The sequence below is a fragment of the Perissodus microlepis genome, chromosome 9 (genome assembly GCF_051167445.1).
Source record: "Perissodus microlepis isolate ML-2025 ecotype Zambia chromosome 9, ASM5116744v1, whole genome shotgun sequence".
Classification (NCBI taxonomy): domain Eukaryota; kingdom Metazoa; phylum Chordata; class Actinopteri; order Cichliformes; family Cichlidae; genus Perissodus; species Perissodus microlepis.
Window position 1 is genome coordinate 1,131,013 of NC_140469.1, and position 72,089 is coordinate 1,203,101.

Below are 72,089 nucleotides of genomic sequence, written 5' to 3' on the forward strand. Positions count from 1 at the left end.
CAGTCTGGCTGGCAAAGGATGGGTACAGAAGCAAACTGCTCTTTGAAGTGGAGAAACGTCCTGAGCTGACTGGTCCCAAGAGATCTACTAAAGCTGGGGTTACACTAACGTGGGTCAATACAATGGTCCAGCGACAAGACACACTGAGGCACCATCTTAAATAGTGGCCAATAGACCGCCCAGGTAATGAGTCTCAGGTGTGTGATTACTGCCAGGTGCGTGGGCCAAAAGTGTGGGCCAAAGACGGGAGCCCGAAATGAGCTCCGCCCAGGCACTGAGAAGACAGGGAGGGAGAGAGCAGGAGCAAAATCACAAACACACTTGTAGCCTTACTGACTCGGGTAGACATAAGGATCATGCCACTTTTAGCTTAAAAACCGTTAGCTCGTTAAAACAAACGTAAAGTCCGTTTTGCTCAACACCACTGAACAGAGGCAGCAAAATAACCAAGCTTACATTAACAGTGCAATTAATCCTGCTTGTACTGTGATATTCGGGACTGAAAACCAGGCAGCATTCAAAGTCTGTATACATTTCAGGTTGTTCTGTTTGTGGATATATTACTGACTTTAATTATCCATAAAATCGTCACATTCTGTGTAAGATTAAAGTCAACTTTTGATTGATTGATTGATCGTACTTTATTCATCCCGAGGGGAATGTTGTATATTAGCTGGACTTCTGTCAAAGCTGGGAAGGTGCCAAAAGAAAGCCCCAGCCGATCCAGGAGAAAAGGACAAGTGCTAACTAAGCAAAAACCTGTAGTGATCCCGTACGAGTCAGGAGTATATTGGAACTAGTGATGTGTCGGTCGCGAACGAAATGGCTCTTAGAGCCGGATCTTTGATGTGAACGACGCAAGCCGGCTCCTTATCGCAAGCCGTGGTTTTTTTTTTTCTCTCACCCTCTCTCTCTCTCTCTCGCACTTTTTCCCGCTTCACTCCGCTTGCGAGCCTTGTGCTTTGTGCTGGGAAGAGGTGGGAGGGGCGGTAGTTACACTCGCAGTAGCACAGGAACAGAGCGGGAGGGAGAGACAGAGAAAGAGAGCCAGGGACAACAACGTCACATCAGAAAGGTATAGTAATCATCCACAACTATTTTCAGTTGCAGATGATAAAGGATTCAGAAAGTTTATTCATGCAGGCCCATATGACAGAGAATATGCATGTTCTTTTTGTTTTCATATTTTAATTTATATTTAATTATATTTTTTGTGTTGTGGTTTGCAGCGTTTTGTGTTGTTTCACTTTAAATTTGTTTAAAAGGAAAAAGCTGAAAATTTAAATAGTTAAAAGTTGAAATGTGAATAGTTGGTTTTTCTATTATATGATTTATTTATTACATTTTATGTGGAGTGAATAAATAAAAGTATATTTGCGGTGGCCCCTAGAAACAAAACACGTAAAAACTGTTTATAAGATTGGGAAAACCTGCAGTCAGCTGAGACTGAAAAAAGTCACTTGGATGAGTGACGAAATGTTTCTCCCACTGAAAACGCTACTTCCAGATGAACAGAATCAACTTTTGGAGATCCAGACAGAGATGATCCAAGGGATCCGGTGAGATCCATTGTGATCGAGAAGCTGCCAAAAAGACCAACATCCAAATGAAGGTTAGTATTGTTACTTTTGAGCGTGGTGACCGGGTGGATTACAGTAAGCTGAGAGAGCACAAGGTGAGCAGAGATCTGTGGCAGCCTACACTAACGGAGGTTAGCTGAAGATCTGGCAAAGAGTAGTTGTGAGTGCTAGTCTTAAGTACTGGTGGCTTAATTGCCAACAGTTGTCGACTACACGCTGGAATGCGGCGACTCCACCCAGAGGTGGAACCACTGGCTCTATGGAAAAAAAATACTCACACGGACCATGACAGTACACTCCCCCCCTCAAGGGAGGCCTCCTGGCGGTCAATCAGCCTCCAACCTGCGATGTGACCTGAAAAAATCAGTGATCAAAGAAGGGTCAAGTATTAGTGATAGAGACACCCATGAACGTTCCTCCAGCCCGTACCTCTCCCAGTCCACCAAGAACTGCTGCCCACTACCCTGCTGCCATACATCCAGGATACGCCAGACCGAGAAGGCCAATCGTCCGTCAATGAGCTGGACTGGAGGTGGAGGGTCGGACAAACGGCACAGAGGACTCGACAGCACTGGTTTCACCTGGGAACATGGAACAAAGGCTGGATCCGCAAAGTAGGAGAAAGAGAGAACTTGAGAGCTGTTGGACTGATGATTTTGTCCACCTTAAAAGGGCTGATGTAGAGTGGCAACAAATTGCGGGAGGTTGAACGAAGCGGGATGTCCTTGGCTGCCAGGCAGTTAGCTGGACCTTTAACAAGGTCCTGTTCCGTTTGGAGAGCATGATCAATGCCGTCCTGCGCCACCCATGTCACCACTCTGATTTTACACCTGGTCAGAAGTATAGGTGGTAACTTTGTGTACTCTTCATCAGAGTCTGCCAGAAGAGAGCATCAGGTTTAACATTCTTGGAGCCTAGACGATAAGAAATGGAGAAGTTAAAGCGGGCAAAAATCAAAGACCACCAAGCCTGACAGGTATTTACATCTTGGTGTTTTGCAGAAACTCTTGTTCGCATAAACTAGATCGTGCACATCCTTCTTATTCCTCTTTTAGCTGCAATATAAACAAAAACACACCATCTCACATGATGCCCCTCGCTCCCGCACTTTCCCTCCAATTGGATATTATTGTCTGGGGCCTTCACCTGCAGTCTAACATATTACTTTCCATTTTCTTACGATAACACCACATACTCTGCCTCCCTTCTTTTAATGAGAAAAGGCAGTGTGCAGCAGCATCAGTATTAAAGTCTTTGACAAAAACTTTTGAATATGGATGGGAAATGAGGAAGGTCAGAAGAGTTCAGGGTTAGCCTTTGTTACTGCATGAGCCACTTAAGGGTGCAGTCATGCATCAGTTGTATACAGGTTATCCTTGAACTGCCAGATTTATATGATCTTCGATTCTGTCTTAATGCTAAAGCACATTTTGTGAGAAAGCCACCACTCTTCTCCAACTCACCCGTGAAAACATAGGGTGTTGGTAACTCCGAGAGCTCTGACATTCGAGGGGTATAAATTTTGCACAGACAGCAGAGACACTGGAAGCTAAGGGGGTGGTGGGTTACAGATAGAGGCCTTAACATACCTCTTTATTTCGGCCATCGGTTGGGTCATGGCTGAGCTCGCTGGTCACATGGTAGAGCATCTGCTCATATCAGCTGAGTTGCCCTTACTGAGCGGTGAGTGCAGGTTGTCCTGGGTCTGAATCCACTGAGTCCATTTCTGGCTGGAATGTTCTGTCACGAACACCTGGCTGAGAGGACTCTGAGAGCAGGATTCTGGGAGGTCAAGCCAAGTGCATTTATTTACAGTGAACACCAACGTGATATATATATATATATATATATATACACAGTAGTGGCAGGGCTCCAGGGAGAAGGGGGTCCAAATATCCAAAAACACTTACTCAGCTCTGGCAGGCTCACGAAATACTCCAGGGAGGGGAATCCAGGGAAGATCTGTACAATGCAAGAAACTGTCATCAACTCTGTGTGGCAGGCAGGACTGGACCGAAACGCAGACTCTAACAGAAAATGCAGCTTTATTTCTGAAACAAGTCAATACAGGGAGAAGAAACAAGTTCTATATTTTTAAACGAAGGAGCTGGGGCTTTACTAACTTAAGTTCAATGTTCCAGCAAAGCATGCCAGACAGGCTCTACCTCAAGTAGTGGGTACAGATGAAATCATTGCAGGCAGGTGCGTTGATTAACACAGGTCTGTAACTTCAGAGGTGGAAACCCAGAATGGGTCTTGCTCATGGACATTAACAGCAGGCAAACAAAAATAAACGCTGGTGAAGTCAGTCAGGGAGGACAGAGGGGCCGTGACAAACCCGGAACTGGATTCGCCTGAAGAAACCGTAGGCTCTGGAACCAAGCAGCAAATCGTGTCTGAGTGCACTTGCATGGCTTTATTCAGACTAGATCAGGTCTGCATCCAGTTTAGCGCTAGCCATAGTGGCTTATTTTGTCCTGTAACCATCTATAGTCTAAATTTAAAAACTTCCAAAACTAAATCTGAAAAATCTAATATCTACACTGTAAAAAAAAAGTGTAATATCAAAGTATTTTACAGTTTTCTACTGTTTTTCTGCAATATCATTAAATTTACATAAATAGACTGTGATTTTACATGTCAAATGTAAAATAACATAAAATCACTGTAAATGTAATAAGACATAATTTTCTTGTTTTTTAAATATATTTTTCAGTACATATGCATATTTAGATTGCTAAAATGCATTCACAAATGTATCACAAATATTTGTCCGTTATTTGAAAGATTGAACTGTTAAATTCAAATGTAAAACTATGGAAAAATATATAAAATTATCTAAAAATTAATGAGAACAATTAATAATTTAAGGAGTATTTGAATTAGAATTTTGCTTAAAATGTCATCTAGCTCTGTTTCAATAATTCAGAGGTAAAAAGTGAAAATATAATTAATAGGAATAAAAACTAAAAAAAACATGTAAAACATTGCACGGCCACGCTGTGCTAATTATATATTTAAAAAAATAAATGTAGAGGTAGGAATTGCAATTAATAATTCTCAAAGTATTCACAACATTCCTGAACAGAAATAGGCCTCTGCACCTGGGGTGAGGGCGTGGTCATGAAAACAATGTGACATGCTATTGGATGTTGGGACACATAACGACATGAGGAATTTGAACTAAGAACCACAAGGTCGCGCATATGGCTGTGGAAAGTGTGGTGGAAGAGAGAGGTTGGTGAAAGATCATCCATGCAGTATATCAAACTCAGCTTAGTCGAATCAACTTGGCATTGCTTGACCACTATGGCTCGTAGTTTACTGAGATGGTAAAAGGCATGGAATCCCTAGCTATGAAGGCAAAGCACGTCGTCTGTCAGTATAAGGTGTAGTTAGACCAGCGGCTAGCTTGCTGGCTAGCAGAGTTGTTGTTTGCTAATTTGTTAGCTGCCAGCTTTCTGTGACCGTGTAAACACAGCAGTTGCAACACGGATAGTTTCTACACCACTAATACCCGTTAGGGGGGCCGCAACGACAGCTGCCACTGATGCATTTGTCTTAATGTGAAATTAAGTATGCAACTTAAGAGCTAATAGGTGAGCTGTTCCACTCTAGCAGCACACCTGCACTCCTGTAGAGAGGTTGTGCGCACCAAGATGAGCTGCATGATAAAGTGAGGGAAATAGAAGTAGCCCACTGCGCTAGCTTTGCCCTGTAAAGGACATGGACATGTAAAGGATAAGTCAAGTATTTTCTTTTATTTTATGGAGAGGAAGTAGACTAAAGCAGCTGAGGTGAATTATTTGACTACATATAAACGTACATTGCAGACATGTATTTGGATTTTGGCAGGTTTCATGATTTTTTTCTTCCTCTGCAGATTAGTGGCGCGAGTTCTCAAATTTATTCAGTAAGCTGTAAAGGTGAGTATTGTGCTGCATTTAAGGTTGTCAAAAGATTACGCCTGTCGCAGTTGTGGTGCTTTAATGTAAATGTTTGGGCACCCATGGTCAAAATTTTAGTTCATATGAACAGTTAAGCAAGTGGAAGATGAAATAATTTCCAAATGGCATAAAGTTACAGATGACATTTAATTTTAAATAAAATCATTTTCATATTTAAAATTTTTTTAAAAACAGAAAAGGAAAGGGCCCACAGCAAAAGTTTGGACACCTTGTAGTTGACCGGGGGGCCCAAACTGCATGGCAGTGTATCTAATTGATATAAATCAGTTGTAACATTGCTGTTAGTTGTTTGAGTCATGTGTGGATTGTTTTTTGTCCCCTTGTCTCTTGTTCATGTACGCAACAGGAAACTCTACTTTGGCAGCCGAGGACTTCATGTTATCTGTGGACCAGACCATTGTGAATGGCCATATCACTATCTTCAGCGACGCACTTATCCTGATGCTTGGCTCTTACTACTGCATGAACATTTCTTATCCAGTAGCCCAGGCAGCACCCTTGGAATTCTTGCAACGGTAAGGCGGCACCAGTCAATTTGATGCATTGAAACATAAGAATGATGAGACAGTGAAATCTAAAGTTATGCAATCCAAATCAAATCATCAGATCTCCATTCATTTGCAGCTAAAACGCATAAGACTGAGCAACGCTTGAGTGTTGAGATGATTTGTAGATTGATAAATCAACAAATAATTAATATTTGCGTTTCAGATGGCTGTCTCTGAAATATCCTTGATTCATGCTCATGTCGAGTTATAGAAAGAGACCTTTGAGTAGTAGATGTTCACAGATGTTTCACTACCCTGAAACAGTATTTGCAAGACTCACATGTTAACCAGACATCTTTGCATCACCCTTCTGCTCCACAATGACCTGTATGTCCAAACACACACTCGAAAGCAAGCTCAATCTACATTTAGATTTATTGCAGATGTAAAAAACATACAGTCCAGTCCTCAGTTTCTTAATGAAGTTGTTGTTTTTCATTCGACAGGTGCCTTAAGATAAACCCAAAGTGGAGCGGAACACATCTAAGAAAAACCTTGCAGTCAATCCAAAGGTTCTGACATTGATCACCAAAATTGCGGACTATGAGTGGAGAGCATAAAAAGTTCTTATTTTTATCCTGAGGATAACATAATCTGCTGTTCAGTAGCACTGGTCTCTGGTTCATGGTCAATGTCAACAGCACGGGTGGCCCGCTTGATACGGGAAAAGTGAAATATAGGCTGCAGATCCTATTCACATTTAGCTAGCATTAGTGCTAGCCACTTAGTATTTTACTGTCTGCTGACAGGCTTCTCTGTCACTCTGTCCTGCGATAGTGTGCCCTTCTTTAGTGCTCAAATGTGCGTTTGAATTGGATTTTCTTTTCTATGTGCCTTTGTTCATGCATAAGTGTTAGTTGTTCTTGGATTGTTCCAGGAAGGGTTATCTTTTTGTCAATAAAATCCATGTTAATGATTGAAACAATGTCTCATGTCTTATAAGTAAGATAAACATATTACATATTCACGAAATGTTAAATTACACTTAGAAACTACATTTATATGTGATATTATCTAGAATCAACAGTAAATTGTAATTTTAAATCCAATATCTAGTTTTTTGACAAGTTTTTGACATGTTTTGAAAGAGAAATCAAATTATTTTTTTGTTGTATACTGTAGTATTACATCAAATACAATTGGATAAAAAACTTTTTTACATCAAATAACAGTTGGTGTAAATAACATTAACTGTATATTTCTGTAAATTTAAGCATTATTATTCATATTGCTGTATTCATTGACCTTGTTTATAGGTAATTTCATTGTTTCCCATGTAAAATTAGGGCAACAAACTGTATTTTCATTACTGAAAATAACCGTATTTTTATGAGAAAGTTATTTTCTGTTATTTTACGGTATTATTTTGGCGCCCCAGCTGCTGGAATATTACTGTTTTTTAGGATGTTTTTTTAACAGTGTAGCTGATTACCATATAGACAGCCTATATAAAGTCATTTGTAATATGTTTGCCTTTTATAATAAAACTTTACATTCATTATATTGATATTAGATCTAATAATACACTAGGAACATTAAAGTTTTTATGTCTTTAAGCATTTTTGTCCAATAATTAATATTATTATTGGAATTATTGAAGAAATGAAACTGTTTTTTATGAAACTGGAAACTGGTTTCCCTAAAGTTTTATTTTGGACTTATTTATTTTGTACTTTTGTGCAGAGAATTTGTTTCAGCTCAAAATAAAATGCCTCACCTTTTATTTTTAAAGTCTGCCCCTCTGCATCTGTGGATTTTGGGTAAATTTCAACATACTCCAAAATACAGCAACCTATCCATCCTGGCCCTGTTCTAGCAAGTGTGTTCGACAAACTGAGTTTAAACATAAACTGATTTGATCAACTTTGGGATTAGTTTCCTGTTCCAGAACAACTGATCATAGTTAGTTTAATCAACTCTGAGTTATGCATGTGTGTGAGTAGAGAAACAAATCATCAATGGAGCTGTGATACTGGGATTTACCATGACAACAGGGAAGTAAAGAGCAGCGCTTCATTTTATTCTAGTGGACCAAGGAATATGAACACATGTCAGCGTTCCATTACGTTACAACTATCTCGAAAAGTAGGAGGAGAGAAAAGAGTCATTTTAATTAGCTAGGCCGACTCTCATCATCACAGAAGGAATAACGTTTGATATAAAACACCCAGACAGCAGACCCCGGGGTGGATCTGCCTTCAACTTGGTTTTTATACAAATTGTTTTTGCTACAGTGCATGACCATTTTATTGTTTGAGTAATTATTCAGTAAAAAATTTATCTCTTGAGGGAATGTAACACCCTCACTTGTTTTCTTTTTTAATGGAGAATATCATTATTTCTGTCATAGCTGGATAAGAAATATACAAAACTGTTCCCAGCTGAATTGTTTCTAAACTAGTCTGATCCCAGGCTCTCTTACAGCCATAGCATAGATGTGTTTTGAGTTACTGTTAATAGTCAGAGTTCAGTAATGGTTTTATCTATCTGAAAAAATGCAGGGCAGTGTCATAGAAATTAATGTAAAAAAACAATGAACTGATCACTGTGTCTCTGTCCTGGTGTAACTGAAATACTGTAAAAAGTCACAAAATAGCAAAGAAATGTCAACCAGCATACCAATGTGTGTGAAACCATGAACCTCTCCAGATGAATTTGCTGCGCTCTAAGCTTTGACAGCGACTTTATGTACGAGGAAATGAGTGGGAGTGTCAGTCAGCTGGTGCAGGTGCAGCAGGAGGGGAGGAGCCACAGAGAAACCAACAACTTTTTACCCTTACTTCTACTGACTAAACCTGACACCACTGGCTGAAATGCAGCATCAAACCACGCTGGATCTGCTCCTCAGGCCTGAAAGCGACATAGCTGCTCTAAATTTCAGTTTGTTTTCTCCACAGTTTGGCCTCTGCTCAGCCAGCAACAAGCCCAGTTAATCCACATCCCAATATTTATTGTTTTCTGACTACACTTCCCAGATATTTATTTATCAGTCACATCTAGCTCTGGTTCATGTTATAGAGATGATGAGATGATGAGATAGCCTTTATTTGTCAGTTGCAGGTCTTTTGCCCACAACCGAGATGACAGACCTTGCCGACCGTACATACAAAACACAAACATCACATTGGGGAGACAGGTCAGGCTAGGTAGCAAGGAAAAAAACATCGAAATGTGTAACACAGAAGGATAATACAGGAATGCACAGATATCAACACACCATAGCACAATAAACACAGACAGCAACATGGGAAAGAGTTCCAGTGTGTACATCTGATCTGGGACCACTGCAATCTTTGGACTGCGCCTCCAGCTGACCCGATGTCCACATCAGAGGGGAGGTAAGCGTTGGAGGTGGCGTTGGATCCGGGGTAGGGAGGGTGATGCGTCAGTGAGTGCTTATCAGTATCAGTATATGTATGTGTGTGCGTGTCCATAGTTCAGCTGAGACAGTGTCCTTCGCCCTGCCAGGCTAAGTAAACAGTCTTCCAGCCAACCCAGGTGGCCTTGCATGGAATGGGAAGGAACAGACTAAACACAGTCGTTATCAGGGTGTGTTGTTCAGCTCCGGCCTTGCAGCTGGCGCCGAGAGGGTATCCGCATGAAGTGATGGTGCTTTTTACTTTATTGCAAACAGCTCATATGAATTTCAAAGCAGTTCTACAGTCCAACACTGGTCTCTAAATCTCCCGTTGGAGAGCCGCGAGCTTCGCCATACTTGCGTTCTGTGATGTTGTCATTTCTTGTGCTCAAGGAGCCGATTTCTGAGAACTCACGGCAGTGTGCCTCCCCGAGATGTCATCCAATTTGCCCCCAGAGATCTTATTCCGGGCTAGCCCTTCCGAGATGTATCCAGTCTGCAGTCAGAGATCTTATTCTGAGTATTCACAGCAGCCGTAGCCTCTCCAAGATCTTATCCGTGCTGACTCAATGAGCCCATTTTGAGAAACTCACGCCTCTTCCCATCGTTTCAATCCCAGCGGGCAGCCTTGTGGGGGTTTGAACAGCCGGTTCCGCTTTCTTAATTCTTCGATAAGTCAGGGCCAAGCCAGCTCTGATCAGCCAGAACCCTGTTACCATGGTTCCGAATAGGTAGATATCTTCAGCACTCAGGTTCACCCGAGCCCAGACTTCTCGTTGAGAAAGGGGTGTCAATTGCATTTAGGGACCAGTTGATCCAATCCATGATTCCTCTTTTAGGTTTTAGAGAACAGACTGTGAGAGACTGTTCCAGGGAAAATACAAAAAACACGAGACTAGACGAGGACATAAGCAGGGAAGATAAGGGAGAGGAGAAAAAGTGCGTCCGCCTCCTCCGAGAGCCAAAGAAGAAAAAAATATATATAGCAGCCTTCATATTTTAAAATGTGTGTAAACAATAAGTGTTGCTATGCAACCAGCATGCCCGATTGTTGTTTTACATTAATTTTTATGATGACATCTTTGGCTGCTATTGGTGTTGTACCGCACACTCCAAAGTTTATGATGTTCCAAAGTTTAAAAAAAATATCAGATTATGTGGTTTTACATGTATTTTAAAATGCAAAAGGGTCAAAGTGGCTGAGAGCAGAAGAAGAGTGTCTCCACTGGTGTACACTCTGAGGATCGGGCCCCATTTCACTGCAGTGTCCCCTGACATTCCTCATAGTATAATCATGTTGAATATTGTAAGAGAGGCAATACCGAAGCAAAATGTCCTTCTGCAAACACAAACACTTCCTATGAAAGATTCTCCTTGACAGTGCAAATCTAGGCACAAACAGCAGCTAGAAACAATGTAGCTAATCAGTCTCTGGACAGAGAAGGCTGCTTTATGATGCTTTAATGCTTGAGTATGGGATAGTATAAGGGCAGCTGATGGACAGTTGTGAGAGAGTTTTTGTTATCAGATCAAGGCAGTGGCAAAAATATCTGATACAAGCAGTGTGTGGGTTGATTGTGTTGGTACATCTGCAGAGAAGAGAAGAAGAGCTAAGTGCTAAAAAGCTGACGTTAAGTATTAAAAACAATGAAAAGTGTTCACTGCAGACACTGTCTCCAATTTTCATGCTATGTTTTGGATCTTTGATTATTTTTCATGCTTCTCCCATTCCTGGTGAACTCTCCTGCTTCTCCCATTGATGTTCCGGCCTACTCGTCAATCAATCAGCATTCGACTGATGGATATGTCATCCACATTTTGGAGGACTGCAAAGGAGCATGTTTGTGATGGGTGAAAATCACTCTCCACACTCTGTGTGAGTGGAAACTGCACACAGACACATTTGAAGCGCCATAATTTACGATGAGCATTGTGTTTTATGGGGATAAGGAATGTCATTTTCAGTGTCAGGAAAACAAATCTGTATCTGCATTGATATAAAATCCAGTTTTGTTCTCTTTTTAAACAGCATTTTCAAAGATTTTGATTTCTCAAAAATAAATTCATAAATAATTTTTCAAACAATGGTTAAAGTTTGTTTCTGTAAGTCCTCTTTCCATGTGACTATTGGCCCCTATATTCTGGAAATAATTAATACTTCTCTTTATAATTGCTCAGTTCCCAGCTATTTTAACCCTTTAAAACCGGTCAGAGCAGGCACGCTCCGTTTTGCACAACTACTTTTAAATCCTTGTAGAACCGCAACCACGTAAGCTAGCGCAATAATTTTTTTTGCATATGAAACCGGAGGAGTTGTACTTACATCTTATGCCATCAGCTTGTCCTCGGTCACAGTTTCCTTCCACATATAGCTTTGCAAAAACTGCATAAAAAGCGCTTGCAGCAACAAAGACATAATATTCCAGAAACAGGCTTTGCCGATCCGATCAGCTGTTCATAACACTTCTTACGTTAGAATAGACGTCAGCGTGAACTATCGCATGTCCGCCATTACCTGGCCGAAACCGGAAGTGACGTCATTTTCGCGGAAATGTAGTTTTTTACCATCAGGGCCTCATGAGCCTATACTGGTGTTTTTAAAAGTTATGTTTGACTTTATGGCTTTCTGTGTCGTTTCTGGGATGCTTAGAACCAAAATTGCACTGCTGGAAATGTTTGTTTTGATGCATATGCTGCTTTTTTGCAAATTTGCACTATAATATTTATTTTCGTTTTTCCTGCAGTATATAAAAATTGGTGTATTTCAAAAATAAAACTATAAAGACACTCAAAATAAATTTCCTGTGGTGGGAAACTATTTTGTGCAACTTTTTTGTATTTACAGTTTTGAGGGATAAACCTCTGCAATTTCTCTAACTAGAAATATATGTCAAAAAAACAAAAACGATTTTCAATTTTTTTGTAGTTTATTGCACTTTCTTGCAATTTATGTAATTTCTATGCACTTAATGCAGACATATTATTAAAATTTGGGCTGTAATGGTTGTATTGATGTATAGCAACTTGAAATGCTCCCAAAAATGGCTCTACAACATGTAAAAATATAATATAAGCTCTGGCGGACTTGGTTCTATGGTAGGTCTTAAAGGGTTAAACAAGCTATTGTTGAACCAATATTAAAAAAAACAAATTTGGACCCATCTCTTCCAAGCAGTTGCAGGCCAATATCAAAATTACCACTGGTGTCAAAGATCTTGGAAAAAACAGTTGCACAACAACTTAGCAACTTTTTGGAGAAGAACAATGTTCTGGACATTTTCCAGTCTGTTTTTTTCGCAAATTACACTCCACTGAAACCCTTTACTTAAAGTGTCTAGTGACATTCTGATGGCAGCAGACTCTGGAGAGTACACCGTTGTGGTTCTGTTGGATCTCACCTCTGCTTTTGATACGGTTGATCACAGCATCATGACGAATAGGCTGAAGGACTTGTTTGGGATCACTGGTGTTGTTTTAAAATGGTTTATGTCTATCTGAGAGATCTTTTACCGTGTGTATGAATCATGTGTTGTCTGAAACATCAGTTCTGCCTTCTGGGGCACCTCAAGGATCTGTTTTAGGTCTTATTCTCTTTTTGCTGTATATCCTCCCGCTAGGCCAAATTATCAGAAGTTACAATAATATTTCTTATCATCTCTATGCTGATGACATTCAGTTATACTGTTCTTTCAAAACTTCTGAGTTTTATATATTGTCGTTTTTAAATAAATGTCTCCTGAGATCAAACAATGGTTAAATGACAATGTCCTCCAGTTAAATGCAGATAATACAGAAACATTGATTGTTGCACCTGATCACATGCTCTCAGTTTTTTAGACCCTTCATTTCAGTCGAGTCTCAGAAACCTAGGTGTTATATTCAGTTCAATGTCTCTTGAGAAACACTCTAGACAACTTGTCCGGAACTGTTTTTATCATCAAAGAAATATTTCTAAACTCAGACTACTGGTGTCAAAGGCAGAACTTGAGGTGATTATTCATGCTTTTATTTCTTCTTGTTTGGATTATTGTAATGGTCTTTTAGTTGTCTCAACAAATCCGCTCTGGATCGCCTTCAGACTGTACAGAATGCTGCGACAAGACTTTTAACTGGCACAAACAAGAGGTCACACATTGCTCCAGTTTTGGCTTCTCTTCATTGGTTGCCAGTAAATTTTAGGGTTCATTCTAAAAGTTTAGTTGTAACTTTTAGAGCTCTGCACGGTGAAGCTCCCCAGTATATCTCTGACCTGTTGAAACCTCATGCTTCATCCCGAGCACTCAGGTTGTCAGGTCAGAGGTTACTGGCGGTCCCACGTACTAGCTTTAAAACATGTGGAGATCGGACTTTTCAGGCACCAAGGCTGTGGAACTCTCTGCCGTTGTCTTTACGCTGTCTAGACTCCATTGACTCCTTTAAAAAGCAGCTGAAGACATTTTTATACAAACGAGGTTGTAATTAATTTTTTCAATGTTTTATATTACTTTATTTGTATTTCTGATTTTATTGTGAGCCACTTTGTGACTTTTATCTGTGAAATGTGCTATATAAATACATTTTACTTACTTACTTTTTTTACTACATGTTTAACAATGGATTAATAATTGATTTTTTATTGTAACAAAATAACTATAAATTGTAAACCCCAAAAAGTGACTTCTTCAGTCTCAGCTGACTGCAGGTTTCCCCAACCTTATATACAGTGCATTTGCATTAATCAAATTTATTTATTTAGTATGCATTAATTGATCATTAATATGTAATATGTAAATTGTCATGACCATTAATCAATGGCCATGAGTACCATTCGCAGAGAGTTGGGGAATGGCTGCAATCACAGCATTGTAAGATGGTGACAGATGTACCCTTAGGCCCCCTCCTTGATTCAGAGATGTTCTTTCCCTTTTCACGTAAATGGCCTCCTTGACTCCGCCCTCAAACCAGCGTTCCTCCCTGTCCAGGATGTTACATCCTCATCATTGAAAGAGTGTCCACTGGCCTGTAGGTGTGAATAGACTGCAGAGTCCTGGCCTGATGAGGCAGCTCTTCTGTGTTGTGCCATGTCGGGTCCCCCGGCACAAACAGAGTAACATAGTGTACGCTGTTAAGTGCCAGGAGGATTGATTTATGCACCGGGGAAACCAAACAACCTCTGGCTAAGAGGATGGCCAAATGAAAAAAAATTAACTTTGGGGGATTTCCTTACCTGGATGATTAAGCATGCATCAAGATATAATTTATAAATATAAATAGCTATTCATTATTAATATATAAATTAATTGACTAAACTAATTACTTATTCATTAAATTCTTCAGTGACTTACTCGGTCCTGCATACATCTTCATAGCTTTGTAACATAACCAGTGCTTTATGGTCAGCATGCACATTGACCCAAATATATGTGTAGCTGGCCTCAGTATTTATAGGTGTTAATTTACAAAGGTATGTGGAAAATGGCATAAATGTAATGCTGAAAAAACCTTTTTCTGCCCAGTGGGGTTATAATTGTTGATAAGCGTGCTGATTTATTTGCAGGGGAAGGAGAACATGTTATCAAAATAATTGTAAAACTGAAATCGTGTATTTCTCAACCTGAATCCATTCGTCCATCTGTTCCTCCATCCTGTTGCAGGGCCAAGTGTCTTTAAAGCCCATCATTTCCTGATCTCAGTAACACTTCGATGAAACAGAGACAGAGTGAGGAAAGCCACTCACCAAAGTGCCTCTTGTATGAATGGATAGAGCAAAACAAGTTAATGGTTACAGTGAGTGAATGGTTTGTACTGTAACTACTAACTTGGTTGCAAGTTATTTATGCAACAATTGAAAAATATCGGTCTTTTTGTTACTGGTCCGTATACACACACACAGACGTACTTTGAGTCTCCTTTTACTTTACTTTTCTAATAGAACTTAAAAAATCAGGTATTAATGAGACAGATCAGAAGAGTGTACGACTGATGTCTGAATTTGACTTTAATAAATACCACCATTATCACACAGCCTGCATAATGAAAAAAGAATCATGTTTTGTGTTCTTCTGTGCCACCTACAGGGCAGATTGCAGGTTTGTACAGTGGAAGGATTTTTGTTCATATCAAGGCCACTAATTTTCTTTCAGCTGCCTCGCTGTGTCTGGAAACAAACGCACCTATAAATCCTATCATTAAATCCTGTCATTATTGAAATGAACTGGATGTAACCACCCACCCATCCAATCATCCATTCTCTTTCACTTATCCAAGCCTATCCCAGCTACCATAGGGTGAGAGGCAGGGTACACCCTGGTCAGGTGTGTCTGTAAAGAGAGACAGCCATTCACACCTATGAGCAAGTTAGACTCACCAGTTAACCTAACCTCACTAACTGCATGGCTGTAGGAGGAAGCTGGTGTACCCGGAGAGAAGCCGCACAAACACGGGGGAACATTCAAACTCCACGCACGCAGCACACACACACGACAGCGTTGATGTCACATTCTCGAATGGTTGGATGCTTGGAACCCTAAAAGTCAAGTCGAATCAAGTCAAATCAAGTACGTACTTGTGGAAAAGAGGCACTGACTGATGACAAACTATGGAAGTAATACATCAGTGCAGCAGAGTCACATCTTACTTATCACTCTGCTTTCTCTTTTGATATAACAAAAACCTGTTTTAATTTACAATTTACTCCCAGATGTTTCCTTTAAATCCAAAACTACAATAAACGCAATGAAATTCACGTTTTTTAAACTGTTAATAAGCTTGTGTCAAATATGAGCCCACGTTTATTGCAGTTCTGCTGTTAAGACAAATAAGTTAGTGTTTGTACATTTGGTTTGCTGACACTTTCAGTAGAGAACAGTGGTAACAAGGCATACCTTGGTTTGATTAAAATGCACAGCACATATGTTGCTCATACCCAGATGAAAGCCAGCAGTCACCCCCCCCCCCCCCATCTTTTCTTCTTAATATGTGTGGCTCTCTTTGTTAACAGGAAGCTGTGCAGGATGATGGAGTGACTTAGCATTTCAGTCACTGATGATGTGCTCTCTCTTTCTGTGAGGTCAGTGGACAGGACAACGGTGATTATGCAAACTGATCTCTCTAAGAGCCATGTGTCTGTGGCTGCTGTTTCCTACAGAGTGCCTACTGAAAGGCCAAAAAAATGTGATTTGCTACTATTCAACACAGAACACATTTACATGTTTAAATAGCACATTGTGGCATTTAATGTCTTTTTTATGTCTCTATCTAGATTTGCATGAACAGAAAGAATCAAAGTTCAAGTAGAAAAACCATTTCCTTCTGGGGTTGAACTGGTTTAAGGTAAAATAGCAGATAATGCGGGTATACTGTATTCAACAACTTGTGCTATGATGAATGGGTCTGTCAAAGAGCTAAAACTCACATCAGTGTGTGTTCATGGCCATTGGTGTTTCCTGGTTCATGTGCGTGCACGCACACACACACACACAGAGCACACTCAGCACACTCAGTGTTATTTGTGCAGCGATGAAGGCTGCTGGCCCACACAGTGTCAAGTCTTATTAGAGGACTGAGCTCCTTGTAAACAATGACACCAGAGCTCTTGTGGGGGGGGGCAGTAAAGCTGCAAAAAGGAGAAAACCTCTGTTCTCATGTTCTCGTGTTACTGCACACCGTGTGGGCGTGACCTATTAACTACCTGTCAACCTGTAGTTTGGCCATAACTAGGCATTCCTGATCCCACACACAGCTGGAAAAATTTAGTCTCACAACCATTTAATGAATTAACATTCAAGTTATTTCTTATCATTATTGTTATAGACCAGTTATCTGGTGTTGTTTATGTGCGAGCCTATATAAAAATATATATAAATCAAATGCCAAAGTGTTTCTAATTAAATTGGTAAACAAAATCAACCAACCCAGTAGGATTAGCAGCAATCACAATTATCCTCTGAAGGCCAAGAAAAATGCCCAACAGATTTATTTTCCCAAGTGGACCTTTTGCTGTACTGGTCCACTTTTGCTGTACTGGTCCAGTTGATTGTCATACTCTATTACAGGGCTTGGCAACCTTTCTGATGATGAGTGCCATCTAAAATTTCAACTTGTAATTGGCTAAAAATAACTTAGCCTACCGGTGAGAGGGACGTTGCTAGCTGGCAGTTTTTTCAAGCAATGTTGAAATTTCCACATTCCGACACTTCAAATGCTTCAGCAGCTGTTCGCTCAGCGCTGCATCGGCACCACGGAAATACACGGATACATCCGTAGACTCGAGACAGAATTCATAATGGGTTTTCAGGACTTTCAGGTGTTTGGACCAATGTTTTCTTTTCTGATCAAACCAGAAAGATTTAATGAGCAGCTGGGTTTGTCTCGCATTAACTGGCGGAGTTAATGCCAGTTAATGCGTCATCGAAATGCGGCTGATAGAACTGTAAAGCTCGACTCTGTGGGGTCAAAGTTTGCAGAACTACGAACGGAGCTGGAATCCACAGCTGTGCGTGTTCATGGAGCTGCATTTTCACCTGCTGGACATCACTACCTGACAAGTTTAACTGTCTTCAGAACATTGCAGAGGCCTTATTGACAGTATTTGGCTCTACATGTCTGTGTGAGCAGATTTTCTCTCACATGAAGAGTGTCCTCAGGTAGCCGTCTGAATGCTGGACACTCGGAGACCTGTGTCTCTGAGTGGGAGACCAGAGATCACATTGGCCCAGTTTATTTTTCCTATCATTGTTGTGAGGAGACCATAAATAGCATTTGCATTTTCTGTTGTACAGTCCATTTGCTGTTATGGAGTTCTTGATATGGATAAAAAGTCTTTTTTTGTTTCAAAATAGCTGATAACTAGTCACTGATAGCTGCCAACATCTGCAAACAAATATAATTCTATGCAGTTGTTCTATATAGTGTGTAACTGTTAATATAGAGCGTTATTAAATTTATTTCTAATGCAATCATATGGCACATTGACTTAGTTGGAGTTGTTAGCTAAGATGCCGTCATTAAGAAGCGGCACAACTAATGTGTCTATGCGAGCTAATTTGCGATGTGCATCGCTGGCCCGGCCTTTTATTTTTTAATGCACCTGCTCAGATTAACTCACTGCGTGTCGTGCCCAGGGCTGGACTGGGACAAAAAATCGGCCCGGGCATTTTGACTAGAGACCGGCCCACCAGGTATTAAAGCCATAAAGCCTTTGAATGAAAACAAACGCTGTTGTGACAGTGATGTACAGTCTTGTTGGTATATGTATGATTTCTATACATTTTACATCAAATAAACACTTTGGTTGTAAGATTCAGATAATTACTTATTAAAACCTAGACAGTTTAAATGAGAATAAGAACAAAAAGTATTTCTTTGTGCCCCCCTCTCCCTGTTAATGCCCTACCTGGCCCCCTGGCAACACTTTGCTAGACCCGCCCCTGCACAGTTACCAGCTGTCAGCTACTTAGAAAAGGATCCTGGTGTTGTTTGTCTCTCAGAAACAGTTCATAACTTCCCTTCAACTCATTCATGTCACCTAAAAGGTAAACCTGTTTCTCCATCACAGCTCTGATGATTCAGTAAGGACATCTCCTGGTTTCATCCTCATGTTTCCCTCTCACCACATATCCAAACCGACATCATGACCAGCAGCTTTACAGCTGTGGCTCCAGCAAACATCAGCTGATACTAGAAATTAATATTAAATAAATTCTAACAACAGCTGATCAAGCTTAAACGTGCTGCTGTTGTTTAGCGCGACATCCGCTGGTTTCCTCTTTCTGGCGCAAAGTGGGCGGTAAACAAACACGAGAGAAGGATCAGCTGATCATTGATCAGTTTCATGATTGAAGTAGCAACAGGAGAGGGAGGGGAGAGAATGAGAGAAGAAGATGCAGCTGTGCAGCAAAGAGGCAGAATAACTCCAGCTTTGTGTCTTTTTTTTCATTGTAGCTGAAGTTCGGGACAAACTGTTCCTTTTCAGCTCAATACGAAACGCATCATATTTTCTCTGAATACGAGACGAGTCCGCTTTTTACGGGACGGGTGGCAACTCTACTAACTAACCTTATGAATAAAATAAAGTTCACTATCAGTAACATCATAGCACCACCCAGCTGTATAGAAACTCCGTCATGCTAGCTAGTACCCAGTACGAGTTATTGTAACTGACTGTATAAAGTCAGCACAATGAAAATAAACTCCACCTAAACTTGGTTTGTATCTGACCCAGATAGACTGCAGGTCATAACTTCTTACCTGAAGTTCAGTTCACCTGATACTCGGACCGGCGGCTGCCTCGGGTCTCTCCTCCTTCTGCCTCCCGTTTCCCTCATCCACCTGCTGGCCTCTGTGGAAGCTCCGCCATAGCCACCACCAAACAACTGAGTTATTTTTACACTTCGGCCAGCATCTGGCCAATCCACCACCTCTCATTGTTCATGCCGTTACAAAAAAAAAATCATCGGCCCATAAAAACGAAAAATCACCATCAGCCCATCGGACATTTGCCCAATGGCCAGTCCAGCTATGGTCGTGCCAGATCTTTATTATTATTATTATTATTTTTTCTTTTTTTCTTTTAAGTTTTTACAATCAGAACGGACACGACCGTGGGAAAGAGAAAGAAAACAGAAAGAGAAGTTGGGAAGAAAATTAGCAGAAGGAGAGGGAAAGAGAAATAGAAGAGAAGCGGGACAGACAGAGAAAAGACACTGAAGATCTGCTTCAACGCCTGCTGAAAATAAAACAAGCAAGCAAGTTTGTTTAGAGGAGAAGCCAGAATACAAGCTTGGTTCACGGTCTACCTCCTCTTTTGTTTGTTGCAGCCGAGGCTCACCTCTGCAACTGCTCTCTCCATGTGTGTTTTTCCCCAGTCCCAGTGCCAAGCCTTACTCTCAGCCTGTGTATCTTGTTTTATTTTGATAGTTTACGGCCTCATGTGTATTATGTTCACTTTTGCTTCCTCTGTCTCTAAAGGTTACAGACCCCACACAGAGTGGAAGGGGAACTTTTAAAAATCTAAATATAATATTCCCAACTAAACCTGCATGGGCGTCAGTGTCCCAGCTACTGTAATCAATTGGTATAGCTCCATCTATTCTGTTCAATTCAATTCAATTTCTTTATACAGCACCAAATCACAACAACAGTTGCCTCAAGGCACTTTATATTGTAAGGTAGACCCTACAATGATATATACAGAGACAAACCCAACAATCATATGACCCCCTATGAGCAAGCACTTTGGCGACAGTGGGAAGGAAAAACTCCCTTTTAACAGGAAGAAACCTCCGGCAGAACCAGGCTCAGGGAGGGGCGGGGCCATCTGCTGTGACCGGTTGGGGTGAGAGAAGGAAGACAGGATAAAGACATGCTGTGGAAGAGAGACAGAGGTTAATAACAGGTATGATTCAGTGCAGAGAGGTCTATTAACACATAGTTATGCTGTTGGAGTCTGCTGAGGGATTCCCAGAGTATTTCTTCACTCACTAAGGGAGGATTCAGGGTCACGTGGTCCAGCCCTAACTATACGCTTTAGCAAAAAGGAAAGTTTGAAGCCTAATCTTAAAAGTAGAGATAGTGTCTGTCTCCTGAATCCAAACTGGAAGCTGGTTCCACAGAAGAGGGGCCTGAAAACTGAAGGCTCTGCCTCCCATTCTACTTTTAAATACTCTAGGAACAACAAGTAGGCCTGCAGTGTGAGAGCGAAGTGCTCTAATAGGGTGATATGGTACTACAAGGTCATTAAGATAGGGGCCTGATTATTTAAGCCCTTGTATGTGAGAAGGAGGATTTTGAATTCTGGATTTAACAGGGAGCCAATGAAGGGAAGCCAATACAGGAGAAATCTGCTCTCTCTTTCTAGTCCCTGTCAGGACTCTTGCTGCAGCATTTTGGATTAACTGAAGGCTTTTCAGGGAGTTTTTAGGACTTCCTGATAATAATGAATTACAGTCGTCCAGCCTGGAAGTAATAAATGCATGAACTAGTTTTTCAGCATCACCCTGAGACAGGATATTTCTAATTTTAGAGATGTTGGACAAATGGAAGAAAGCAGTCTTACATATTTGTTTAATATGTTCATTGAAGGACATGTCCTGGTCAAAAATGACTCCAAGGTTCCTCACAGTGTTACTGCAGGCCAAGATAATGTCATCCAGAGTAAGAATCTGGTTAGATACCATATTTTTAAGATTTTCAGGGCCGAGTACAATAACCTCAGTTTTACCTGAATCGCTACAGGCTTTCTAACTTTGCATGCCCACTAATACTATTTCCATTTGGTTAGCTATTACCAGTTTATCCATCTGTATGCAGAAGTCCCACAGGATCTTAGCTCGGACATTCTCAACCACCCTCGGTGGGGTGTCCCATTTTGAAATTTGGGACTTCCAGGCCATACTTGGCACAGATGTTCCTCTTTACTAGGCTCCATGTATAACCAGCCTGCTAGCATCTTGACCACACAGGTTGGTCAGTATTGTCGTACAGTCTCGAGTGACTGTTCTATCTACCAATAGCTGGTGTTTTGCCCCTCTGGTGTTCCTGTCAGTTCATCTTAGCTGCTATGATGGCTTCCATGTGGTGCTGATGCAGGTTATTGGCTGGTATTTGGATGGGACTATTCCCTTATGGGGCTCCTTGCGGATCAAGACTGTCCGACCTATAAGACCTTCCTCTAGTATACCTCCTTAAGTGACTATTCAAGGCTATAGGTCTTTGCTGGGCAGTTTCGAAGGCTTCAGGTGTTTTTGTGTTGTTTTCTTTTTGTTGTGTTTTACATGGCCCAGGCCCATAGAAAACAGGTCTAGCCTGGATCTGGCATCAAGCTGGCACTTCTGACTGACCCTATGTCATGGCAGAGTGTATGTCAACCAGATGTGGGCCAGGTCTGGCAATGATGGCACTGTTTATGTTCATAATTTCCTATTTTAGTTAGAAAACCCAAATGCCATGTTGCAATACTATACTACTATGGTAACCAACATTTCAAATGCAGCTTTGACAGGTTTGTGAGTGTACACTTTATCCAAAACCTAGTGAGAGTTTACTCATGTCTACCACTGGGAGGCTGTAGCTCTGGAGGTAGAGCAGGTTCCCTACTGATTGGTAGGTTAGTGGTTCGATCCCTGGTTCCTCCAGTCTACATGTCAAGAGTGTGAATGTGTATGAATGTAGTTAGGAAGCACTCAGTTTAGAGAAAGTGTTTGATTAGGTGAATGTGGCATGTTGTATAGAGCACTTTGAGTAATCTGGGAGAGTAGAAAAGTGCTATATAAAAATCAATCCATTCCCTGTCTCAACAGAGTTTTGTCATGTTACTTTTGCACTATTATGCACATGTTGTTATTACATTGCTTGATTAAGGTACACATTAGTGTGACATCTGGGGCCAGAGCTGAAACTGTTCTGGGCCAGCACAGGTCTCTTACTCTGACTATCATACTTAAATTAATGTATGTAAAAGATCTTAATCTGTTCAACCCCACTTTATCCTACTTGGTAAAATTATAAACCAAAACGTTTCTGCACAATTGGTTCTAAGTTTAGCACAAGCTAGTAGTGGTATCATGTACTGTAGTAGTATACTGTAGGAATAGAATGATTAACAAAAATGCGGTTTATATGTTAACACCTCTCTTTATATACTTCTTTTGTGTTTTAACCAGTCAACCAAGCGATTATCCCCAAGATAACAGCAATAATCCTACTGCAGACCAAACTTCCATCTCACAGCATTTGAAGGACTCCATCAATGAAGAACCTGGAAATGATGTCAGGCCTGTTCTCCATGAGAATGTTCTGTTATGTAGCACTGAAACATGTGGTAAACGCCTCCAATCTCTTGAGCAAGAATGCCAAGCTCTGAGGACTGAAAATGTGTTGCTGAAAGAAAAAACGAATAACACTACACTGAATAAATCGTGTTTAACATGTTTTCAGCAGTACTTGTTAATGTTAATGAAGCTTAGAATGAATTTGTCCTTTGACTTTTTGGTTTTTTTATTTCAAAATTGACTCAACCACTGTTTCAAAGCTTTTCAAACACTGTATCAGTGTGATGCATTGTAGACTGGTGCCAAGTCTAGTGTTGTGGCCTGACAGAGACAATCTTTGCTATATGCATTGCGGAACAGCAGCTTTGAGAAGACTGTTTGCATCATAGATTGTTTAGAAATATTTCTAGAGAAACCGAGTTGAATGCTATGGAGGACCACAAGAGCCACGCGCATTGAAATAAAGAATTCTGTGCTTAAATAATGAATTGTAGAATAAAATCTGCATTTGTAAATTCATTTTTGAATTCCAATTTAATAAACTGATTTTTAAAATGCTTTTTAAATCTTCATTTCAAAAAACATTTTCGAATTCCACTTTAATAAACTTCATTTCAAAAACCTTTTTCGAATTGCATTTTAATAAACTGCATTTCAAAATCCATTTCCCTTTTCCCTTGGATTAACAACTTCATTTTAAAAATCCTGCTGCTATTCAAATTAGAAACATCATGGGATGTAAGGAGCTCTCTGATTGGTTGGTCAGACACAGGCTGTCTGCCTGGATTTTTCTAGCTCATAGCTTCGCCCTGCTAAGAAGCGTGTGTGCTCGTACAAAGGCCGTTCAGCCTCTGTCACGGTCTGGCTAGCAGACCGTGGGGAGGTGGGGAAACAGGACCCAAACGCCGGACTCTTCCGTGCAACAGTGTTTATTTACAGAGTGGTGAAGTAAACAACAATAAATTCCCCAGTGTCCCAGACTCCCGTGTTGTGTCTTCTTCCCAGAAAAGTCCCAGTGTAGTGCTCTCTGCTCCAGTGTCCCTGCACTCCCCGTGCTCACTGCTCCTTCTCGTCCCACACTCCTCCTGAGGGAAAACAATAGAGGCAGCCGTTACACACTTTATCCCAGCAGGCATACACTCACACTTTCTGACTGTGCTTGAAGACTGATGTGAAGTCAAACGCAATAATCCAGCGTCGGTGGAAGCTCCATCGCTCTTCTAAATAGCTCCCCCGACGAGCCCAGATGAGGAGCAGGTGTGTGGCAAGGACTTCGGGTGTGGCCAGTCCTCAAGCCAGGCCACGCCCCCAGGGCTGAAGGTGCCTGTAACTTGGCGACAGAAGAAAGGCAACACACACACACATACCTGCCTACATACAGATGCGCACAGAGGCAGTGCAGACAACACACCAAATAATAACAATAATGACAATAATAATAATGACAATAATAACAATAATAATAATAATAATCCACATAGTCCCCACTGCCCACGGACCCCGAGTCCCCAGCGCCGGGTCCGTGACAGCCTCGGGATTTACACTCGGCTCGACACGGATATGTGAAGAATGAAGGGACGAAACGGAGAGCGCAACCTCTGACTGAGTGCCTGTTTACTCAGTTTGACCACCTGTTGAAGGTAACGTGCTAACATGGCTAACGCTAGCATCACCGCACATAGCCCCGTTATTTTAAGGTCATCTTAGCTTATGAAAATTTTACGTCGCAGCTGTACGAGCTAGCTACGTGTTTTGGAAGCTGCTGTGCTCTTCACAAATAAAGCTGGAAGCAGCTCAGACTATTAGAACCAGCACTGAGGCCTGTTACATTCATACAGTGTTAGAGCAACGGCTGCAACCTACAGCCTTTAAACTAGTGATTAAAATGCTGACAGTAAACTCGTCAGTCCAGATGTTACCACATTACTTTTTGATACTTAAGAGTTAAAACAGCTGAGACAGGCTGATTAAAATAACAGCTGTCAGTTCTCACATTCCTTATATCAAGACTGGAGGTCACACTACTGATTTCAGCTCATTTAATATGTGAGTGCACAGACTCATTCTCAACTGGACATAAACGATGATCAAAGGTTGTATATATGATGAATTCATCAAATCCCAGCCTCTAACACAGTGCGCTGAATCTTAGCTTTGAATGTCCAGCATATTCTAATCAGTGCAATTTAAGCATTCACTGAACCTACAGTATCTACACCTGTGTGGCAAATGTGTGGTAAAGACACAGATAATGAAATGTAATTATTAATACAATATACATCATGAAAAACGAAAGCTGAAATTGATTCAGTTTAGTACTTTTCTCTGTATGCTCTGTGATTATAAAGGCCTTAAATTCTGTGATATATACTGTAAATCAGCGGTCCCCAACCTTTTTCGCGCCACGGACCGGTTCATGCCCGACAATATTTTCACGGACCGGCCTTTAAGGTGTTGCGGATAAATACAACAAAATAAAACTAGTACCGGTACCGTAAAAAAGAAGATTTATTCATAACACACGTGAAAAGACCCAGGAAAACCGAGTTAACGATCAAAACGATAACAAAATAACGCTCAAAACCGATAAAAACCCTGAAAACCATACATTTCACACCTGAGCCTCAACTCTCGCGGCCCGGTACCAAACGACTCACGGACTGGTACCGGTCCGAGGCCCGGGGGTTGGGGACCGCTGCTGTAAATGATTTTCACAGAGGTCTTAAAGTAGTTAAATCACTGCTGATAGTCTGGTTGTTTATATGTTCACGTTTTTGTGTCTGTAGGGCCATTTGATGACGATTTTGACTCCTGGGAGATGAGGACACACCCACATCTGTTCCATACTGCAGCCATGGATGGTGCTACGGCTCTGAGGCAGCTTTGGGGCATCAGACGCACACACTGGAAAACCAGCACCTGGACTTCATGCAGGAGAGACGGCCTCAGTGATTTAGGTTCATAAGCGAGTTCAAACATTTCTGGCCTCTTATCACTTAGATTTCTTAATCTTAAAAGTGAATGCATTTAAAGCAGGAACTGCACACTTAGCCGTCAAAAGTTTGGCAGCATGAGTACTGTAAAGTTTTGTAGGGTCCTTGTTAAAAATTCCACAAGCACCACGTTTGTCATATAAAGTTCCATTTTTTACAGTACATTGTTGAAATTATAAACTATATATCCTAGTTATCCACTTTTCAGTATTTTTTGAGTAAATGGATGTCAGTGATAAATCAGTGGTGATTCACCTGCAAATGTTTTTAACAAACTTTGTTTTTGTAGAATTCATCGGCAGCTGTGGAGAGATGTATTTGAATATCTTCTGGTTCCACTTTTCCTAACCTGGAAGCTGAGGATGGCTGATTCCTGACAAGGACACACACCTCAGCGCTTATCATGGGTGTTACATCCTCCGTGCAGCAATTCCAGAGAAAACGAGAGAGCAACGACCACTCATTAAGAGCAGCCAGAAATCTGTCCCTTTCTGGCAGCTGTGGAAACTTCCAATAAGAAAGTTTGCATTCTTAGAACAATGCTGGTCATGTGTGATGTGTCATCATATGAGGATATTACATTTTGACTTAATTCTGCTCAATTACGTGTTTTGATCGTTGATTCAATATGGCAGCTTTGTGTTGTGCTGCAAGTTAAAACCCATTGTCCTCATGAGCACAGCATCTAACAACTCTCCTTAAAAAAGTCGATTGACTTTAACTGGACACAGTGGTTTCCAGTGGGAGATACATTCACCACTCATCCTTGACACTGGAGAACTCACCTGAGTGAGTGATAAAACAATTTTCCATGGAAAATCCAGAGGAACTAAACTTTGTTGTTGTTTCTTTGGGCTCAATTTCAGCCTCAGGAGCATCTCTCAGAAGAAAACTGTTTTGCCAATAATCAGATAAAAAGATTGTTGAACCAGGTGGTATTCTCTGGAGTTTAAGACCAAAACTGAACTCAAACAGTGAATTGACATTAGACTGGAATCCATAAGATGAATAGAAATACTGCTGAAGCTGAATGATTCATTCATATATATATATATATTAGGGGTGCAACAATACACAAAATTCACGGTTCGGTTCGGTTCGATACTTTGGTGTCACGGTTCGATATTTTTTCGATACAAAAAAATGTTCATGCCTTTTTAATTTGTCATTTATTAAAATTATTAATATATATTTTAACTCAAAAGTACAGTTTTTAAATTTAATGTTGCTGAAACAACAAAATAATAAATCTCTCTGATTGAGGAATCACTCATCTTTGGAAAAGAGAGTTTATTACAGAGAAATGGGTCTTTCCAAAATAAAAGCTATACTATACGCTTCTTCTGGGCTATATTCTCAGCAGCATATTAAACATATCAGGTCCCCATAAGGAGAATCATGTGCTAACGGCTGTCTAAATGACTCGGGTAAAGTTTGTAGCATGCGTGCTTGTTGTTTTTGTCTGCTTCCACTTGTCTTTGCACTAGGATGATGTCGGAGTAAATGTGCAGTCATATTCGTTGTGTTCCCACTAGTGCTGTCAGCGTTAATCTGAAATGACGTTAACGCCACAACACGGCAAATCTCCGTTAACGAGCTACCGCGGATCGCCCCGTGCGTGGGTCTGGACGGCCAACACGTTAACAAGCTAACTGCGCTAACACACTAGTTCCCACCAATGTAATTGAGCATTTCTCGATCAGATAGATTTATTTTTTTTATTATTTTGTTGTTTCAGCAACATTAAAATTAAAAACTACTTTTGAGTTAAAATATATATTTATATTTATATTCATTTATATATATATATTTATAATTTTAATAAATGACAAATTAAAAAGGCATGAACATTTTTTTGCATCGAAAAAATATTGAACAAGTGACACCAAAGTATTGAACCGAACCGAACCTTGAATTTTGTGTATCATTGCACCCCTAATATATATATAAAGTATTCGGCCCCCTTGAACTTTTCCACATTTTGTCACATTACAGCCACAAACATGAATCAATTTCATTGGAATTCCACGTGAAAGACCAACACAAAGTGGTGCACACTTGAGAAGTGGAACGAAAATCATACATGACTTTTTTTTTTTACAAATAAATAACTGCAAAGTGGGGTGTGCATAATTATTCACCCCCCTGAGTCAATACTTTGTCGAACCACCTTTTGCTGCAATTACAGCTGCCAGTGTTTTAGGGTCTGTCTCTACCAGCTTTGCACATCTAGAGACTGAAATCTTTGCTCATTCTTCTTTGCAAAACAGCTCCAGCTCAGTCAGATTAGATGGACAGCGTTTGTGAACAGCAGTTTTCAGATCTTGCCACAGATTCCCAATTGGATTTAGATCTGGACTTTGACTGGGCCATTCTAACACATGGATATGTTTTGTTTTAAACCATTCCATTGTTGCCCTGGCTTTATGTTGAGATAAGATAAGATAAGATAAGATGACCTTTATTAGTCCCACAGGTGGGAAATTTGTTTTGTTACAGCAAAAGTGCAAAGTTATGTAGCAGAAATTAGAAAACACTGGAATGCAATAAAATAAAATAAAATACTATATACAATAGAATAAAATAGAATAGAATAATATATACAATAGAATAAAATAGAAATACAAATGCTATATACAACTGAGTAAGAAAATACAAAAGTACAACTTCGTCAGAAGAAGAATTGTACAGGAATTGCACATATAGCGGTCTTATTGCACGTGTGAGGGTTTGATCAGCTGCAAAAGTCTTTGTTGTGGAGTCTGACAGCAGTGGGGAGGAAAAAACTGCGAAATCTCTCCGTCCCACACCGTGGGTGCCACAGTCTCCCACTGAAGGAGCTGCTCAGTGCTGTCAGAGTCTCATGCATCGGGTGGGAGATGTTGTCCAACAGGGATGACAGCTTAGCTGCCATTCTCCTGTCAATCACCACCTCCACTGGGTCCAGAGGGCATCCTAGAACAGAGCTGGCCCTTGGGATCAGCCTGTTCAGTCTCTTCCTGTCCCCAGCAGAGATGCTGCCGCCCCAGCAGACCACACCATAGAAGATGGCTGAGGCCACCACAGAGTCATAGAAGGTCTTCAGGAGTGGGCCCTCTACTCCAAACGACCTGAGTCTCCGCAGCAGGTACAGCCTGCTCTGCCCTTTCCTGTAGAGGGCGTCTGACTTATGAGTCCAGTCCAGTTTGTTGTTCAGATGAACACCAAGGTACCTGTAGCTGTCCACAGCCTCAATGTCCATACCTTGGATGTTCAGTGGTTGCAGTGGAAGATGCTTGTGCCTGCGGAAGTCTACCACCAGCTCCTTGGTTTTACTGGCATTGATCTGGAGGTAGTTCAGCTGGCACCAGTCCACAAAGTCTTGAGTCAGTCCTCTGTACTCCTTGTCGTCCCCATCAGTGATGAGGCCGACTATTGCAGAGTCATCAGAGAACTTCTGCAGGAAGCACTGGGTGGAATTGTGGGAGAAGTCTGCAGTGTAGTTGGTGAAGAGGAACGGAGCCAGAACCGTTCCCTGTGGGGCCCCCGTACTGCAGACGACTCTGTCCGACACACAGCCCTGAGTCCTCACATACTGTGGTCGGTCGGTGAGGTAGTCCAGAATCCAGGTAGTGAGGTGATGGTCCACTCCAGAGTTCTCCAGCTTGTCCTTCAGAACTGAGGGAAGAATAGTGTTGAAGGCACTGGAGAAATCTAAGAACATGATTCTCACAGTGCTCCCAGCAGTCTCCAGGTGAGCGAGGGAACGATGTAGGAGGTGGATGATGGCATCATCCACTCCAATGCCAGGCTGGTAGGCAAACTGAAGTGGGTCCAGTGATGAGCTCACCAGGCGCCGAAGCTGAGCCAGGGCCAACCGCTCCAGGGTCTTCATCAGGTGGGATGTCAGAGCCACCGGCCTGTAGCTGTTGAGGTCCTTGGGGCGTGAAGTCTTTGGCACTGGTACAACACAGGAGTTTTTCCAGAGCTGTGGGACTCTTCCCAGCCTCAGGCTCAGGTTGAAGAGGTGCTCCATCACCCCACACAGTTGGTCCGCGCAGGACCTGACCACCCTCGAGCTGATGCCATCTGGGCCCACTGCCCTCTTGCCATTAATCCTCCTCCGTTCCCTCCTAACCTGGGTGGTTGAGAGAGACAGGCTGGAGCCTTGTGTTGAATGTGTATTGGATGCTGTTGTTGGGGGTGGGGAGGAGTGAGCAGGGTGAGGAGAGGAGGTGTGAAATGTCTGAGATGTCAGATGTGGAACAGCAGCAGTGGGGGTGGGTGAGTCTGCAGCCGATGTTGGAGACTGCCTCATGGCTGAATCAAATCTGTTGAAGAAATGATTCAGTTCATTTGCCCACCTCACATCCCTCCCAGGCAGAGAGTTCTGATGTTTGTGGCCTGAGATGGTTCTGAGGCCTCTCCAGACTTCACCAACGTTGTTTTGTTAAAGCTGGTTCTCCATCTTCTGCCTGTAGCTGTCCTTCCCATTCCTTATCAGTCCCCTCAGCTCTCTCTGCACCCTTTTCAACTCCTCTTTGTCTCTGGATTTGAAGGCCCTCCTCTTCTGCTTGAGGACAGCTTTAATTTCTGGGGTAATCCACGGTTTGTTGTTGGAGAAACACCGTACAGTCCTGGTAGGCACGGTGTTATCCACACAGAAGTTTATATAGTCAGTAATGCATGTAGTAAGGCTGTCGATGTCCTCTCCGTGGTCGTCACAGATCACCTCCCACACAGTCGACTCAAAACAATCCTTAAGAGCCTCCTTGCTCTCCTCCGATCATCTCTGCACTGTGCGGGTGGCTGGTGGCTCCCTGCGCACTAAGGGCTCATACACAGGGACAAGGTGCACCAGGTTGTGATCAGATCTGCCCAGGGGAGGGAGAGGTGATGAACTGTATGCCTCTTCAGCATTGGCATACGGTAAGTCCAGTGTTTTATTGTCTCTGGTTGGGCAGGTCACATACTGGGTGAAGGTGGGCAGTGTGGAGTCCAGTGAGACATGATTAAAGTGCCCTGATATTATGAGAAGGGCTCTCAGAGATTGTGTTTGCAGTCTGCTGACCACAGAGTGGAGAGAGTCACAGGCTGCATCCGCGTTGGCTGAGGGGGGGACATACGCTGTTATCGCGATAACATGCGAGAATTCCCGGGGCAGGTAGTACGGACGCATGCTAACAGCTCAATGTCTCTGCTGCAGAGTTGTTCTTTCACAGTGATGTGCCCGGGTTACACCATCTGTCATTCACAAACACTGCCAGTCCCCCTCCTTTCCTCTTACCGCTCTCTCTCGTCCTGTCCGCTCGCAGCATCTGGAATCCCGGTAGTGTCACGCTTGTGTCCGGAGTTTGCGGTGTTAGCCACGACTCCGTTAGCATCATGATGCTACATTGCCGGTACTCCCTCTGTGACCAGGTTAGCGACGTGAGCTCATCCATCTTATTGGGCAAAGATCTTACGTTTCCAATGATTACAGAAGGAAGAGATGGTCGATAACGTCTCCTTCTCGGGCGACGGCGCTCCTTCCCAGCACGACACCCCCGTCTTTTCTTCCTCAGCTCGCTGGGAATGTCGAGTCTGTCCTCCGGCAGTACCGCTGCAGGACGCAGCGCTAACAGCTGATCCTTACTGTAAACAAAGGATCCCTGCTCTGGGTCCCCAGACACGGGTGAAAAAAGTAGAAAAAAACTAAGAAAAACGACCAGAACTAGCACAAAACGGTAGAACATGGTTGCAGAGTCTAATTACTAATACGTTAGTTATAAAAATTACGAGAAGAAAAAGATAAGAAAGAAAGAAACTCAGAATGAGCAGAGCTGCTGTAACAGGCTGCCGCACACGGGGGGCGCCGGAAGTCTGATGGGTCTGATGGGTCGTTGTCCTGCTGGAAGGTGAACCTCTGCCCCAGTCTCAAGTCTTTTGCAGACTCCAAGAGGTTTTCTTCCAAGACTGTCCTGTATTTGGCTCCATCCATCTTCCCATCAACTCTGACCAGCTTCCCTGTCCCTGCTGAAGAGAAGCACCCCCAGAGCATGATGCTGCCACCACCATATCTGACAGTGTGTGTTCAGAGTGATGTGCAGTGTTAGTTTTCCACACATAGCGTTTTGCATTTTGGCCAAAAAGTTCCATTTTGGTCTCATCTGACCAGAGCAGCTTCTTCCACATGTTTGCTGTGTCCCCACATGGCTTGTGGCAAACTGCAAACGGGACTTCTTATGGTTTTCTGTTAACAATGGCTTTCTTCTTGCCACTCTTCCATAAAGGCCAACTTTGTGCAGTGCACGACTAATAGTTGTCCCATGGACAGATTCCCCCACCTGAGCTGTAGATCTCTGCAGCTCGTCCAGAGTCACCATGGGCCTCTTGGCTGCATTTCTGATCAGCGCTCTCCTTGTTCGGCCTGTGAGTTTAGGTGGACGGCCTTGTCTTGGTAGGTTTACAGTTGTGCCGTACTGCTTCTATTTCTGAATGATGGCTTGAACAGTGCTCCGTGGGATGTTCAAGGCTTGGGAAATCTTTTTGTAGCCTAAGCCTGCTTTAAATTTCTCAATAACTTTATCCCTGACCTGTCTGGTGTGTTCTTTGGACTTCATGGTGTTGTTGCTCCCAATATTCTCTTAGACAACCTCTGAGGCCGTCACAGAGCAGCTGTATTTGTACTGACATTAGATTACACACAGGTGCACTCTATTTAGTCATTAGCACTCATCAGGTAATGTCTGTGGGCAACTGACTGCACTCAGACCAAAGGGGGTGAATAATTACACACACCCCACTTTGCAGTTATTTATTTGTAAAAAATGTTTGGAATCATGTATGATTTTCGTTCCACTTCTCACGTGTGCACCACTTTGTGTTGGTCTTTCACCTGGAATTCCAATAAAATTGAATTATGTTTGTGGCTCACACTTCTATTCTGTACACAGTGTTCTGTGTATTTTAGTGAAATGGATTACCTTCTTGCCAAATCACGGACAAGGAGAATTTAAAGAGCAGCATTTAAAGAGCCTTGCTTTAGATGCTGTGGAACTTGCAGAGAAGGCCGTGGACCAGGCTTTGCAATACAGTGAAGATGTGGCGAACAAACATTCGATTGTGGATGAAGCGGTGGAAAATATTGAAGATATAGAAAATAAAGATGAGACTATCAACAAGGCAGAGGACAATGTACAGGAATATTCGAGTAACAGCTTGGATGAAGCTTTACCTCTGGATTTTAATAGTAATGACTTTTACATGGATAGTGAAGCGGATGAAGAACCAAACTGTGACTTTCCTGATGTGGAGTCAAACTCTGATGCTAAGAGGAAACTTGCTGAATGGGCAGCAAACCGAAATGTGTCTTGTTCTGTGTTGTCAGAGCCCTTAACCATACTTTTGGAGCTTGGTCTAGATTTGCCAAAGGATCCCAGAACTTTGCTCAGTACATTAAAAGACTGTGAAGTGAAACAGATTGGCAGGGGAAGTTACTACCATTTTGGTCTTGAAAGTGCAGTATTGTCAGAACTGAAAATGATAAATCAACATGAACTGAAAACTGATACATTAACCATTCGTGTGAATGTTAATGGTTTGCCTCTCTTTAAGAGCTCTAATATGCAACTGTGGCCTATTTTAGGTAAGATAGTTGAACTACCACAAGCAAATGTTTTCATGGTAAGTATATATGCTGGTCCCTGCAAACCTGAGTGGGTGAACGACTACATGCATGATTTTATAGAAGATGTAAAAAAGGTCACAAAAACTGGTAGTGTTTTCAATGGAAAACACTTCAATGTACCCCTTCCAGATGCTTTTATCTGTGACACCCCAGCTAGAGCTTATTTAAAATGCATCAAAGGTCACAGTGGCTACAGTTCTTGTGAGCGCTGTACACATTATGGTGTTTATGTTGATTGGAAAGTTATTTTTCCAGATATGGATTCAAGTCTCAGATTTAATTTAATTTGCTTGGGTATTGTACGTAAATTACTTGCCCTGTGGATTAAGGGACCATTGCAGTGTCGGGTTCCTACTTCTACTCTGTCTGCCATTTCTGATCACTTAAAACAGTGTAGGCAAAGTCTGCCGTGCACGTTTTCCAGAAAGCCACGGTACCTAATGGAGTACAGACAATGGAAAGCTACAGAATTAAGACAATTTTTGTTGTATACTGGACCAGTTGTGCTTTTCCAGAAACTGTGCAATCCATAGTACAAGAACCTCCTGGTTTTGTCATCTGCTACGAGGATACTTTTGTCTCCTTTGTGTAAAGAGTACTGTTATTATGCAAAAAATTTATTAAGATGCTTTGTTGCCAACTTTGCTAAGATTTATGGGACTAAATTCTTAGTTAACTATACACACAGTCTTTTGCACCTAGCAGATGATGCTACAAAGTATGGCCCTCTGGATTTGGTTTCATGTTTTCCATTTGAGAATTATTTGGGACAGTTAAAAAAAGATGGTGAGAAGACCACAGGATCCTGTACAGCAAATTGCTAGACGAGTTTGTGAAAAGCAATTGTATCCTCACAGGTCTTGCAAAATGCCAGAGGGTGAACTCACACAGCCACATACATCTGGACCTATGATGACTGAATTTTTTGTCCATCATTCTTTTCAGTACAAGATGTACTGACATGGAAATCAAATAATCTCCACCTCCAATGGAACAAATTGTTTTGATTTTGAAGGCAAAGTTGCAGTTGTGCGGAACATTGTGCTGTTCATCGGAGAAATACATGTTTTGTATGAACTGTTTGAGACTGGAACAGCGTTTTTTAACTACCCTATTGATTCAACATCTCTGGGTGTACATTTGCTGTCAAAACTTTCAGGTAATCTTGCTAGTGCTCCTGTAACTAAATTTACAAAACCAATTATTTTGTTACCTTTTCGTAACGCATTTGTAGCTTTGCCTCAGCTACACAGCATGTAACTTAATGGCGTTTACAGGATGTCTTCATTCAGTGTGGTCGAGTTTGTGGATGAAGTTGACTCTGATGGCTGCAAGAAGGTAGACATCGTTCCATCAGAGTGGTTCCATGACACAGAGAGAAAATTATGCTGGTGGCCTCCTGCCTCATTGGTGAATGTGACAAAGGCTGTAAAAGAAGGAACACCACCAACCTGCAACTGGATACTCTGCAATGTCCGTGTCATGGGAAATGCAGGTAAGTTTGACTTTATTTGTACACTACATCTGTATTTCCTTTTCTTTAAAAGTTTATACATGCACATTTTTTTTTACTTGGAGGCTTTTGTAAATGTATGGCCCTGTATTACTGGAAACCATTTTTTCATTGTTATTGTTTTTGCAGATTTATTTCTTCTTTACATTGTATCTTACATGTGGTATTCTGTACAATTTATGTTATAGCAACTTATGCAAATGCCAGGGCAAAGTTGCATCAAGCAGAGTATTCATCAGACTTGACGGACAATGAGAATGGCATAAGAAAAAGAAAGTAAGTGGTACTAGCATACAAACAAGATGAAGTTTATTTCCTTCTGAAACAGTGTCATAAATGTTCTGTGCTTAACCTTTCTAGGCCAAGTGTTAAACTGATGAAGAATCAACTGAGCAGCCACACTGAATCAAGTGAGCCTTCTGATTCCACCCACGCCTCCAGAACAACTCCTTAAGCGACCCTCTGGAAAAAACAATAGTGTAGTCGCCAGCCCCGCTGCCCGGAGTGTCGCCAGCCCCGCTGCCCGGAGTGTCGCCAGCCCCGCTGCCCGGAGTGTCGCCAGCCCCGCTGCCCGGAGTGTTGCCAGCCCCGCTTGTGAAGCCATGTTCTCAAAAGTCCTTGCCATTTTAGAGGAAGTGAAGGAGACTCAACTGGTTCATAGCAAGATGTTAAATGCCTTGCTGAAGCAGAAAAATGGTTCAGTTACGGAGGTCCCTGAAGGGGTTGTTTTACCTCTTAAAACCCAAGACGATGTTGAGGCTCTTAATGGAAAACTGGAGGACTCCAGTCTCATGTCTGCTGTAGTAAGTTTTTTTTCCTCCCCATTCTGCTTGTTCTTTATACAGTAGTCAGAAAACATTCTTTGATATATTTTCTGAAAGACATTCTCCTTCATGATTTGTTTTGGTATACAGCATAATTGGTTTCATTTAACACAGCAAGTCTTACTGGTCCTGAGGCAGCAAAGCAGGCCAGAGACCATCACATCTGCTACCATGTTTTTCTGTTACAATGATGTTTTTTTTCTGAGACGTTACTTTTATACCAGATGTTTACCTTCCAGAAAGTTACATTTTTTTATTCTAATGAAGCATTTGATTCTGATTTTGATAACGGATAGATTTCCTATTTTTGTTCTGCTATGATAGTTTATAAGTTTATAGTTTAACCCTTTAGCCCCCAACCCGTCGCAGGTGACAGGTTTTTCCAACCTGTCTCTTCCAACCAGAGCTCTGCCAGGGGCCCAACACGCCTGGACTTATTTAGAAGAAAAGAGATGCCCAAAAACAAACCACAGGGGCAAAGGTCACAAAATAGTTTTCGTTCTGTTTTACAGTTAATAATTCAAATTGCCTATTCTAAATCTTTTATTCATGTACATTCTGAGTGCCTTTTTCAGTTAAAAAAAAAACGGTAAAATTTCAAGTTTATTTTTTTCCCTTTTCTGTTATTAATCCCTGATTACACTCTTACAGTATACAGTAGAGAAAAAAAAACTACCAGATGTGGAAAGTAGAAGTAATCCTGAAAAAAGGGATAAAAGCACACACACTCACAGCTGATTTTATGACACTTTTACAGCTAAAACAACAAAATAATTCCAGGTGCTTAACATTATGGGTAAATGATAAAGGAGTAAGGAATAGGGGTGGGTTTGGATTATCGATTTATCAATTAAAACCTATTTTAGTTTGGAGACAGTAAATGAGAGCAGGCACACGCATTCTGCACAAAGATGTAAACACATGTGGCCTTTCTCAGCCGACGGCACTTTGTGTTTTTTGTGCTAGATTCTGAAGCTGCAGTTTTTATCTCTCTCCAAACAATATTGACTGAACCAGCAGCAAAAGAAGATCCAAACTACACTGAAAATTTCGCTTCACGTGAACATAGTCATGAATTCCCTCTTACTTTTGCTGTTTTGGTTTTCCACCACGGTGGTTTTCCACCACGGTAAAATCACACTTCATGCACAGCTCGCTGTCTCTCTCTCACTCTCTCTCAGTGTACTTCAAGAACAGTTTCTGGTCTAAAAATCGGTGTTTTCTGCATTTACAGCGCTGTCATTTTTTTTCCCCCTTTCACTTATGAAGAGAAAGCCTTTCTGCCTTTCAATAGGCCTGTTGAACAAATTTTAACTATTTAAAATTATGCAAAATCGCAAAACGCTTAGCTGTGTCTCTAATAAAACCTCTGTAACTTACCTGATGCTGCTGAAGTGAAGAGGAGCAATGTTCATATGTTAATTAATGGTTTTCTTTCGTTTTTGATCTACTGCAGAATATTTTTAAGGTCATCTGCTATAAAATCCCAGGCCAGAAAATCGGCTTCATGTTTTTCTGTGTTTTACCCTCAGTTACTTTGATACAAAAGCCTCTGCTGTGATGCTTACACCTTTGATAAAGTCTCGCAAGTGTCAGCTTTTTTTTTTTTTTTATAGATATAAAAATATGGAAATGTACTGATACGTGATCAGACAAGGTCCCGAATCAATTCGGGACCTTGTGAATCGTAATCGAATCGACTCTAGAAATCAGTGACGATACCCAGCCCTATTAAGGAACTAAAATTCCATTTTTAACAGTTTAGCTTGTGTTACTACCATTTTTTTTTTTAATCACCACACAATTAACATTAAGTAATATGTAAAGCGTCCATTTATCCTCCATTCCTGGTCCATTATCTTAAGCTTAGGCTGCTCCCCCCTGCGACCCAATCCAGTACTAAGTAGAGAGGCCTAGACTTCGCTCTCTCCAGTCACTTGGCCCTGCTCCTCCAGGGGAATCCCAAGGCATTCCCAGGCCAGCCGAGAAACATAGTCCCTCTAGCATGTCCTGGGTGTTCCTCTGGGGCTACGTCCACACGTACACGGGTATTTTTGAAAACGGAGATTTTCCGTTTTCGTTTTAAAAAATAATCCCGTCCACACGTAAAGGCAGAAATGAAGGAAAACGCTGCTAGGAACATGCCAAAGCAACAGGTGGCGATATATTCCTAACCGTGCAGAAATGTTGGCCAATCAGAAGTCTAGAAGCCTCGGTGGGAAATAGTAAACAAGGATGGGGCATAGAAGTAGAACCGAGTCGTATGTGTGGAGGGACAGTAACTGTGTGTGTATATGTAAGCATTTAAACACTGCAGAGAGTACAATTAACAGTAACAGTATTGTAGAAATTCATTTCACCGAAACAATAACGTGGCGCACAGTGTGACGTCAAAAAAGGCGCACACCTTTGACGCTGCATTTTCTCCGTTTTTCTCATCCACACGTAAATGCAAAAACGGAGTTTTCAAAAATATCCACCCTGGCCGGAGTTTTTAAAAATCTCCGTTTTCAGTGACCGAAAACGCCGTTTACATGTGGACAAAAGGTGCAAATGCATAGAAAAATCTGCGTTTTCAAAAATACCCGGGTACGTGTGGACGTAGCGTGGGTCTCTTCCTGGTGGGATGTGCCCAAAACACCTCACCAGGGAGGCATCCTACCCAGATGCCAGTATCTAATCTGTCCTTTTTGTATCTTCCCCTCAGGTTGCCATGGTAGCAGATATAGGGGGAACAAGTGTAGATGATGCTACAAGAAGGATGATGAAATTCCTCATGTCACCTGAGCTTGCCGTGGAGTACAACTTGCTTGGCCGACATGGGAAAAAAAAGTTCAGAGATTTGCGCCTCTTTAATGTTGTGTATGGTAAGTTAGTTTCACTTGAGACACTTGAACTTTTTTAATAAAGTGTTTGAAAGTGTAACTGAGATTGGTTATTGTGCCATCTTATATATTTGAGGCAAGAAAGTGAAATAAACAATGTTCTTTGTAAATCATCACCAAAGGAAGTAAGCTAAGGTTAACTTTACTTTGGCTTACCCATTTTTCTTCTTTATTTGCAGAGGCACTGAAGAAGAATTCTTTGACAGCAAAAGTCAACCTGCAAGAAGCAGAGAAAGCTCTCTCCAAGTGGTTCACTGGAGCTAGAGACAGAGGAGGACTGAGGGCTGCAAGGGGACAAAATAGACTAACTGCTCTGTAAAAAAAGACACCCCTGCTGATTCAAGACAAGGTTTTGAGTTTCCCTTCTCATTTTTTTCCCATGTCGCTACAGTTCCAACTCTCTAAGCAATTTGAATGTAGTTTGACATTTCTAGTTTTTTAAGTTCACACTCCTTGGAATACAGTTACTTAAACCCACAGTTGTTGGACAAAATAAATGTGAAAAAATGTGTTTTGTGTCCCCTCTTGATGTTTCTGTTTGCAGTCAGCTTTAATATATTTGGTGTCTTTGTGTCACAGAACCTGTATTGGCCGTCTGTTAAATTGATTTTGTGGCTGTTTTTCTACATGGGACCCACCCAGTGCCAGAAATTAGCCAATTCAAACAAGAAATAAGATGCAACTACAGAACCCACTGATAATGCCATTCCAACTTTTAGCTCATGTTTTCCTCTTGTTGTACCCACTAAGAACTTGAAAAATGGGGCCTAGGTGGGTTTCTGTGTACTTTGCCCAGTTGGGGCCCATTTAGGTCCCAAATTTTCCCAATATAAAACACCAAGATGGGTTTATAAAATGGGGCCATTATGGAACCCGCAGACAATCCCACTTAAAACCCACTTTTTAGCCTATGTGGTGCCCACATGGTACCGACAAAAAACTTGATAGATGGGGCCCGATTGGGTCTCTGTGTACTTTACCCAGTTGGGGCCCATTTAGTTCCCAGATTTGACCAATATGACACCAAGATGAGCTTATAAAATGGGACCATTATGGAACCCGCAGACAATCCCACTTAATACCCACTTTTTAGCCTATGTGGTGCCCACATGGTACCCACAAAAAACTTGAAAGATGGGGCCCGGGTGGGTTTCTGTGTACTTTGCCCAGTTGGGGCCCATTTAGGTCCCAAATTTTCCTAACATAACACCTATATGGGCATTTAACATGGGGCCATTACGGAACCCGCTGACAATTCAATATGGGGCCCATTTTTCAGCCCATTTCCAAACCATATGGGCCCCACATATAAATGTTGGCTGGGTATGTTATATATCCTGCATAGATCTGGGACACTGAAATACTTTTGAAAAGCGGGAGCATTATAGGGGTCGGTAATATTTAACCTATTTATTTTTTTGATATACAGCTCGATGTCATGCCAATTAAAGAGAGATGAATACTCCGATGGCTTAAAAGTTTCTGCATTGCCGCTTACAGTGGCGCTGTTCATGTTGCTGCCAAAATGGTCACCTGACAACTGGTAGTTAAGTGGGGTCTTATTTTGCTTCCTGCAACTGGTCCGTCGGGTTATTGTCTCCCCAGAAACACTTCTGTTGTGTTTTTTCCTATTTGTGTTTTCGTTTTTCCTATGTGTTGTTCTTTTGTCGTGTTTGCTATTTCCGTTGTGTTTTGTGTGCTTTTGCAGTGTTTTTCTTATTGCTGGTTTTTTCTGAAGTTGCAGTCCGTTTGGCCTCTCAGGACCACCATAGATATCTGATTACTTGTCACAGTGTCAGGTAGGTACATGTGAACTGATTTAACTGGGCCATTTGTTTCTGCTGCGGTCCTTTGTATGACATCACTATATTTGTTAATACATATATTTAAAAAAACATAGAGAATGAACTGTGTACTGAGCAGATATACTGTGAGAGCGGTGTAACGTGATATACTCTCACTGCTGATCCAGTTGCACTGGCTCCCCATAAAATTCAGAATCCACTTTAAGATTTTGACTTTGACATTCAGGGCTCTACATGGACAAGCACCAACCTATATCAGAGATCTTTTACATCCTTACAACCCCAGCAGGTCCCTTAGTTCATGTGATCAGGGCTTGCTGGTTGTCCATCATACAACGCTGAAAACGAAAGGCGATAGAGTGTTTGTAACTGTGGCCCCCAGACTCTGGAACTCCCTTCCTTTGAGATCTGTGGACTCAGTGGTTTCATTTAAAAAAAAAAAAAAAAACAGCTAAAAACTCATCTTTTTAAACTTGCTTTTGGTTGGTTTTTGTTTTTATGTTTTAGCTTTTCTGTGAAGCACATTGTGATTTTTGGGGCTATGTGCAGTGTAGTCCGTGCTGCAGGGAGAATGGACTACCATACCCGAGAGAGTCGAAAAGTAAGACTTGTCACCGAGCAGAAACGGGAGCTGGAAGCATGTAAATATAATAATAACCACTGCATCCAAAAAGAGAGCCTGACGAGTAGTGATGGTAAATTTGATTCTTTTTACTGAATCGAGTTTTAATGAGTCACTCACCAAAGTGAATCGGTTTTTTTGAGTCATTTGATTCACTGAGTCAGTCGACCAGGGAGTGCAAAAAATTTACATTTTCACTCAAAATTAATTTGTTTCTCTTTTCATGTATATCCTACTGCTAAGATGAATGATTCTAAAAGAAAACAACTATTTTATAGAGCAAAAAAGAGCAAAAAAATTTCTAAAGTTAAGCAATTTCCTATCAAAATTGCTTAATAAACATTTGTCTGTGAAGGTTCTCAGTAAACATTTATTTAATTTAATTTAATTTAATTTAATTTTAATATATTTTTATTTTTTATTTTATTAGTATTTTCCTTAAATGTGTTAAATACATATTTTCTCATCTAAATGTCCACTGAGCTGTGAGCCAGGGGGCGGTAATGCGCCTTAACATTGGTTGCCAACCAAGAAGAAGAAGAAGCTGTGAGCCAGGAGGGAGGGGGTGAGTGAGTGAGTGAGTGATTCGTTCGCTCTATGATTCAGCACAGGAGGGAGGGGGTGAGCGAGTCCTGAGTGATTCGCTTACGATTCAGCACAGGAAGGGAGGGGGTGAGTAGCTCAAATGTGCTGTTAGCATGTTAGCAGAGCGATGCTACTGTGAACCAAGGAGCTATTTTCTTGATGTGAGCTTCTACTCAGGGTTTTCTCTTCCAGTTCAGAGCAGAAATTTTTTTGTTAAGATACTGGATGTTGTGTTTTTCTCCACAATTTTAATTATAAGCTAGATACATTGCTGCTAACAGCAACAGGGATGAGTCAGTGAGTCAGTTGGGCTTGTGAATCATGATTCATGAGTCAGTAAAGTAATTCTCGAGTATTGAACGATTCGTTCATGATTCGCGCATCACTACTGACGAGCCCAGTTGTAAGTACGCTATTAAGACTCGGCTGTACACTGTGTTCGTGTTTTCCTCCGAAACAATAAGTTCTGTTGGAGCAGCCTTTCAACGCCTCTCTCTGTCTCTCGCTAGCAAAGTTGACCCAGACAACAAAGTAAAGCTAGTTTTCGGCTACGAGCCCGACACGAACCCAACGTATTAGCCAGAGGTCCCTTTACTACGCTTCGGAGCCGTGGACCTGTTTTATATACGCACGGAATAGTTTTCTATACGAGATCGCTGCAAAAAGTGCAGCCTTACCTAATGTCCACCTACTGTTACTCATTTATATTAAGATTTAAACATCTAGTTGGTATTGGCATGGCGAGTAACCTTTAGCAAAAGTAATAATTCACACAGCAATAGTACGTTCATGTAGTTGTAAAAAGCATGATAATATAATAGGTAATCCAAAGTATTCAGAATACGTTACTGTCATTGAGTAATGTAACGTAATACGTTACAAAATACATTTTGGGGCATGTAATCTGTAGTGGAATACATTTTAAAAGTAACCTTCCCAACACTGCCTGTATGTGTGTATATACCTATAGATGTATATATATGCGTACATACATATATGCATACACAAATATACAGTGGTCCCTCGCTATAACGCGGTTCACTTTTCGCGGACTCGCTGTTTCGCGGATTTTTTTTGTTCAATTTTCCATGCTTTTTTTTTTTTTTTAACAGCGCATTGTGTTCTGCGTCCTGATTGGCTGTAGACCATTGTCAATCAATCTCATGCCGTGTCTCCTGTATAGTACAGAATGTGTTCAGCTTGTCAAATTTACATAAATCTTCTATCGCTAGCAGTGTGACTCTGAAGTGCTGTACTGTATGTTTGTAAGTTTTCTCCCCAACAAACACAAAAATGTCGATAAAACGTTTTGCACTGTCAAAGGCAACCGCGGGTGCCTTTGGTTTCAATCTATAATACTGAACTTATTTTTCTACGAAGGTTTGAACTTTGAGAGTTTAAACAAGAGAGAAAAGTGTGAAAATGTTCATGCCTGTCTGAGAAAAGTGTATAAAGTGTGTAGTCAGGGGTTTTACAGCTTTAAACATCTATAATAATTGTAATAAATATAGTTGGCTACTTCCCTGATTTCACCTATTTCACCTAAACAATGTACATTTATGAGTCTAGCATTAAAGTTTTTCTATTAAACACCTTAAAAAACGACTAACTGTACTTTCCTCTCTGATGGAGAGATGAGAAACAGGTGTGATGGCTAATCTCAGAATACTCAGAAGCTCTGTAAGGAACAGTGGGCTCACTACTCCACCTAAAGGAGGACAGAAAGAAGGAAAAAGAGCCAGACTGCCAGGATCATGACAAGTTAATCTGATGATCTTACATTCACGGAAGTGTCTTTCATGTTTGACTATTTAATGTGTTAACTTTTTATTGTGACTGTGTTAGTTCATGGACACAACAGAAGTCTGTTAATTATTCGAGCTTGAAATCTAGTGAATATTGACTGGATGCATTCCTTATTTTGCTGGGTTTGTAAATTAAATTATATTTGCAAGGGAATAATATGTGTAATAACAATCTTATCAAAGGTTGGCTGAACCATATTTTCTGTGGTTGGGTCACACAAAGAGAGGTAGCTTTCATCGTTAATGGTGCAGATGGACTCAAGATGCAGGACTCGGATAAGTGATTGTGTATTTATTCACAGTGAAGCGGAGGAGGACCCAGCTCAGCAGTTACACATAACAGAACACACACACAGAGGGAGACAAGAGAGAATATGAAGAAGAGAGACAGATACAACTAGCTGAGTGGGTGAAGACCTGAGGATTATGGCTGTAACTATACATCCAAAGTAGTGAAATATGTGCAAATATGTAAGAATTAAACCGTTTCATTGATCTAATGGTACAATAGAAAGTGTTTAAAGCAAACATAATGCATTAAAATACATTTAAGAATAAACTAACTGTAATTGCTGTGTTAACAAGACAAACTTATTTGTTAAGGAGATCAGTATAAAGGTGCATCCTTTTAATGGAATAACTACAAAATCTTTTTACACTATAAAGTGAAGATGGGACTTTGTCTTTTGTGATTCCTTTCATCACAAACAGTTGTCCCAGCAAAGCACTTGTGAGATGACTTCACGGCACAGAAATTTCACATTTCTTTTTGTTTTAATTCTGTGTTTATGCAGCATACAGGTGAAACTAAACTGAAAAAACCTTACCTGTACTTTCTGCACATTCACAGGTTTGTGAAAAAAAAAATTCAACTTACAACTTTTCATTTCAGTGTTTACTCTAAGTGATGTTTTGGTGAAAATTTGGCAAAAATATATTTTGTTGCTCTGAAAACATATTCTAAGCTTCTGTTGGCTTCACTTTTTGAAGTTGAGCTGCTGAATAGTTGAATAAATCACATTTTCGTAGATATTTAGAAACTTTTTTTAAATAGATATAATTGAATTCAAAATTGAAAAATGCTGTTTCCTAATAGTGCACTTGTGAAACTGATTGGCAAGAAAAGAATTGTATCCATGCAGTAGTATATCCAACAATGAAGCAATGTGAATGTGGAAGAAGCTTAACGTCTGCCAGCATGACTAAACATGGCCTGTGAGTCTCCATAGTCTTATATTAGGAAATAAGAATACATAATCATTATATGTAATATCATCTCAACTCCCACATTACTTTTTAATAATACTGCCTTGCTATTACAAACACAATACCAGGTCCTGATATGAAAGCTCAAGCAATGCCTCAAAATAGTCTGTATCACCTTTCATGGAATTAGGCCTCTGGCAAATGGCTTAATAAGATTATCTGGCCAGCCAATTTAACAAAGGCACAGTAATTGTTTAATGAAGATATTGAATATGCAGGCCACATTGTGTTCCATAAGCTATGACTTAATAACTGTCTGCAGTCTAAATGAGAGCCATCCTTTACCATCCTAAGTGGAGAAAACGTGTGCGCTTACAGATTTTTTTGTTACTTTGAGGAATATAAGTGTTAACAAACTGCCTTTAAATCAAACGATGGATTTGAATCATAAAGAGTGTAGTATTTTAAATTCTCAGTACGCATAGCATTAACAGAATTTGTATAACAACAGATTTTAAACGACCAAATCTGACCACACAAGTAATGCCATTCATCCATCCAGCCATCCGTCTTCGTCCACTTATTCTCAAGAGGCTCTGGAGCCGGGGGCATATCCCAGCAAGTAAAGGGCGAGAGGTGGGCTACACCCTTAACTTAAATCTACAGCAACTGCATGTTTTTTAGGCTAAAATTTTCTTTTAAAATATTAATGACACTGTTATTGATCATCTTTACTGTGTTGACTGCAGACAGCTGTGGAGATGGGGCATCTTGACATGTGCAGTTGGCTTGAAGTTGGCCTCTAGTGTTGTTCGCCACATCAAATTCCTGATGATTCTTATAGTCCTGATTAATCTTGTACAATTCTACGCATTTTAGGATACACCCAGTAATGAGGGGTGCAAATTAAAACATTTAATCTACAGCAACTGCAAATTTTAAAAAGGTTTTTTAGGCTTTTTCACAGTGTTCTTTTAAATTATTTATTGCACTATTATCGATCATATTTATTGTCTAATACACGTTCTTTATGACTATTAGATCATCTTTGGTTGTACAATCCTAGAGCCACGTTGGGAAGTAGTGATGGGATTTCCGGCTCTTTTTAGAGATCCGGCTCTTTCGGTTCGGCTCACTAAAAAGAGCCGGCTCTTTCGGCTCCGAACCGGTTCTTCAGGTTGTTTTGTTGCTTTAATTAATTTATTATTAACAATAATATAAAATTATGCACAAAAGGAATTACTAACGTAAAAAAAAAAGTGGTTTTATTTATATATGTTTATATATTAATATATGCGGTGGCCCCTAGAGACAAAACACGTACAAACTCCAAAACACATTTCTAGCATGAACTGAACTTCCAAAGCAGAGCTACTAGATCACTTAAATTACACAATTGAAAGCATGTGTGTATTGTTTGTGTATTTATACACAGGCACTCATATATATTCAAATAATTTAAAAAAAAAGTTAATTTACCTGTTACTACCACACACCAAATCCAGTCCTTGGTACTTGCTGGCTTGTGTAGCCACAAGATAACAAAAGCTCAACACTGCGCCCAGCATCCTGGAGCACTTCTGTTGTCTTTTGTACGTGTTTTGAGTTTTTATGTGCTTCTGAGTTTTTACGTGTTTTGGAGTTTGTACGTGTTTTTAACGTGTTTTGGAGTTTGTACATGCTTCAGAGTTCGTACGTGATTTGAAGTTTGTACGTGCTTTGTCTCTAGGGGCCACCGTAAATATACTTTTATTTATTCACTCCACATAAAATGTAATAAATAAATCATATAATACAAAAATCAAGTATTCACATTTCAACTTTTAACTATTTAAATTTTCAGCTTTTTCCTTTTACAAATTTAAAGTGAAAACAACACAAAACACTGCAAACCACAACACAATTAAATATAAATTATAATATGAAAACAAAAAGCACATGCATATTCTCTGTCATATGGGCCCGCATGAATAAACTTTCTGAATCCTTTATCATCTGCAACCGAAAATAGTTGTGGATGATTACTATACCTTTCTAATGTGACGTTGTTGTCCCTGGCTCTCTTTCTCTCTCTCTCCCTCCCGCTCTGTTCCTGTGCTACTGAGTGTAACTACCGCCCCTCCCCCCTCTGCCCAGCGTAAAGCACAAGGCTCGCATGCGGAGTGAAGTGGAAAAAAAGTGCGAGAGAGAGGGTGAGAGAAAGAAAAAAAAAAAAACCCCACGTGACGGCTCGCGATAAGGAGCCGGCTCGCATGGTTCACGTCAAAGAACCGGCTCTAAGAGCCATTTCGTTCGCGAACGACCCATCACTATTGGGAAGGGAACAACATGCGAGTAGTAAAACTGTCAGAAGGTAGTCTGAAGTGGATGAGAGCTTGTCTGACAAGATGAGAACTAAAGACAAAGATTGGTAGAGTAACACTTGTAGAAGTGTGCCATTAGACCTGCACATGCGCTAATCAGCTTCTAGATATTATAGTTCAATATGGAGGGCTCATTTGGAAGAATTAACAAGATTTACTGAGCTAGAGAAATTAATGTGTTTGGCGATTAGATTCTGACGACCCATCATGGCAGAACAGATCCCATCAGTGATAGGATTCAGGACACGAGTCTAGACTTTGGTCGTGGTGAAGAAGAAGATGGAAGCTTGGATAGAGCTCTGAGGCACTTTTGTCAGCCAGACGGAGGGTTCACAAAAGAGTCTGAAAGGGAGAATGATGGAGAGCACTGATTTAAACCACACAGAATGGTGGCTGATTGGCTTAAAGAAAGCAAGCAAGAAGATGATTCGATTATAGTAATGATGTCAGTATTGAGATCAACAACATGGGAAAGTGATAGTGATGTGATGAACAAATTAGCAGCTGAACACCCAGGAAAGGAGCAGATGAGTGATTATAAATCTTTCTTACTGAACTTTTATTAGTGAAACGAAATTGCATGCAACTAACTAAAAATGGACAAAACCTTAGACCAGACCTTCCCGAAGTGAGGGGCCCACCCCCTAGGGGGGGGCGCAGAGCCATGGCGGGGGGGGGGGGGGCGCAGTATGAAAAGGAAAAAAAACAAAACGCTTGGACACTGCTAGCACTGGGCGCCCACAGAAACGCAAAGCAGGAGATTAAGCGTAGCTGAATGAACCAACTTCATTCTAAGCCAAAGACTAGAAAATATGGTGAAGCAAATCTTCCCTTTGGCTTCACCTGCACAAGTGCCGAGGTAGGTCTCCCTGCAGGATTGGTTTTCCCTGCGTTGGGAGCAGCGCTGGGCTGTTTAAATCACGGACAAACAGGATCCCACATTCTTGATTTTTAGTTCACAAACACTTGTTTTAATGACTAACTACTCCTGACATTTTGGAGATGTTTGCTCTTTATACAGTAAAGTTACAGTGGGATACAAATAACATCAGGCTGATCCTGCCACGATTTGTTCCCTCGGTTCAAATCACAGACAAACAGGATCCCACAGCTGTTCATGTTTTTAAACCCATTTTGCACAGAGAGGCATTTTTTGAAAAATGTATTGACAGCAATGTTGAACATTTTTCTGATATATAAAGTGTACTTATTTATAAGTTTATCTTTATTTTTTTCTTTGCATTCTGGTATTTATGAGGTGATTATTAAGGAATCTTTAAAAAAATATTTTCAAATATTTGCACATTGCACAATTTCTGACCTCCCTAAATGTGAAAAAGTAATGTTTGAGGGTATTATATGTACTGTTATATATGCTTTGACATTTATTCCCAAAGAGTTCAGTCTCATTTTTGGAATAGCAGAGATAACTTAGACATTGATTATACAATTGTTTTCCTACAAGATACATATTTTTTTAAGATGAAAAATGTTCACGAGCATATAAACTTGAGTGACATCCCATTCTTAATTCACAGGGTTTAGTATGATTGGCCCACCCTCTCAGTTATGATAGCTTCAACTCTTCTGGGACGGTTTTCCACAGAGTTTCCAGAAGTGTTTATGAGAATTTTTTTTTACAGTTTTCCCAGAAGTGAAACACTGATGTTGGACAAAAAGACCTGGCTTGCATTGTCTGCTCCAATTTCTTACCAAAAGTATTCTATTGATTTAAGGTCGGGACTCTTTGCAGGGCAATCAAGTTCCTTCACAACAAACTCGCCCGTCCATGTCTTTATGGACCAGGAATAACATTTAATTGAACAGAGAAAATGAAGAATAAAACTTTACTTCCTAATTACGGAACACTGAGCAGCTAGCTGCGTGATTAGGAATAAGCAACTGCTATTACAGCAAATGACTGGTGAGGTAGAACACATATGCTAGGGCAAGGGTGAGCCAGGACGTCTCCACCCACGAGATTTGGTACCAAGCCACAAGAACAACTGATGTGTTGAATGTAAGAGCAGCTGACCTGTGCAAAACATCATGGCTGACCTGGAAACCTGGACCGTCCTTGGCTGACTACCAAGACTATGTGAAAGTCTACAAGACGATGTGAATGCGGCATTACAGACCATAACTAAAACAAGCCAGCTGATCTATACCACAGAAAGATAAGCAGCCACAAGGAGCAGTGAGATTCAGGGAGTAGGAGACTACAGACCAAGATCAGGGTAACATGGAGGGATAGTATCAGAACTGCAGAACAGGGTCCAGTAACCAGAGTTATAATATATTTTTTATTTTCTAAGTAGTTTTCATTTATTTATTTTTTATGTTTTGACTTTTTAATTCAGTTTAGTTTCAGTTCATTTCCAGAGTTGAATTTCTTTTGCAAATGTTTAGTTTTAGTTTAGTTTTTAGTAGTACCAGTGTTAGTTTTAGTCTTTTGAATTACTATGTGAAGGCATATGTGAAGGCAAGATTTAGGAAAATAAGGGCAGGTATTATAAAAACAAAATGAAAAACAAAAAGACCAAAAAACAAAACGAAAAAAACATTTCCAATGCAGTTAAGCTATAGTGTGACAGACAATAAACATGTCTTTCAATGGCTGGAATAATGTTTTTGCCAACGTAATAGATACAAAAAATAAGGATGTTTGCTCTTAACTTGTATTTTATTTTAGTTAGCTTTTGAAGTTCACAAAAACATTTGTTAGTTTTACTTTTTTTTCACAGTGTGAGTGTAACCTTAGAGAGTTACTAATGGTTTGAGTATGTTATGAGTGAGGTTGAAAAGTTGTGTTCATTATTAAGCTTTATTAAGTAAAATTGTTTTGGTGAGAAATAATTAAATAGCAGGTGTTTATGATGTCCAGATGGTCTTTGAAGTATATGGGGGGGGGGGGGGGGCTACTGAGACCAGGAAAAAGGGAGAGGAAAAAAACTTTGGTTTTCCAAGTGTGAAACATGGTTGGCTTTCTTTATCCGGATTGTACAGAGGAAATAAACTGTCTGGGTACTGTTCTTAATTGGAGAAGGTGAGTTAACTTGTTCTGAGTAAGAATATTGTGATGTTAAGCCATCAACGATGACATGCTAACAGCTATCGTGGCCATTGCTATTAGCCTGTGGTTGTAAATGTACAATTGTGAAGATCAAACCTTATATTAGATTTTGTTAGCTTCCTATAACACTGTATGTAAAGACTGCAGGTTAAATGTATGCTGTAGAGATTGTATGTTTGTGTATCAAACCTCTAGTTGTATTTATTGTGAAGTGAATGCAGTTTAAAGAAAAGGGGGTGGGGTTTTTTTTGTGCTACGACTAATCATTGTCAGTGTTTGGGGATATTTTGTCTTTCTTTCTGTATACTGGAGAGACAGAAACTGCAACTTTGCTAGTATGTATGTAGAAAATATAGGAAAAAATATATGTATGAATGTCTAAGTGGAGATTTCTGAAAGTTACTCTAATTCTGTTATACAGGTCAGGTTTTTTCGGATGTACCCCTCCGTGAGTCCTTGAGATGATTGGTCGGAAAACAAAACTAAATTCTTTGGACGAGCCTTGAACTGTACAAAGTGTAGGATACTGTAGGATAGAATTGCACCTCGTTTCTCCTTTGCGTATCCTACAAGGAGAAGCCTTATTGCTGGACTCACACTTCAAGGTGTGGCCTGACACTTGAGAGACTGAGCAAAATCCCCCGAGGGAGTGTTTTGTTTATTATTTTCCATGATTTGGGCCCAATTTTTCCTTTCATGTAATGCTATTGTTTTCATTGTATGTATATGAGATTATTCATTTGTGAATACAAGTTCATCAAACCAAGTTCTCAGAGCGTTTTATTAGTCATCCAATTTGCTCTAGTAGTTGAACCTTAGCTATTGGTCCAGCACCCAGGTAAGCATTCAAATCTATATCCCAAGTATTGAAAGAGGTCTTACATGAGTGTTTTTTACATCAAGTTTTAGGGGTTTTTTTGTTTCAGTTAACTATGGTAACCTTGCCAGTAACCATCTGGTATATCCAAGGAAAGAGTCTCAAATATGAAGAGCTGGATAGCAACACCCTGACATGTCACCACTCTGACATAATCCACACCAACTAGCTAAAGAAGCTTAACTGCGCGCCATGAGCATCTGGCAGCACGAATGAACCACCTAATAATGTATAAGATACATAGAATGGCTAACCGAAGGCCAGACAGTCCTGACTCAATGCCTAGCACATGGATCCTGGGATGCCTAAAACTGTACACGATCAACAGGACCCTAAGAGCCTTCACCCAGAATTCAACTGGGATATGGCAAACAACACTAGACACCAATTTCAAGATGATCCATTAACTATTAAGCTGATGATTTACCAAGGAGAAGCTCTGTCCCCACTGATTTTCTGCAGGGCTAAACCCCATATCCAGATCTTTAGAATGTGAAGAATATAAAATACGTAGATCAACAAAAGGCTTGTTTGAAAAGTTTTTAACTGCTTTTTAAAAGAATCCACGGAGCAACTAAGGTGTGTTGCTTATGAAACCCATGAAGTGCTACAGAGAAAATTACATTTTATTCATGTAAATAACACATTTTGAACTCTTAAAGAAATATAACACAAGGAAAGACACCCAGCTGAACTAAAATGATCCATGTAGCAAACAAAAACTGCTGTGAGCCGCCACCCTTATATCGCCTTTGGGCTTTTGGAGCCTTGACCTGACTTTTAAAAAGTAATTGGAAAAAAAGCACTATGCTGCTAAAAAAACAAATAGATATTTGCAAAATTCTGCCTAAATATGTATTTTACCTGGTTAATGTGTGTGGCGGGGCGTGGTCTGCCGCGCCGCTGCAGGGGAGGCGGACGCACCTGACCGGCACCCACAATCACGCCTCGCCGCCTTAACGTCTCTGCTGTCTGTGCTGTTGTGTTGGTCTGTGTCGGGCTGAAGAGCTACAGCCGGCTGTATGCGTACAGCAACCGTGTGTGAACAGTGGTCAATAAAGAGATGCTGAAAAGCATGTTCATGCAAACATCGTCAGGTCTGCTGTGATATGTTTACAATAAGACTTATGGTCCCGAACCTCTGCGCACAGCGTCTGCTGTCATCTGTGAGGCGTGAGCGGTGTTTGTTTTTAACATAGTTCACGGTGGAGAACAGCTGCCGACATAATGTGGATCCGAAGCTCCATAATTGGCCTACCTGGGGTCGAAAGTCTCGATAAATGCACGGCATTTCGGCGGGTATACCGGCTTCCGCGAGTGTGACGCTTATTTTGAGCGATGAAAAAATAATAAGATATAATTTTATTTTTATATTTCAATATCACAATAATCTTCCAATTTAGAACTACAAGTTAAAAAAAGAACTAAACACAAATAAAATACACTTCAGCTAAATACTTCTAATTTATTTTCCCAAACCACCCGGAGCCGCAAAATAACGACTAAAGAGCCGCACGATTTTTGAATCCCAATCATCTTATTAATGGGTCCAGTGAATGTGGATTCAAGTGCCCTGCATGTGCATGCCTTTGATTCACTTTCCATCCATCATTAACGGTAACCACCTCCTGTTCCAAATCGAAGAAATATTCCGTCTGTGTGCCTATGATGCCTCTATAAAGAGCAAATCTGAAGAAAATACATGCATAGATTGCTGGCTTTGTAACTATCAGTGCCCATTACTTACCGCAATGTGAAGTGATAAAGAGGAGCCACAACCCTCCGTGAAAGTGTGACCATTTTTCACAAGTTAGAGCACATTAGAGAGTCAAGTCATTATCACATATTTGTCTCTGATATTTTGCTGCTGATCTCAGTCACTGTAACAGAGTTGCCTCCTTCTGTGTACAGAGATTTACAGATGTAGGTAAAAGGCATACTGCACTGAAGACGGCACTCTTCAGTCCATCATCAAAGCAGAAGAGAGTGCAGGTAGGGTGGAGTGGGTGGACGCTGGAGTGATTTGTGACAGATGGGTATCAGCTACACCTCCTATGATATATGGTTTGTAAATGGTGGAAATAACAGGAGGTAGAGGTGAAGACGTTAATATTTTCTTTGGGAGTGACCAGGATGGACAGGATTAGAAATGAGTATATCAGAGGTACATCTCAGGCTGAGCATTTTGGAGACAAATTGAGATAGGTGAGGCTCAGATGGATTGGACATGTGCAGAGGAGGGATAGTGGATTTATTGGATGTGTTGAAGATGGAGCTGCCAGACAGAAGGAAAAGAGGAAGTCCTCAGAGGAGGTTCATAGATGTAATGATAGAGGACATCAAGGTTGGTGTGACAGAGGAGGATGTTATCATTTCTAAATCTGATATGCAGGAATCTACTATAGCAAATATTAACAACTGAATTGACAACATTCTTCACTGTTCAAATTTGTAATTATTTGTTATATTATTAAATATTAAATGTTTAAGTTAAATGACATAGCTGAATGTGGAAAGGGGATTTAATCCTGGCATGTTAAATCATTGGCATTGTTTGATTCGGTCACCTACATCTGAACATAAAAAACGTGAGACTTGTACATATTCATTTCTTTTTAAAAACTGCATTACAATAGTCAAGTATACAGTCTGATTGTGTTTACGTTCAGACCTTGTTTAGTTGAGGTTCATAAATATTTTTTAGATAGATCATTGTCCATTTTTTTACAGTGACAAATTTTTCATCGAAGTCTTTTTCACAACAGCATAAGGAATAAATTAAAAGCTTAAAAAGGAGTTACTGAATTGGCTATTGGTAAGCTGTTTGAGCTGTACTTTAAAAACTATATTGACAGCAGTACAATAATAAATACTCTAACAAAGTGCATAGAATATATATTTTCTTTTTAGTTTTTGCTGCCTTCAAAGTATTACCGTGTTCATTGGTTCCCTGTTTAGTTACTTTTTGAGTCTTCTGTCTCTTGCCTGTCAGTGCATCATGGGAAACACCCATCAGCCCAGGCCTACGGTTGTATAACTAAGGCAGGATTCAGGCTCACCTGACCCAGCCCTGTCATCTTAATTTTGTTTTGTTGTTCATGGAAGATCATCTTTAATTCATGAAGTCTGTCTGTGACGCCTCAAACCACGACAGTTTGACCTAAAAGGGAAGGGTCTTCTAGTAACAAAATATAATTTATATTTCTGTTCATATGTATGTTAATTTGTGTTACTTTTAATTAAAACAACATTTCTTGAAAGCGTTATGTTTTATTTTTCTTTCAAAACTGAAAATGTTTAAGTTTGCAAAGGCATGTGAGACAAGTAACAGCAGGTTAAAACCTGTTAGCACTGTAAATTTTAATTAGGTAATCTTAGTTAAAACAAAAAAGGCATAAACCATTTGCCTCTTGCAGTAGATAATGTATGCTATATTAATAATCACTATATGTATTACTGTTTTTAATTATGAGTTATTATTAATCTCTGGCTCTCTTCCGCAGCATGTCTTCCTCCCCTAATCCCAACCGGTCACGGCAGATTGCCGCCCCTCCCTGAGCCTGGCTCTGTCCAAGGTTAGAAGTAGTGATGCGCGAATCATGAACGAATCGTTCAATACTCGAGAATCACTTTACTGACTCATGAATCATGATTCACAAGCCCAACTGACTCACTGACTCATCCCTGTTGCTGTTAGCAGCAATGTATCTAGCTTATAATTAAAATTGTGGAGAAAAACACAACATCCAGTATCTTAACAAAAAAAATTCTGCTCTGAACTGGAAGAAAAAACCCTGAGTAGAAGCTCACATCAAGAAAATAGCTCCTCGGTTCACAGTAGCATCGCTCTGCTAACATGCTAACAGCACATTTGAGCTACTCACCCCCTCCTTCCTGTGCTGAATCGTAAACGTAAGCGAATCACTCAGGACTCACTCACCCCCTCCCTCCTGACTCACAGCTTCTTCTTCTTCTTGGTTGGCAACCAATGTTAAGGCGCATTACCGCCCCCTGGCTCACAGCTCAGTGGACATTTAGATGAGAAAATATATATTTAACACATTTAAGGAAAATACTAATAAAATAAAAATAAACAAAATAAATGTTTATTAAGCAATTTTGATAGGAAATTGCTTAATTTTAGAAATGTTTTTGCTCTTTTTTGCTCTATAAAATAGTTGTTTTTTTTTTAAATCATTCATCTTAGCAGTAGGATTTACATGAAAAGAGAAACAAATTAAGTTTGAGTGAAAATGTTCATTTTTTGCACTCTTTGGTCAACTGACTCAGTGAATCAAATGACTCAAAAAAACCGATTCACTTTAGGATACACACTGGTCTCTATCATCTAGTTCAGCGGTTATCACCATGACATGCAACAACTCCCTTGCATCCACAGCTTTGTTGTGGACAGACTGTGACTCCCATAACCAATAACAGACACTACTCAGGTTCAAATCAGGCAGGCTGCTCCTGCCATTCAGGCCCCTCCAGGTATCACTGTCATTGCCCACATAAGTCTCCCAGTAGGACCACTAAGTCACCAGATAGAGAACACTTGAGCGACTCCAAGGAGGCTGGGTAGTCTGAACTGTCACTTGGTGCATACGTGCAGATGACAGTCAGGACACATTTCCTGGACTGAAGGTGCAGGGAAACAATCCTTTCTTCCACTGGCAAAAACTTCAACTTATCTACGAAGCATCATAGGGGTCACGGGCAGTATGTGTCGGGCAGTGGTGGCCATGGTGGACTGATGCTAGTGGCTGGGACATAAAATTTCACCTCTCTGGTGGGAGAAGGGCCAGCATTTGGCTGACAAGGCTGACAGGAACATACAGGGAGTGCAGAATTATTAGGCAAATGAGTATTTTGTCCACATCATCCTCTTCATACATGTTGTCTTACTCCAAGCTGTATAGGCTCGACAGCCTACTACCAATTAAGCATATTAGGTGATGTGCATCTCTGTAATGAGAAGGGGTGTGGTCTAATGACATCAACACCCTATATCAGGTGTGCATAATTATTAGGCAACTTCCTTTCCTTTGGCAAAATGGGTCAAAAGAAGGACTTGACGGGCTCAGAAAAGTCAAAAATAGTGAGATATCTTGCAGAGGGATGCAGCAGTCTCAAAATTGCAAAGCTTCTGAAGCGTGATCATCGAACAATCAAGCGTTTCATTCAAAATAGTCAACAGGGTCGCAAGAAGCATGTGGAAAAACCAAGGCGCAAAATAACTGCCCATGAACTGAGAAAAGTCAAGCGTGCAGCTGCCAAGATGCCACTTGCCACCAGTTTGGCCATATTTCAGAGCTGCAACATCACTGGAGTGCCCAAAAGCACAAGGTGTGCAATACTCAGAGACATGGCCAAGGTAAGAAAGGCTGAAAGACGACCACCACTGAACAAGACACACAAGCTGAAACGTCAAGACTGGGCCAAGAAATATCTCAAGACTGATTTTTCTAAGGTTTTATGGACTGATGAAATGAGAGTGAGTCTTGATGGGCCAGATGGATGGGCCCGTGGCTGGATTGGTAAAGGGCAGAGAGCTCCAGTCCGACTCAGACGCCAGCAAGGTGGAGGTGGAGTACTGGTTTGGGCTGGTATCATCAAAGATGAGCTTGTGGGGCCTTTTCGGGTTGAGGATGGAGTCAAGCTCAACTCCCAGTCCTACTGCCAGTTTCTGGAAGACACCTTCTTCAAGCAGTGGTACAGGAAGAAGTCTGCATCCTTCAAGAAAAACATGATTTTCATGCAGGACAATGCTCCATCACACGCGTCCAAGTACTCCACAGCGTGGCTGGCAAGAAAGGGTATAAAAGAAGAAAAACTAATGACATGGCCTCCTTGTTCACCTGATCTGAACCCCATTGAGAACCTGTGGTCCATCATCAAATGTGAGATTTACAAGGAGGGAAAACAGTACACCTCTCTGAACAGTGTCTGGGAGGCTGTGGTTGCTGCTGCACGCAATGTTGATGGTGAACAGATCAAAACACTGACAGAATCCATGGATGGCAGGCTTTTGAGTGTCCTTGCAAAGAAAGGTGGCTATATTGGTCGCTGATTTGTTTTTGTTTTGTTTTTGAATGTCAGAAATGTATATTTGTGAATGTGGAGATGTTATATTGGTTTCACTGGTAAAAATAAATAATTGAAATGGGTATATATTTGTTTTTTGTTAAGTTGCCTAATAATTATGCACAGTAATAGTCACCTGCACACACAGATATCCCCCTAAAATAGCTAAAACTAAAAACAAACTAAAAACTACTTCCAAAAACATTCAGCTTTGATATTAATGAGTTTTTTGGGTTCATTGAGAACATGGTTGTTGTTCAATAATAAAATTATTCCTCAAAAATACAACTTGCCTAATAATTCTGCACTCCCTGTATAGTCGGGATCACCTCGATGGCTTGAACTCTGGAATCAGTCTCCTGGAGTGGGGTTTAATTCTTTAATAAACTTTATTTATCAGCGGAGAAACAGATGGAATCCCACTTATTCCTAGTTCAATTACTCACCCTACTGTTTTTGGAAAAAAAGGGTCTTCAGAAAAGGTCAAAATCCACATCTTTCCAAATAACTAAGCATCTTCTTTTCATCTGACTAGGCATAGTTTAGCGCATTACTTCCTCCCACTGGTAAAACAACTGTCTTCACTTAACAGTCAGTAAACACTCATTAAAAATTTCACTGTATAATTAACACAAACTATTAAAAATCTTGTATTGTTCCTTGCCAAGTTAACTTATTTATGTAAGGTACTGGAATTTACAGTGTAAGGTGCAATTATTGGAATGATGGACTGTTAGAAATTTGGATGAAATTAGAACTGTAGAAGTGTATTAAGAAAAGTTTTGTGTTGATAATGTTATATAAAAAGAAATCACAATTTTTCCAAATTATAAACCATGAATTAATTGTTGTTAGGTGTAAATATAAGCATAAGCAGGAAAATAGAGAGTATAATAATGGGGGGAGATAGCGAGTGTTTGCCCTGAGGTAGCCGTTTGGTACCCTGAGTAAGCTACTGTCCCTACATACTGAGTGAATGGGTTAAATGGAGAGAGTAATTTCCCTACTGGAGATTAAAAAAAGTGTACAAAAAAATAATAATGAAAGACAACCTAAGACAGGGATGGCAGGAACCTGTCCACAAGGATGGGGCAGGGAAAACAACTAATTTACAGGATCGTTTGATCTTTGGATTGATTGCTTTTTATAGGAGACTGAAACACAGAATTCAGTGTGAGTTATATTTGGGAACAGCTTGACCCTGACTAAGTCAAATCTTTAGAGAGATTAAAAGATAAAAAAAACAGCTTGGCCTACTGGATTAAGTGGCATGGTCCTAATGTAAAGAAATGTAGAAAGAAATGTAAAGTCCCCAATAAATGCTCCCATACCGAAAATATCAAAATACAGGCATTAAATCTGTTCATTGCACGTGATGTCAGTGGTATTGCACAATGTTCTCAGCTCAGTGCAAACTGGAGCCACTTCCATATATGCAAATTGAAGTGGCTCCAGTTTGCTCTTTTTTATGTGATAGCTTGGTGATACTGTAATTGTTGGTTTGATCATAGATGAAGGAACAAGGTATGGTGCATGTGTGGATGTCTTTTTTACTTGGTGTAATGATTGTTTTCTTCAGTTAAACACCAAAAAACTATGAAACTAAGAGTGATTTTTATTTTAGGGCGATGCAGGAGAACACATTAACAGGGAGCTGTTAGCGGTGACTACTGAGATAAATGAACAACAAGCGAATAGTAAGAGACCATGATGATAAATGAAATTAAAAACTGTCAGAGGATTTAAACACAAACGTAATTTACAAGAAAGAATTATGATGATTATACTTTATACAGCAGCTGGGACAGTTAGATGTTAATAGAACTTGAAAAAAAGTTGTTGTTTTAAATTACAAGTAGGGGTGTTCACTTCCTCAAACTCACGAGTATGACAGCTCACTGAGGGACATGGCGCCCCACTAATTTCACCATGTATTCTTTGGGAAACAGGAAAGTTGATAATTTAGGACAAAATAATGTCTTACTGTTCACATAAGAAAAAAGATAATGAAAAAATGCTTGTGTTAGAACTAAAACAAAAAATTCCACCATTAGAAGTTGTGTGTGCTGCCTCACCAGACGAACATATAATTAACACACTGAGAAAACTGAAACTGGAGTTCAATTAAATCTTTAATAAGAATTTCTGATATAAAGGCTGTTTTTGGAGAACTTCAAACGTGGCAAAAGGTTTTGTTTGCTATTAATTTTATTAAGGATTCAACTGGAAACATTAATCATGACCCACAACAAATAAAAAATTATTTTTAGAGAGTTTTATGATGAAGCTATATACGCATCACAGATTAATTCATATAAAGCAGCCACTGAAGAATTTAACAATATAAATCTACCAAAACTAAATGAACAGCCTGAGGCTCTGAGTTCACCTCTTTCATTGTCTGAATTTCATGAACCTGCAGCATCTCCCAAACAGTGAAACCTCTGGTCCCGATGGTTTTCCAGCAGATTTTATAATGTGATCATGTGGCTTTGCTGGCTGTGCTGTGCGGCGACCTGCCCCTCCTTTTTAATTACACTAAACTAGTCATTACGGTTCACTACATGCAGTGACCCCACCTGGAATGGACAAGCAGTTGTTGCCCAGATGTGAGGCCTTAGGTCACAGGTGTCAAACTCCAGGCCTCGAGGGCCGGTGTCCTGCAGGTTTTAGACGTGTCCACCTGATTTAAAGGCTAAATTATCTCCTCAACATGTTTTGAAGTTCTCCAGAGGCCTGGTAATGAACTAATCATTTGATTCAGGTGTGTTGACCCAGGGTGAGATCTAAAACCTGCAGGACACCGGCCCTCGAGGCCTGGAGTTCGACACGCCTGCCTTAGGTCTTTGGTAGGTCTGCCTGTAGCTCCAGGGGGCGATATTGAAGCTTCACACCCTCATTTTCAAGAAGATTTCATGACAAAGACACATACACAGACTCTCCCTCTCTCTCACACACACACACACTCTCACGTATCTGTACACTTTTTTTGTATTTCTGCGTTGCAGGTGCTGTATGGATTTTTCTTTTCTTCTTCCTTCCCCGTGTGAGCTTCCTTCCCTGTCACCTCAAAGCTCCAGGTTGTAGATGTGGGTCTCCTGGTTGGAAACTGTATGTCTTCTGTCCCTTCTTTGAATTTGATATTGTGATTTGTGGTTGTTTGTCTGCATTTGCCTGGTGATGGACTACTGACCTGTACTTTTTCCCGTGTTAGTTGTTGCACACTTCTGGACAAGCGAAAAAGAGGACGGATTATTATTAACTTAACATGCCATTATGTTCATAAAGACCGTGGCCGTATATAACCTGGTAAACTCATCCTCTCGTGTTTACATTTTGCTCGTCGACTTACTCCAACCTCACATTTAGGAGAACTTCACAAGCACACAGACGAGAGCGAAAAAAACATCTAAATCAAAATGTCACAAAGCAACTTTTAATGAGTACAAATCCCAGTGAGAGGGATGGATTTCTAATGGCAGTTGGCAGCACTTTGTTAGGCTGCTATATCCCCCAGCTCTCCAAACTCTCAAGTGTTCTCCTTAATTGCAGGTCAGTGTGAATCTGTTGCATCAGCTGCTATAAGCTTTAATTAATACTGCACTGAAAAAAACTTGCAACACCAACCATCTGTTTGTCTCTAACCTGTGAGGAAGATGTTTACAAGCTACAAAAATAGATAAGGAAGAAAATAAGTCATTTTAGTTCCAGTTGGAATTTTGAACTTCGGCACAGCAGAAATTCAGAAATAGTTACACAATGACAAAAACAAGGCACAGTGAGCTTCCTAAAAGGTCTCAGACTAATGGACAGCAGAGGAGCCGCATATTTGATCTGGATTTTTTACAAGATTTTTCGTCGTACAACCTCGACAGATTTGGTTTGTTTGGAGCCGTCGTATGTGAAAAATTAAAAGGTGTAATAATGGCTATAAAATTATTTAAAGGGATAAATTCAGTACACTTACTTCCTGATATGCTTCTGGTCATTCAAACGAAATACCAGAATTAGAAGCTGATGATTGTCCTCTCCTTGAGCTCCTCCTGTATTTGTATCAAGCTTTAGTGTGTATACTTTATATACCTGTTAAAATCGTTAAAAGGTCGTATAATCTTTAAAATAGAGTCACTCAACATAAATACACATATTCCTTGTCACTGCTTGTCATTATATTATTTTCTATCATTACATTTAATATTTTTTTATAGTGTAGAACAAAACTAAATATGCCTATTTAATTAAATTGAACTATTTAACCCTTTAAAACCGGTCGAAGCGGGGACGCGCCGTTTTGCATAACTATTTTTAAATCCCTGTAGAACCGGAACCACTTAAGCTAGCACAATCATTTTTTTGCATATGAAACCGGAGGAGTTGTACTTACATCTTATACCATCAGCTTGTCCTAGGTCACAGTTTCCTTCCACATACACCAAAAAATTGCATAAAAAGCACTTGCAGCAACAAAAACATAATATTCCACGCTTTGCCGATCCGATCAGCTGTTCATAACACTTCTTAAGTTGGAATAGACATCAGCCGAACTATCGCATGTCCGCCATTACCTGCCCGAAACCGGAAGTGATGTCATTTTCGCAGAAATGTAGTTTTTTAGCCTATACTGGTGTTTTTAAAAGTTATGTTTGACTTTTCTGAATAGTTTCTGGGATGCTTAGGACTCATATTGCACTGCTGGAAATAGTTTATTTTGATGCATACGCTGTTTTTTTGCAAATTTGCATTATAATATTCATTTTTCCTGCAGTATATAAATTTTGGTGTATTTCAAAAATAAAACTATGAAGACACTCAAAATAAATTTTCTGTGGTGGGAAACTATTTTATGCAACTTTTTTGTATTTACAGTTTTGAGGGATAAGCCTCTTAAATTTCTCTAACTAGAAAAATATGTTAAAAAACAAAAATGATTTTCACATTTTTTGTAGTTTATTGCACTTTTTTGCAATTTATTTAATTGCTATGCACTTAATGCAGACATATTATTAAAATTTGGGCTATTATGGTTGTATTGATGTATAGCAACTTGAAATACTCCCAAAAATGGCTCTACATGCAGACATATTATTAAAATTTGGGCTATTATGGTTGTATTGATGTATAGCAACTTGAAATACTCCCAAAAATGGCTCTACAGCATGTAAAAATATAAAGTAAGCTCTGGCGGACTTGGTTCTATGGCAGGTCTTAAAGGGTTAATATTGAACCTATTAAGTAACACATCTGGATTTAGAGTGGAGGCAAAATTTAGAATTGTAGTTTAATTTGTTAACAACCTTACATCTACTTCAACTAGCTTAAAAAGGTTGCCTGGAGTTTTCAAATAGTTTAGAAGGAGCTCTCATATAAGTTTTTAGCTAACTTTCCTCCTGTTGTGGTCCAACTTGTCTTATTTGGGTGTTCAGTCAGATTTTTGTCCTCATCAGACAACATCATCTGCTAGCTGTTAACATTACTGCAACATTAGAAAGACTGTGAACAGCATACTTAGTGTTGTGTATTTTAAGTGGCTTTCAGGCCTTTCTGTCAGGTTAAAGAAAGTCAAGTAAACCAGACCATCTCAGGATAAAGCTGTGGTATAGCTTAAACACAGGCTTTTGAAAAAAGGTTACTGAAAGCTAAACTATTTATTTCATTATTCAACATGCAATTTTATGGTTAGTCCCTTAAAGTGTATGTCTGTGAAGGTTCTCAGTCATCCAGGTCATCGTAGTCAAAGGAGCTTGCAAAGAGAAGCGTCTGGACTTCTTTAAGTTGCTTGAAGGCGTTTCACCTCTCATCCGAGAAGCTTCTTCAGTTCTAAGGTCAAATGGTGGGGAGTCCCAGATTTAAACCTAGTGGGAGTTTCCCCCCACAGAGGGACAAAAGGACCCCCTGATGATCCTCTAATCACATGAGCCAAGGTGTGAAAACGGGTGTGGGTCCCAATCAGCCAGAGTTTCGGGTGTGTTCATTGTGAAACCTGGCCCCACCTTATCATGCGAATTCCTGAGATCAGATGGCCCAGGATGTGAGTGGGCGTTAAGGCGTCTGGGGAGGGATCTCAAAACTGGATTATAGATGGCAGAGAGTTGGTGTCGTAAACCACCGCCTCTGTTCAAAGATGGTCGCTCACAGTGGACATAGATGCTTCTTTCACTCCTCTTTCAAACCATCTGTCCTCTCTGTCCAAAATGTGAACATTGGCATCCTCGAAAGAGTGACCTTTGACCTTAAGATGCAGATGGACTGCTGAGTCTTGTCCTGTGGAGGTGGCTCTTCTATGTTGTGCCATGCGCTTGTGGTGCCCTTAAAGTGTAGCACCACTTGGTCAAGTGTGAAAGAAAATGTGATTTGGTCATGTTATGTGTAAAAAGATTAAAGATTAATATAGTTTACTGACACGCCTCTGTCAGTGCGCCCCAGGGCAGCTGTGGCTACAATGTAGCTTGCTATCGCCAGTGTGTGAATGTGTGTGTGAATGGGTGAATGACTGAATGTAGTGTAAAGCGCTTTGGGGTCCTATGGACTAGAAAAGCGCTATACAAATGCAGGCCATTTTACTGTATTTGAAAGCTGTCGAAAATGCCAAGTGTTAGTAAAGCATGGGAGAATCTGATGGGTTGTAATCGATTATTCCATTAAATTAATGTGAAAATTTGCATAAGAAAGTTTTAGTTTTTCTTCTTTGAACTGCAGACCCAATGGTCTGAGAGTAAGTAAAGAATTAATTTAATTAATTACTACAATTAACAAAACAGAGTTGAAATGTAGACTTGGGCTACATGTGACTGGTTAAAAGTGCAACATTCACACTCTGATAAACACATAGCAACTCAGAGTGTAGCTTATTGCTCAGCCAGGGATCCAACCTTCTAATTACTAGGTGACCTGCTGTCTTAGCTCATTAAAAGCTCATCTCCAACCTTCCTTTTATCTCAAATGTTCTTGAAAGAGTAGCTGTAAAACAGCTAACTGATGATCTGCAGAGTGTAACAGAACCACAGCAGACCCGTCCACGTTTGCATGCTTTTCAGCATCTTTATTCACAGCTGTTGCAATGTACACACCGGCTGCAGCTTTTCAGTTCGCAGTTCACCGTTCTGACAGCAACTACCACAGCAGTCAGAGAGCACAGACTTCAAGCTGGTGATCGGTGATTGCCGTGCAGGTGTATCCACCTCCTCTGCAGCGGCACCACACAGAGGAATAGTTTATTTGAAAAATTTCAGAGCTCATCAGTCTCTGCAGAGATTAGAGGATGCTGTAGGTATTACAATGAGTCAGAGTGTGATTAGCTAGCTTATTTCTCCTGTGTTTTGTTTTACCTTGTGTATCTGCACATTGTATCTGATCTCAGAGCAAAAAAAGCTGAGTTAGAGGCAGTTTGATCTGGGTCTCCCAAAAGTCTGCTGACAATGAGGACAGTCATCCACAGTGTTCATGTATATACAGCAGAGAAATTCTGTGGAACTGGGAAACTGCTGATACTTCTCATGTTCATGGTACAAAGCATTAGACCACAGCTTCAATGTACTTGGGACTAATTCTCCAACTCTCAGAACTTTGTTGGTTTGAATGAGCTTTCCTCTAAGATATATGTTTGTTTGTCATTTTGAACAATGGGCTGGGAGGTCAGTTCCTTAATCTTAATTATGCAAATTCTCATGACTCTCATCTCTTTCGCCATCTTACAATGCTGTGATTGCAGCCATTCCCCAACTCTCTGTGAATGGTACTCATGGCCATTGATCAGTGGTCTTTGATCAATGGTTGTTGATCAATGGTCATGAGAATTTGCATAATTAAGATTAAGGAACTGACCTCCCAGCCCACTGTTCCCTCAGTGGGCTGGTTTCAGTCATTATGCAAATGTACTGTTTATAAGATTGAAACCTGCAGTCAGCTGAGACTGAAGACGTCACTTGGATGAGTGACGAAACGTTTCTCCCACAAAACGCTACGTCCAGATGAACAGAATCAACCTTTGGAGATCTACTTTCCTGGATGATTGAGAATGCATCAAGACGTTGTTTAATGTCTTGTTGCTCGTAACAAATAGATTTCGAGAACATGTAACAAGCCCCTCCCCCACTGCTACGCCTCATTGTTTCTCCCTGTATCGTATCATGCATCTGATCTTCTCTGTTTGGGGTTTTTTTTCCAGCTTTTCCTAGTGGGTTCTCCTCCTTATTACTTATTGGTTTCTGACATGGTGGTGGCTACCCAGAATGCATTGCAGTTCCAAAGCTCTATACCTATCAGCAAATTTATCTTCATAGCTCCTCACAAAACAGGTTACTGTGATATGACACGTAAAACCAGTAATCTTTAAATTTTACACAATCCATGACTTTCCTGACCAATCTATGTTGATTCCTAAACCTATTCACATTTAGACTGCACTAAGATCTCAACACGTAAAATAGAAAAAAAAAAACACTTGAAGAGAGGAAAATAATAAAACATTTTCTCGATGGTTCGTGTCCAGACTATACATGCTGTTTAATTTCCTCACAGGTGGATATTTTCAGTTCCTTTGGTATCACTGTTCGAAAGATCCCACCTCTTTGCACATGGCTGGTCCATGAGGTGGCTGCTCTGTGTTGGTTGTCCACCTCGGCAGAAATGTCTCTTATAAATGTCAGATAGCTCACTTTTGAAGCTCCTGCTCTTTGGCGGTTTCTGCTCAGGACTGATTAATCTTGAGTTGCTGTACCAGGAGCAATTTCTCCTTGCAAAAGAGTCCCTGGGGTCATAAAGGCACACAAATGCAATCAACATGTCAAGGTGGGGATTCAGAAGTGTAGAGATGGGGCCATATTCAGTAGTCAAGGGGTATTTAAGTCCACGTGTGGTATTTTGGACACAGGAATGAGCAAAAAGTGCATAATGTTCATGAAATCACTAAGTAAAGAAATCCAATATGCGTGCATTGTTGTGTTCATGTGTCCAACACAAAGAAAGAAGAGGAAAGCACATACACTGCTTTTAGAGATCAAGCTTGACCGTCCAGTGGCAGTGATTAAAGTTCACCACCTGACTGTTCTTGAGTGGAATCAGGCAAGTTGATTAACAATAAACTTCTGAAATTTGAATCTACATAGACATAAATTGCAACGAGGCATAAGTGTAGTGCAGTTTAAAAGAACAAACTCCGCTCTGAGTGATTTTGACAAAAAAAGGATTTTCAGACACGATGTTGGGGTTTGACTCACACATAGGACTCACTAACCTTTGTTGTTGTTCACTGTTCTCTCATGTTTAGGAAAAGATGGTGGTGTGGGTCAGATTCTCGTACAAGTATTATCACACGTTAGAAACCTGAGACCTCCTGTGTGAGGACCAGAGATGGGCAGTAACGCGTTACTTGTAATGCGTTACTGTAATCTGATTACTTTTTTCAGGCAACGAGTAAAGTAAGGGATTACTATTGCAAAAACGGTAATTAGATTACCGTTACTTTCCCGTAGGAACGCTGCGTTACTGCGTTACTAAAACCGTGATTTTTTTGCGAGAATGTCTCATGACAGTGACGTAAGCAAGTGCGACGTTCGTGACAACAGCTGTGTGCAGATCAACAGTGGATCATATATGGAGTGCGGAGAGAGTATGAGCGTGCAGCGTTTAAAGCGTGGAAGTACTGACCTTACTTTGAGTTTGATTCCATAAAAAGTGACAAAAACATTAGCGTACGCTGCTCACTGCGTGGGAAGAAAACTTCTTTTTACAGCAAAAAACCCCCTAAACTTTCAAGCAAGCACCGAGTGCCGAGTGCGCTGCCACGCAATGGGAAACTCACAGAGAAACTTGCGGATTCTTCCACTGACCGCTGCGGCACACCTGCACCAGGGTAAACCTCCGCCTGCCCCACTACAGGTGAAAATAGAGCAACAGGACTAGTCTTTGATTTTATTTATTTTCTGCTGTGTTTTACTTGCATCTATTTGAAAGACTGAATGTAAACACAAAAAAAATATTTTATGTGCTGGAATGTGCAGAAAATAGGTTTAAATATTAAACTAATTTATTCCAGTCAGAGAATGTTGCAGATAATTAAATTTTTGCTTGATGCATAAAGTTAAAAGATTAAAACTAATAAAACAAGTTTTAAAAAGAGACTTTTCCATTTGATTACATTTTGTATGATGGATTATGCAGAAAAAGTAGAATTGGGCTGAAAGATCTATCGCTTTATCACCTATTCAGGTTGTAAATCGTGTTTTTAAAAAGTAACTAAGTAATTAATTACTTTTGAAAATAAGTAATCAGTAAAGTAACAGGATTACTTTTTTGGGGAAGTAATCGGTAATTAGTTACTGATTACTTTTTTCAAATAACTGACCAACACTGGTGAGGACAGTCTGTTTACGAAATACTTTTGACAGAAATCATTACTTTGAAAGCTTTGCTTGGAGGAAAAACAAGAATTTCTTTATCTGCACACCATAAAAACTTCAGATTTTTCTCGTGAGCTGCAACAGATGGTCTGTGAGTATAGGGTCGACTGTATATGAATGAGCATGTGTTTATCACTGAGAGGGTGTTTGTGCTCTGCTTCATACTGTAATAAACAAGTCCGCTGATGCTAACAGACCTGTCTTGGTTTATGTAAATGCTACAGAGCACGCAGACATATGTCTGTGGTCAGATTGCTAAACTACACACTCAAGGACTGACTGCCTCACAGCTTTTAGTGAAACCGCTTAGACAAAAGCATATACACAAGTCCAGCACAATGTGTTGTGTATGTCTTTAGCTGTTCAGTGACTGTATTCGAAATACTAAGCAAGCCAACACACTTCCCTGACTCTGGAACCGGACAGTGTCCTGTATAACTTTGCCAGCGGCATCTATGATGTGAGAACAGACAGTTCTGGTAAATGGCTCTTAAAAAAAGAAATCTCCTGTTTAGAGTCTTCATCTTCTCGTGCACGTTCACACATGTATGTTTTCAGAGTGGAAATCCCACTGTGACCACATGTACTGCCATCACAGATCAAACATCAGCTTCTGCTTTATCCCAGGCTCATCGCTGACGATCAGAGTTTCAGGTACGGTTTTAATAGTTTCCAAAACTGTGGGGAGGCTGTCAAAAGAGACTGACATTTACACGTGGAAAGAAAATGACAGTCCTCTGAGAGTGAGATTGTTTTACACAGCACAGTCCTGAGGCATGAGAGGGAAGAGATTCTGCAGAAATCACTGGAAAATTTGATTCTGAAGGGGGGAGACGTGAGATATTTCTTAGATCACTGATGTTCTCTCTGTACAGACCGTTTTGAGTTTCTTTGCTTTAAACATTAAATCTGTACTTTCCCCAGTATCATCAGTTTTTCAAAAAATATAATTTGTTGATGGACACATTTCCAGAGTCATAATATCACATATCAAAGATCCTTCATCCACTCTTTTTGATCGAGTTTCCAGGATTTGGATTTGGAACTAGAAGACTGAAGATTCAGATTCTGGGTCCAACCCAGTATCTCGGTGAAATATTTAATAGGCATGCTGGTCCACTGTGTCGATTTAACGCTTTGGAGAAGCAAATCATGAAAAGGATGCACAAGTTGCAGTAAGCTGCACTACCAGCAAAGGGAGAAATTTTATTTAAGGTACCGTGGAAATAATCACGGGAAAGTATTTAAACAGACGTCACTGTTTAAATACGTTACTTCATCATTTCTGCTATAGAAGGACGCTAGAATGTACTTCATACTTTCCTTGCTCACTAGTGACGTCTTGGCTTTAAATATGTCATCTCTCCGTGCTGCAACTTCTGATGCGTGTCCATTTCATGCGTTGGAGAGAGAAAGCATGAAATGGGCATGATGGACCCATGTCTCATTGCAGTAGGACGTCCTGGGATTATGTCCTCAGGAAGGTTTTTGGAGCCGTTGTTGATCTACTCTAACTACTGCTCTTTGCTCAGCTGGAAGATAGGGCAGGTTACAGATCTAAGTACTGTCAGAAACAGAGAATCAGCTCATGCACTGCATACATTGTTGAAAGATGCATTATTCTAACCACATACACAGACTTCCCTAATTTATTTGAAGAAGAAAAAAAAATCTTAAAACAGTTATTTTTCTACTTGTAAATTTGACATTATTTGTCAGCTATTAGTTACTACATTACAAAAAGATAGTTGCTCTTGTGCCTATCATGTCTTTCAGTGAACTTTTGAACTCTGTTTAAAATTAATTTGTTTGTTCAGTGCATATGCAGACTTCCAGCTTTAATTCAAATCTTCCTTCTATGTATATACTAGAGATGGACCGATCCAATATTAGGTATCGGTATCGGTCCGATACTGACGTAAATTACTGGATCGGATATCGGAGAGAAATAAAAAAATGTAATCCGATCCATTAAATATAAATATAAACTTGCGACACAGCGTAACTCGGCTCATAACCGTAGCACGTCGGAGCAGTGTGGTCACGTGATAGAGCGGCTGTGTGTATTTGTAGCCTCAAACCAGCATTTCATCTCCGAGGAAGTGATCCCAGAGAGAAGTAAAGCAAGTAAGTTCATCTCTGAATGTTTGTAAAGCATTCCCACATTAAGCTTAACAACCGATATATGGAGCGAGTGCCTCTCTCTCTCTCTCTCCCTCTCGCTCCTGCTGCTACTTCAATCGTGAAACTGATCAATGATCAGCTGATCGGCTTTTCTGTCGTGAGTCCGTCTCTCTTGTTTGTTTTTGGCCCACTTCGCACCAGAAAGAGGAAACCAGCGGCTGAACAACAGCAGCACATTTAAGCTTGATAATCTGTTGTAAGAATTTATTTAATATTACTTTCTACACCAGGATCTTTTTCTACGCAGCTGACGGCTGGTAACTGTGCAGGGGCGGATCTAGCAAAGTTTAGCCAGGGGGGCCGATAGGGCATGAACAGGGAAAAGGGGGCACAAAGACATACTTTTCTTTCTTATTCTCATTTAAAATGTCGAGCTTTTAATAAATAATTATCCGAATCTTACACCCAAAGTTTTAATCTGATGTAAAATGTATAGAAGTCCATTACTGTATATAGTAACTGTTAAGTCTAATATACCCTAGTAAGCTATACTACTTTTTCCTTTGGGAAGATACCATCTGTGCAGTCTGCAGTTCTGTTGAAGAAAGATGTTGAATCTATTTAATTATTCTTGAAAAGTAATTTATTTCTGTGCATTTTTTTTTCACGCTGCATCAAATTAAAGTTGATTACGTTGATTAAGCATCATGAGGTGGAGGGTGGTGGGGGGTGGTTCCCTGTTTTTGTTGCTGGGAGTTTGCAACCCTATTAGTTAGGCTGCTTAATATTTCTGCTAAGTACTCTTTAAAATACCAGAATAGGGAGGATGGAGCAGGTTTAATTTATTAGATTGATCAGTGTTGCTGAACTATGAAATATTTTGGGTGCAGTGTATTTTTTACATACAGGTATAACAGAATAGCTTTAGTGTTGTTGTTTATTTAAACTTGAGTGTAAACTTATACAAAATGCAGCAAGATATTAAAAAAACAGTTTTATTGATTAAAAAACACACTATATCGGATTCATATCGGTATCGGCAGATATCCAAATTTATGATATCCGTATTGGACATAAAAAAGTGGTATCGTGCCATCTCTAGTATATACCATACCTTTAATAAACCCTGCATTCATCAGCAAACAGAAGTGTTCTCGAGTCCATGCAGTGCAGTCTGGGTGTCAAATATGACCTTTAACTGCTTTAGTGGTTTTATTTTGGTATTCCCAGGCAGCTGGTGTTGTTTGGTGGTGTTGCCTCAGTTAATTTAATCCTCCTGTATTAAAAGCCAGCTTGGCCTGTACCAAACGGATTGATACTTACAGTATAAAGTGCATTCACTAGAAGCCACATTCAGTTACACATTCAGTTGTTTTATTTCATGTGTTGAAACATCTTTTAGCGTTTGTCATTTGTGCTTGAAGTAATCTGATCCAACCTGACGACCAACATCGTGTTATGTTCCACATTCCAGGTGTCAGCTGAAGCTGCTTTGTGACAACTGAGTACATCCACAAATGCTGAGACACAGTTAAAAATAAAGATTTATGTAAAATGCCCTGACTGTTAGCTTCTGTATTTATGCGCATAAACAGTGGATGAGGTGATAAAGACTGAAGCAGTTTGTTGAATCTTCCTACTTGCTTCTCTCCACTTCGTTTCATCCTCACTTTACAGAAATGCTCTCTTGTAATGACTTAGAATTTTACAAAGCATATCAGCAGAAAGATTTGACTGTAAAGTGTTGAACTGACTGCAACAGTGAGCACACAGCCAGAGCACACACCATTAGACAGTCTGAAAAAAACCATCCAGTCTAAATCACTCACAAAGAAGTACATGCAAGTATAGACATCTCTGTCCTTACCCGAGGTCAGAAAAACCATCGCACTCACCTTTGACCTCGTGGACTAAACTGGTTATTTAAATCAAACGTGTATTTTTTGTTCTATCACAGGTTCACGCGCACAAAACTGCTGTATAGAGCTGTGAAAACATATTCCGTGCATCAGTGATTAATTGTGCTGACTTGAATGCATCAGTCTTAACAGAAATAATTGGATTGAGATTGGCTTCAGCA

General features: G+C 40.4%; 1 protein-coding gene and 1 pseudogene across 1 annotated transcript; both read left to right on the forward strand.

Moving 5' to 3' along the window:
- Nucleotides 1–31,665: 31,665 nt before the first annotated feature.
- On the forward strand, nucleotides 31,666–35,103 carry LOC146379849 (uncharacterized; annotated as a pseudogene).
- Nucleotides 35,104–35,121: 18 nt separating this feature from the next.
- On the forward strand, nucleotides 35,122–39,384 carry LOC146379850 (uncharacterized). Its single transcript, XM_084940397.1, has 5 exons — nucleotides 35,122–35,338; nucleotides 35,545–35,632; nucleotides 35,835–36,159; nucleotides 38,888–39,047; nucleotides 39,245–39,384. Exons 1-5 carry the CDS (start codon nucleotides 35,122–35,124, stop codon nucleotides 39,382–39,384), a joined length of 930 nt encoding a protein of 309 aa, XP_084796523.1.
- The last annotated feature ends 32,705 nt before the right edge of the window (nucleotides 39,385–72,089 follow it).

Bases quoted from the DNA above. Each gene is read 5' to 3' on its own strand.
- LOC146379850 (XM_084940397.1), top strand. From the start codon at position 35,122: ATGTCTTCATTCAGTGTGGTCGAGTTTGTGGATGAAGTTGACTCTGAT. The intron at 35,633-35,834 runs GTAAGTGGTACT...AAAAAACAATAG, and splicing joins AATGGCATAAGAAAAAGAAA to TGTAGTCGCCAGCCCCGCTG. The intron at 36,160-38,887 runs GTAAGTTTTTTT...TCTTCCCCTCAG, and splicing joins CCAGTCTCATGTCTGCTGTA to GTTGCCATGGTAGCAGATAT.